The 72,089-nt window shown below is 42.1% G+C and overlaps 2 protein-coding genes, 2 non-coding genes and 2 pseudogenes across 5 annotated transcripts; 2 read left to right on the top strand and 4 right to left on the bottom strand.

Moving 5' to 3' along the window:
• Positions 1–12,865: 12,865 nt before the first annotated feature.
• Positions 12,866–12,974, bottom strand: trnal-caa. The gene is made up of 2 exons: positions 12,937–12,974; positions 12,866–12,911 (listed from the first exon to the last, which is right to left on the bottom strand). It is a non-coding gene; the product is annotated as a tRNA-Leu (tRNA).
• Positions 12,975–13,390: 416 nt separating this feature from the next.
• On the bottom strand, positions 13,391–13,499 carry trnal-caa. The gene is made up of 2 exons: positions 13,462–13,499; positions 13,391–13,436 (listed from the first exon to the last, which is right to left on the bottom strand). It is a non-coding gene; the product is annotated as a tRNA-Leu (tRNA).
• A 5,774-nt stretch (positions 13,500–19,273) lies between these two features.
• LOC120063966 lies at positions 19,274–32,175 on the bottom strand (annotated as a pseudogene).
• An 832-nt stretch (positions 32,176–33,007) lies between these two features.
• LOC120064285 (guanylate-binding protein 1-like) lies at positions 33,008–43,504 on the top strand. Of its 2 annotated transcripts, XM_039014741.1 has the most exons (11): positions 33,008–33,513; positions 33,800–34,023; positions 34,194–34,321; positions 34,466–34,575; positions 35,029–35,240; positions 35,747–35,989; positions 38,110–38,390; positions 38,503–38,715; positions 38,950–39,052; positions 42,277–42,401; positions 42,560–43,504. In XM_039014741.1, exons 2-11 carry the CDS (start codon positions 33,852–33,854, stop codon positions 43,043–43,045), a joined length of 2,073 nt encoding a protein of 690 aa, XP_038870669.1. In that variant the 5' UTR covers positions 33,008–33,513; positions 33,800–33,851; the 3' UTR covers positions 43,046–43,504. The 2 variants fall into 2 exon arrangements, with proteins under 2 accessions (XP_038870669.1, XP_038870670.1); XM_039014742.1 differs by lacking the exons at positions 42,277–42,401; positions 42,560–43,504 and adding an exon at positions 39,342–40,081 and having other exon boundaries at positions 33,009–33,513.
• Positions 43,505–55,440: 11,936 nt separating this feature from the next.
• On the bottom strand, positions 55,441–61,108 carry LOC120063787 (guanylate-binding protein 1-like). The gene is made up of 10 exons (XM_039014084.1): positions 60,952–61,108; positions 60,231–60,358; positions 59,527–59,636; positions 59,173–59,363; positions 58,724–58,966; positions 58,152–58,432; positions 57,641–57,853; positions 57,411–57,513; positions 57,085–57,278; positions 55,441–56,948 (listed from the first exon to the last, which is right to left on the bottom strand). The coding sequence occupies exons 1-10, from the start codon at positions 60,977–60,979 to the stop codon at positions 56,727–56,729; spliced, it is 1,713 nt and encodes a 570-aa protein (XP_038870012.1). The 5' UTR covers positions 60,980–61,108; the 3' UTR covers positions 55,441–56,726.
• A 2,575-nt stretch (positions 61,109–63,683) lies between these two features.
• Positions 63,684–72,089, top strand: part of LOC120064287 — a 10,650-nt pseudogene continuing 2,244 nt past the window's right edge.

Here is a 72,089-nt window from a genome sequence, read left to right on the forward strand (position 1 = left end):
TGAAGTGGGATGGAAGAGGGGTTATTAAAGTTGAAATTAAGATAGGCAAGATTTTTTTTTAAATGTAATACTCTTGTATGAATTTTTTTCATTGTCAACTTCTCTTATTAACTATTGTTATTTATGTGTAGTAAAATTATGCAAAGTCAACCAACCAACCCAGTCATATCAGATATGTGGTCATAGAGGATGTGGAGAGGAAGCCATTTAGGGGTGTGGGAAACAAAGCCATGACAGAGAAGGATGTGTCAGTGGGACCATGTGAGAGAAGAGTGTTCTCTGAGTTAATGTGGTTCATATCACATGTTTGTATTATGTGATGGGGATGTACTATATTATGGGGCAGACAATAGATAAATAACCAGGAGCACTAACATGTCCTTTAAAAGTCAAAACAAACAAACAGTTACAAACCCATCACACATCTGATTAACCATGATAATATTCCTCATAGTCATCATACAACAGCCTAAAATAGCATTCCTATTCATCTTGTCTTTTTTTAAATTATTATTTATTTTATTAACCCATCCACCAACCCCATCTTCAGAGGACAAAAATAACTTTTTTGTTACGTATACGCTACATACATTTTACACATAAAATGTTACATACTACATACATGGTACTTTTATATACAGCATTCACGTGACATACATATATATATACAGTCGTGGCCAAAAGTTTTGAGAATGACACAAATATTAATTTTCACAAAGTCTGCTGCCTCAGTTTGTATGATGGCAATTTGCATATACTCCAGAATGTTATGAAGAGTGATCAGATGAATTGCAATTAATTGCAAAGTCCCTCTTTGCCATGCAAATGAACTGAATCCCCCAAAAACATTTCCACTGCATTTCAGGCCTGCCACAAAAGGACCAGCTGACATCATGTCAGTGATTCTCTCGTTAACACAGATGTGAGTGTTGACGAGGACAAGGCTGGAGATCACTCTGTTATGATGATTGAGTTCGAATAACAGACTGAAAGGTTCAAAAGGAGGGTGGTGCTTGGAATCATTGTTCTTCCTCTGTCAATCACGGTTACCTGCAAGGAAACACGTGCCGTCATCAATGCTTTGCACAAAAAGGGTTTCACAGGCAAGGATATTGCTGCCAGTAGGATTGCACCACTTATCGGATCATCAAGAACTTCAGGGAGAGCGGTTCAATTGTTGTGAAGAAGGCTCCAGGGTGCCCAAGAAAGTCCAGCAAGCGCCAGGACCGTCTCCTAAAGTTGATTCAGCTGCGGGATCAGGGCACCACCAGTACAGAGCTTGCTCAGGAATGGCAGGAGGCAGGTGTGAGTGCATCTGCACGCCCAGTGAGGCAAAGACTTTTGAAGGATGGCCTGGTGTCAAGAAGGGCAGCAAAGAAGCCACTTCTCTCCAGGAAAAATATCAGGGACAGACTGATATTCTGCAAAAGGTACAGGGATTGGACTGCTGAAGACTGGGGTAAAGTAATTTTCTCTGATGAATCCCCTTTCCGATTGTTTGGGGCATCCGGAAAAAAGCTTGTCCGGAGAAGACAAGGTGAGGGCTACCATCAGTCCTGTGTCATGCCAGAAAACAGTAAAGCATCCTGAGACCATTCATGTGTAGGGTTGCTTCTCAGCCAAGGGAGTGTGCTCACTCACAATTTTGCCTAAGAACACAGCCATTAATAAAGAATGGTACCAACACATCCTCCGAGAGCAACTTCTCCCAACCATCCAGAAACAGTTTGGTGATGAACAATGCCTTTTCCAGCATGATGGAGCACCTTGCCATAAGGCAAAAGTGATAACTAAGTGGCTCGGGGAACAAAACATCGATATTTTGGGTCCATGGCCAGGAAACTCCCCAGACCTTAATCCCATTGAGAACTTGTGGTCAATCCTCAAGAGGCGGGTGGACAAACAAAAACTCACAAATTCTGACAAACTCCAAGCATTGATTATGCAAGAATGGGCTGCCATCAGTCAGGATGTGGCCCAGAAGTTAATTGACAGCATGCCAGAGCGGATTGCAGAGGTCTTGAAAAAGATTCCATAGAAACATCTGACAAAAATATCTAAAGACACTGAAGCAGCAAACTTTGTGAAAATTAATATTTGTGTCATTCTCAAAACGTTTGGCCACGACTATCAACAAAAGTATGTGGACACCCCTTCAAAATAGTGGATTCGGCTATTTCAGCCACACTAACTGCTGACAGGTGTATAAAATCAAGCACACATCCATGCAATCTCCATAGACAAAAATTGGCAATATAATGGCCTTACTGAAGAGCTCAGTGACGTTCAATGTGGCACCGTCATAGGATACCACCTTTCCAACAAGTTAGTTTGTTAAATTTATGCTCTGCTAGAACTGCCCCGGTCAACTGTAAGTGTTGTTATTGTGAAGTGGAAATGTCTAGGAGTAACAAGGGCTCAGCTACAAAGTGGTAGGCCACAGAAGCTCACAGAACGGGACTGCCGAGTGCTGAAGCGCATAGCGCATAAAATCGTATGTCCTCGGTTGCAACAAGTTCCAAACTGCCTCTATAAGCAATTTCAGCACAAGAACTGTTCGTCGGGAGCTTCATGTAATGGATTTCCATGGCCGAGCAGCCGCACATGTCACGGCCGTCAAAGGAAGTGGACCAAAGCACAGTGTGGTGAGCGTACATGATCCTTTTATTATAGAAAATGACGCCAACAAAACAACAAACGAAGAAAACAACCGTGAAGCTCACAAGGGCTAAGTGCCACAAACACAAGTCAACTTCCCACACAGAAAGGAGGGAAAAGGTCTACCTAAGTATGGTTCCCAATCAGAGACAACGATAGACAGCTGTCCCTGATTGAGAACCATACCCGGTCAAAACAAAGAAATACAAAAACATAGAAAATAGAACATAGAATGCCCACCCAAATCACACCCTGACTAAACCCAAAATAGAGACATAAAAAGCTCTCTAAGGTCAGGGCGTGACAGCACACAAGCCTAAGATCTCCATGCACAATGCTAAGAATCAGCTGGCTGCAGTGGAAACGCATTCTCTGGAGTGATGAGTCCCGCTTCACCATCTGGCAGATCAACAAACGAATCTGGGTTCGACCTGCCCGAATGCATAGTGCCAACTGTAAAGTTTGGTGGAGGAGTGTCATGAGAATTTTCAATCACAATGATAATAACTAACAATCAATAGCTTTGACCAATCCCCAAGGTTTGTAAGACCATGTGTTTAATAATAATTAGGCAAAGACTCAGTTTATGCAAAAGGTTAGTACAGTTTATTCATGAGAACGTTCTAAGGTCAAGAATGCAAACACAGTCTTTATAACACAAACAAACAAGTTCAAATCTTAAGCTACGCCTTTCTCAGACAGTCTGTGTTTTTCCACTAAACAGATACATTGTTTCTTTAATCTGCAACATGTTTCATAATTTTCTGCAAGACTAACAGTTTCTCCCCTCCACAGGTGGAGACAGAATGTCCTGTTAGGAACACAGTAGTACAACTTGTCTGTCGATAGCTCCTCTTATCATTTGTTTCACACTTGCACCCTGCTTACATACTAAAAAGGAACAAACGGTCCTTGTTCTAATTCTGACTAAAACTACACACATCATCAGATTATAGTTTTATGATTCTAATAAATTTCATACAATTATATGGTTTCAGGGTGGAATATTTTAATCATTACCATTAAGCATATAATTCCCTTATCAAGGAGGAATAATGGTCTGGGGCTGTTTTTCATGGTTCAGGATAGGCCCCTTACTTCCAGTGAAGGGAAATATTAACGCTCCAGCATACAATGACATTCTCGACAATTCTGTGCTTCCGACTTTCTGGCAACAGTTTGGGGAAGGCCCTTTAACAATGCCCCCGTGTACAAAGCGAGGTCCATACAGAAATGGTTTGTTGAGATTGGTGTGGAAGAACTTTACTGGCCTGCACAGAGCCGACCTTAACCCCATCGAACATCTTCGGGATGAATTGGAATGCCGACTGTGAGGCAGGCCTAATCGCCCAACATCAGTGCCCGACCTCACTAATGCCCTTCTGGCAGAATGGAAGCAAGTCCCCGCAGAAATGTTCCAACATCTAGTGGAAAGCCTTCCCAGAAGAGTGGAGGCTGTTATAGCAGAAAAGGAGGGAACAATTCCATATTAATAATACCCATGATTTTGGAATGAGGTGTTCGATAAACAGGTGTCCACATACTGTTGGTCATGTAGTATATTTTTCAGCCGTGCTGTGATGTTTTACATGTATTTTGAACCCTTCTATTCCCAAGGTATCCACAGATTGTGAGCTAATGATGAAAACCTTTCCTACAAGTATTATTATATTGTTGATTGACTGACTATGGCTTTCCAAATCGCCCTACTGATTTCATCTTGAGTCTTGTATCCACCCCCTCATGTCCATACTAAGTTCCCTGCGTTCTCCCATAATGCTGTGCTCTGCGGAGGGCCTTGCACAGCAGTTAGTGTGTGGCTTCAGGAAACAGTAGTTTCCCAGACAGGAGCTGAAACAACCATCAGAGCATCAGGACCTAGCTGCAGGAAGTGAGAATCACAACAAAATGCCCCCCCTGCTGTCAAACACACAAATCAAAGGCCCATTTTAACAGAGTTATTTACAATCAAATCAAATCAAATGTTATTGCTCACATACACATATTTGGCAGATGTTACTGCGGATGTAGCAAAATGCATGTGTTCCTAGCTCCAACAGTGCAGTAATATCTAACAATATACAACGTTACACACAAATCTAAAAAAGTTAAACAATGGAATTAGGAAATATAGAAATATTAGGACAAGCAATGTCGGAGTCCTGAGTATAAATAAATATATATATATACAGTCATATATGTACAAGTAAAAAATTTGGACACACCTACTCATTCAAGGGTTTTTCTTTATTTTTATATTTTCTACATTGTAGAGTAATAGTGAAGACATCAAAACTATGAAATAACACACATGGAATCATGTAGTAACCAAAAAAGTGTTAAACAAATCAAAATATATTTTAGATTCTTCAAAGTAGCCACCCTTTGCCTTGAGGACAGCTTTGTACACTTGGCATTCTCTCATACCTCTTCACCTAGAATGCTTTTCCAACAGTCTTGAAGGAGTTCCCACATATGCTGAGCACTTGTTTGCTGCTTTTCCTTCACTCTGCGGTCCAACTCATCCCAAACTATCTCAATTGGATTGAGCTCGGGTGATTGTGGAGGCCAGGTCATCTGATACAGCACTCAATCATTCTCCTTCTTGGTCAAATAGCCCTTACACAGCCTGGAGGTGTGTTGGGTCATTGTCTTGTTGAAAAACAAATGATAGTCCCACTAAGCGCAAACCAGATGGGATGGTGTATCGGTGCAGAATGCTGTGGTAGCCACTGTCATGACTGACCTGTGAGGATCAGAATGGGTCAGATCCGACTGGCGGGGGTTGACAGTAACAAGGTCTCTCTCTCTCCCACAGAAGGGGATGGAGCTGCTGGATGGTCAACAGTTCACACCCTGTTGTAAATTACAGGAGAAGGATGCTTTCTTTCCCCCCTCCAGTATTTAACCCAAGGAATGTTCTTTGTTAACAGACTTTTCCTGACTAAATTTTAACACGGTCAAATGTGAATACTGGAACAATAATGATTTATTTATTACTTTATTATATATATTATATATATATTTTTTTTCCTTCCCCTTTTTCTCCCTAATTTTGTGGTATCCAATTGGTAGTTACAGTCTTGTCTCATCGATGCAACTCCCGTACGGCCTCGGGAGAGGCGAAGGTCGAGAGCCATCCATCCCCCAAAACACAACCAAACTAAGCCGCACTGCTTCTTGACACAATGCCCACTTAACCCGGAAGCCAGCTGCACCAATGTCTCGGAGGAAACACCGTACACCTGACGACCGTGTCAGCGTCCACTGCGCCCTGCCCGCCACAGGAGTCACTAGTCCACGATGGGACAAGGACATCCCTGCCGTCCAAATCCTCCGCGAACCCGGACGACACTGGGCCAATTGTGCGCCGCCCCATCGGTCTCCTGGTCACGGCCGGCTGCGACAGAGCCTGGACTCGAATCCAGAATCTCTAGTGACACAGCTAACACAGTGATGCATTGCCTTAGACCACTGTGCCACTCAGGAGGCCCGGAACAATAATTCTAACATAAGAATGTGGGGAATGGTCAGTGGGGAGCTGTAGAAAGCTGATGTCATATTGGTTTTCATTTTGTGATGTCATAAAAAAATGTATGGACAAAATACTGTTACTTGGAAAGTATATACCCTTTATCTGTCAAGTTTCTATCCAATAAGTTGTGCATATGATATGAAAAATAATGGAAGTATTTTTGTTAAGATAGGAATGTGATTTTAGGAGACAAAGAGATAACTTCCAATCATATCCTTTCACATTAAGTAGCCACACCCCGAGTGAGGTCAGAAGAGCGTGTCAGCCTGATGGAACTGTCCTTTTCTACCAGAGTGCTTAAAAGGACTGGCTAAGAATGAACATTGTAGACCAGGAAAGAAGAGGAGTTGCAGCCCACGTCTAAAGTGGTTTAAATGCTGAATCTTGAATAATCAACACGAGGTGTAGGCGAGAAGCTCATCCTCCAGGCAATCACTGGTACGGCTGATTAGCTGTCCTAAGTCAGATATCGAGAAAAGTGAATTTAAGTGAGACTATCCTGCTACGCTCATCACCAATGGGAACATCGACATAGCTTGCTCTCTTCCAGACTGAACAACAGCAGAAGAGACGGGTCCAGACCCTTCCGGACAATCAGCGACAGAAATAAACAGCGAACAAAAGAACTCACACGTAAATGCATTAATGATTAATGAACGGGCGGTGGTTTGTGTGCAAACTATATGATTAATGTTGTGTCTTGACTATCATTAATGTGTTTGACTGTTATTTTATAAAATAATTACATACCACGTTCAATTATTACGCAATTAAATTAATCATATAACAAATAATTAAGTAGTAATCTGGGGAACCACAGGAAAAGTTATTTAACGAGTTACTATCGCCCGACTATACTCTAAAGATATAAATATATTTTACATCAGTCACAGTCACAAAACTCTTGGATATCTGCACGAACCCTAGCATAAATGATGAATCAGCGATACACAAATTGGCTTCATTATTTATTTACTAACTAAACTAAATAATCACACAGAATTACATAAACACACAAATAGGATAGCTTACACATTGATTACTAACATGATGCAATGAAAAGTCCCTAGTGGACTAAACCAATATTTTGGCTTGTTACACAAATGGCAGATTCAAAAGAGAGGGAAAGGGAGAGGGAAAGGAATTCCACTAACATACATATAGCTGATAACTATGCTCATGGAAATGTGAATACTTTGCACATGAACGGCCGTGCATTCGAAATAATTGCAATGTATATATTTACGCGTGTATGTCTTTGCTGTCTCTCTGTTGAAAACACTCAATCCATCTACGGGGAGTAATCGACAGAAAGTCTCTGGTTGTGTAAGTCTCTGGTTGTCCACCAGAGATCACCATGTCTTTTGTAGTCGTAGCTTCTTGGTTTTGGAGTGTCTGTGAGAATGGATCTTCAAGAGGAAGTGTTCGTTAGAATGGATCTTTCAACGTACCACAACGTACCACTCTCGGCAGAGTTTACTAGACTAAAGTACTTAAACAGCTGCAGACTGAATGTTCCTGTGTAGTCATCTTCTTTCAGAGTTTCTAATCATTTCAACATGCAGCCACGCTCCATGTTTTTCTGGTCTCATAGAGTCTGACCATTCGTGACATCCGGTTCAACACCGTCCGCCTGCTTGGTCTGATCTTGTAGTTTTCTTAACCATTTGTAACGTATTCAGCAGGCGCTGTAACGATTGTCTATTTCCCACCCAACTCACGCCCTGACCATACTAAATAAATACAAGACAAGGGAAACCATGTCAGGAACGTGACAGGCGCTGCATGTAACTGGTCTATAGAGAATTCTTCAGTGGGTCCTTTAAAAAACTTGGGGAAAAAGAGCGTTCCATTATGTTTGGCATAAAGTCTGTGCTCACGTGGGCATGGTTACTGACTGGATAAACTTTACATGAAAAAACAGTTTCTCATTTAGAAGGCCAAGATCACATTTCATCTTCTCACAAATAGTTTCGTATTTAATCCTATAAATTCCACAACATTTGGATGTAAACCTGATAAATGGGAAATATACACATTCAGAGATTCAGTTATGTTGTTATACCGTCCTTAATGAGATCCCAAAACAACAACTGATCTGACATAATTGTTCTTTAAGTACCCGCGGACCATTCCAACTGTTAGATTACAGAAATATTGTTTCATTATTCAACCTTTTGATGTTGTAGTTTTGGCAGGAGGAGTCTCCTTGTAACAAAAGGTTTCTTTCCCAACCATCCTGCAGAGTTTCTACAAGGTATTTACGACCTTCATAAAATGACCAACTTCACCCCTCTCGCCCTCTGCAGGGGAGAAAGCGAGAGCACTGTAGAGCGGACTCACTGTAACCTGATCCTTCGTATCCTCACAGGAGAGTTGTGACATTAATGTGAGAATAGTTCTAAAATGTATCCATGATGTCTCTCTCTCTCTCTCTCTCTCTCTCTCTCTCTCTATGTCATTACGTAAAAAGCCATATTGTGTCAGTCCGCTAGGGACATTTGTCTCATGTAGTAAGTGTGTATGTTTATTCTGTGTTATTATTTAGTTAGCTAGTAAATAAATAATTAAACCAATTGGTGTAGTACTGAATCATGAGTAAGGCTGTTTTTTTTGCAGACTGTTCAGAATGATGACATGATAAGAGGTAATGATTAATACGTTGACTGTTTTATGGATGTGATAGGTAAAGACTTTGAGAGTTTAATTCGGGAGATGGTAACTTCTTCCGTGGTGCCCCAAATCCTAATGAGTTAATTGTTACATGATTAATTTAATCGGGTAACAATTAAACATATTTAGTTGAATAAATAAACAAGTCATCAGATTAATGAAAGTAAAGTCATGACACCATGCTGGTTAAATGTGCCTTGATTTCTAAATAAATTACCGACAGTGTCACCAGCAAAGCATCCCCACACCATCACAAAGCACCCCCACACCATCCTTCTCTATGCTTCATGATGGGAACCACACATGCGGAGAAAATCCGTTCACCTACTCCGCATCTCACAAAGACACGGCGGTTGGAACCAAAAATATAACATTTGGACTCATCAGACCATATTGGCACCGGTCTCATGTCCATTACTCGTGTTTCTTGGCCCAAGCAAGTCTCTTCTTATTTTTGGTGTCCTTTAGTAGTGGTTTCTTTGCAGCAATTCAACCATGAAGGCCTGATTCACGCAGTCTACCCTTAACAGTTGATGTTGAGATGGGTCTGTTACTTGAACTCTGTGAAGCATTTATTTGGGATGCAATTTCCAAGGCTGGTAACTTTAATGAACTTATCCTCTGCAGCAGAGGTAACTCTGGGTCTTCCTTTCCTGTGGTGGTCCTCATGAGAGCCAGTTTCATCATAGCGTTTGATGGTTTTTACGACTGCACTTGAAGAAACTTTCAAAGGTCTTGAAATTTTCCGTACTGACTGACCTTTATGTCTTAAAGTAATGATGGACTGTCGTTTCTCTTTGCTTATTTTATTTTATTTCATCTTTATTTAACCAGGTAGGCTAGTTGAGAACAAGTTCTCATTTGCAACTGCGATCTGACAATTTGAGTGGTTCTTGCCATAATATGGACTTTGTCTTTTACCAAATAGGGCTATCTTCTGTTAACCACTCCTACCTTGTCACAACACAACTGATTGGCTCCAACGCATTAAGAAGGAAATAAATGTAGAATGGGTTAAATGTAGAAAATAGTAAAAATAAAGAAAAACCCTTGAATGAGTAGGTGTGTCCAAACTTTAAACTGGTATGATACAATGCCTTCAGAAATTATTCAGACCCCTTGACTTTTTCCAAATTTTGTTAGGTTACAGTCTTATTCTAAAATTAATTAATTTGTTTTTCTCCTCGTCAATCGACACACAATACCTATAATGACAAAGCAAAAAGGTTTAGACATTTTTGCAAATGTATACAAATAAATATCACATTTACATAAGTATTCAGACCCTTTACTCAGTACTTTGTTGATGCACCTTTGGCAGCAACTACAGCCTTGAGTCTTCTTGGGTATGATATGACGCTACAAGCTTGGCACACCTGTATTTGGTTTCTCTCATTCTTCTCTGCTGAACCTCTCAATTTCTGTCCGGTTGGATGGGGAGCGTTGCCTCACAGCTTTTTTCAGGTCTCTCCAGAGATGTTCGATCGGGTTGACGTCCGGGCTCTGGCTGGGCCACTCAAGGACATTCAGAGACTTGTCCCAAAGCCACCCCTGCATTGTTTTGGCTGTGTGCTTAAGGTTGTTGTCCTGTTGGAAGGTGAACCTTTGCCCCAGTTTGAGGCCCTGAGCGCTCTGGAGCAGGTTTTCATTAACGATCTCTCTGTACTTTGCTCCGTTCATCTTTCCCTCGATCCTGACAAGTTTCCCAGTCTCTGCCCTTGAAAAACATCCCCACAGCATGATGCTGCCACCACCATACTTCACCGTAGGGATGGTGCAGGGTTTTCTCCAGACATGACACTGCATTCAGGCTAAAGAGTTCAATCTTGGTTTCATCAGACCAGAGAATCTTGTTTCTCATGGACTGAGAGTCTTTAGGTGCCTTTTGGTAAACTTTTGGTAAAGCTGGCTGTCATGTGTCTTTTTACTGAGGAATGGCTTCTGTCTGGCCACTCTACCATAAAGGCCTGATTGGTGTAGTGCTGCAGAGATGGTTGTCTTTCTGGAAGGTTCTCCCATCTCCACAGAGGAACTCTAGAGCTCTCTCAGAGTGACCATCGGGCTCTTTGTCACCTCCATGACCAAGGCCCTTCTCCCCTGATTGGTCAGTTTGGCCGGGCGGCCAGCTCTAGGAAGAGTTTTGGTGGTTCTAAACTTCTTCCATTTAAGAATGATGGAGGCCACTGTGTTCTTGGGGACCTTCAATGCTGCAGAAATGTTTTGGTACCCTTCCCCAGATCTGTGCCTCAACACAATCCTGTCTTGGAGCTCTACAGACAATACCTTTGACCTCGTGGTTTGGTTTTTGCTCTGACATGCATTGTCAACTGTGTGACCTTATATGGACAGGTGTGTGCCTTTCCAAATCATGTCCAATCAATTCAATTTACCCCAGGTGGACTCCAATGAAGTTGTAGAAACATCTCAAGGATGATCAATGGAAACAGGATGCACCTGAGCTCAATTTCGAGTCTCATAGAAAAGGGTCTGATTACACATGTAAATAAGGTATTTCTGTTTTTTATAAATTTGCAAACATTTCTAAAAACTGGTTTTCGCTTTATCATTATGGGCTATTGTGTGTAGATTGATGAGGAAAAAAATGTATTTAATACATTTTAGAATAAGGTGGAACGTAACAAAATATGGAAAAAGGGAATGGGTCTGAATACTGAATGCACTGTATGTGATGGGATGTATAGATATTATGGAAAGTATATGGATAGAATATGTAGAATATCTGAACAATACAAAGGATAGAATAGTATATGTACAGCAATAGTTAAATAGGATGGCCTTGACTAGAATACAGTATATCCATATGAAGTATGCTAAACAGTATGAAAACATTATTAAAATGACTAGTGTTCCATTATTAAAGTTACCAGTTGTCCATAACTATGTACTGTACATAGGGCAGCAGCCTCTAAGGTGTGTGGTAGAGTAACCGGGTGGTAGCCAGTAAGGGACAGTGACTAAAGTTCAGGGCAGGGTGCCAGCTAGTGGTGACTATTTAACCATCTGATGGCCTTGAGACAGAAGCTGTTTTTCAGTCTCTCGGTCTCAGCTTTGATGCACCTGTACTGACCTCGCCTTTTGGATGGTAGCGGGGTGAACAGGCCGTGGCTCGGGTGGCTGAGGTCCTTTATGATTTTCTTGACCTTCCTGTGACATTGGGTGCTGTAGATGTCCTGGAGGGCAGGCAGTATGCCCCCGGTGATGCATTGGGCAGACCGCACCACCCTCTGGAGAGTCCTGTGGTTGCATTCGATGCAGTTGACAAACCAGGCGGGGATACAGCCCGACAAGATTTTGGTGTCACACTGACTTCACTGATTATGACTAATCCTACATGGGATGGGCGTGTGCACAAATTGAACATGGTTCTCATTGAGTCATGGTATTACTCCTCTCTGCTCTCTGTAAAGTACATTTGTTCTCTTTATTTCAATGTGAATCAATCTAGAATAACAGTCTGTATATCAATTTTCCTCACAATTCTGTCTCCTGCCCAGGCGGAGGGAGGTTGCTCCCTCCCAGCACCTCCCCTGTATAGGCTGTGGAACTGAAGTAGAGCCCAGTAAATAGACAATTTACATTTTAATTCCCTAAGCATGTCAAATGAAAGAAGCAGGTACTGAGTCAGGTACAGACTCTCCCCATCCTGCCAAAAGCCATCATGGGCGGAAGAGAAAATGCTGTATAGATCTAATACCAGAACAGGTTGTTTAAATCAAACTACTGTAGGATTGTTTTAACCTGTATTCACGTTTCTTAGAATTTTAGAAATAGGGTGCTCTATCTGCTGCTTGGTATCACCCAAACATGGGAACACAGTGACATCTATTGGAAATTTGAGTGAATCACTTCACATTCTAATTCCACATAAACAATTAGTAGTCTACTACTACTAACTAACTTTCACAATTCACAATAAGACATGTGTATTTCTATACTCACCAACTAGCCTATATTAAAAAATGAAAGCGCCAAAACCAATGTCAGAAGTGGGATTCGAACCCACGCCTCCATTCGGAGACCAGAATGCCCTTTCCAGGAAGGATTTTCACCTTGAGTCTGGCGCCTTAGACCGCTCGGCCATCCTGACAACTCTAGGTAGTAGTGACAAAAAAGAGCCTTTCTTCATATGATCGGGTAATGTAGCTAGGTACCATAATTTTCAATTAATTCATAATAAAAAAAATATGATATCGTGAAATGTATAATATCGTTAGTTGGCAATTTCCATTTTGTTAGCAAATCTAGCTAGTTCGCATTTTGTTATGAAATAGCTAGATAACGTTACTGTTGATATTGCAAACATCTCACAGCTAGCGTTAACAATTTGCGCAATGGAAATTATACATAACTTTTCTTGTGAAATGTAGGATTTATGGCTATGCATTGTCAGTGGCTGAACATTATACAAGATATGGCACTTTACCGGCGTTGCTTTGCTCTGAAGGGTTGTGATACATTTTCGTTGTTGCTATTTTTACTAATTTCATCTACCCACAAAAAGTATGTCAGAAGTGGGATTTGAACCCACGCCTCCATTCGGAGACCAGAAACCCCATTACTATGGAAGGTATAACCTTGAGTCTGGCGCCTTAGACCACTCGGCCATCCTGACAACTGAAAAGAGAGGAAGCAACACCATTTATAAAGATACACGTAGCAGTGCTCATTTTATAGGCTTGTTGATGATGTTAACTATTCGGGTAGTTAGTTTCGCTACTGAGTTTACTTTACTATAAACCAAACACTTACCAATATGAACACATTTGTCATTTTTAGCAGTAGTTTAGCAAGGTAAAGAGAGAGTCGTGTTGCACCACGTGACCGTGTGTTTTCACCACCAATTGGACGACGAGTCATTCATTGTTATTGTAAAAAGAGGCGTGTCTTGTCTAGTGTCGTTATGAAATGTTACACTAGCTTAACTCCACTAAAATCAAACGTAGCTAATAGCTATCTACCTAAAGATGTCATTTTACAGAAATGCCGTTTGGCTCGTTAAAGGACTTCAAGAATACATTAATTAAGTGAGTATAGGTATTTGGTAGAAGGCCTATTGTGCATAAATTGAAGGTTGGAATTGTAGATGTTCTGACTGACACTCATGTCTTCACAGAGACTAATTTACAGATAGGGATGGGCAATAATTACAATCACAAAAATGACATAAAGATGAACTAAGAAATACATGTATTTTGTAATGTATTTAATTAAAATACATGTATTTTGTAATGTATTTAATTAAAATACATGTAGATTGTAATTTAAAAAACGTTTGGAAGTAGCTGGTCGAACAGCAACAATGTTCTGAGTAACGGTTCCAGAAACTTTTCACTTGCTATCTGATATGTTGTTGTTTATCTACCTTAGTGGATTGCATTGACTGTAAGTCAGTGTTTGGTAAATAACCAAAATGTATATATGAAAATGTACATACCCAATTGAACTGCAAAGCACACTGGGTATTATTATTTGCCTTGTTTCGGTCAGAGCTCATTTGAATAATACACAGCATGCTTTGGAATTGTTCATTTTTACATATTCATATCTAGTTCATTTAGCAGACACTCTTATCATACTATAGTGCCATCATACTTCTGATACGAATGTAGAGTGAAAGTGGGCCACAAAATTTTGAACCAATATAAAGAAAATGATATATAACAGTGTTTTGTATTTTGAAAATACAAATTACAGCTCTCGAAAGTATCTTGTTACAAAATACATTGTAGTGTAGTTCTACCCAGTGTTATACAAATGATTAAATACTCAGAAGAAATTGAAATCCATATTTAAAATACATGTAACAGAAATACTGCCCATCTGTGCTTTCAGATTGATGTTAGCAAAGATACAGTTTATTTTAATAGCAGTCATGCAATTACTATGTCGACTACCTCAAGAGAACTGTATTGTTTTCTTCATGGTAGTGGTGGGTGTGTGCTCTGTGCTTTGCATAATCTTTGGCTAATTTCGTATCCAACAGTAATCTATCTCTGTTCCATAATCCCCATAATGCCAAGGACCTTGTTGAGATGTGTTGTTCTTGTATTCTACAGAAGCAGATATGAAGCAGCAGCTAAACATTTTAATCCTGGGGACCTGGATGTGAACCTGAGTGGCAGATCTTTTGTGATCACTGGGGCCAACAGTGGCGTTGGAAAAGCTACTGCCCATAAAATAGCCAAAATAGGTACTGTATAGGCAACATTGCCCTAGAGTTGGATAAATTCATACAACAGTGAGTGAATAGATGTTTTCCATCATAAATGTATGGTACCATTTCACCATACAGGATGTCTATAAAGTCCACCTTAAGATTCCTTTACAGTCTTAGTGGGTGATAGGCTAGATAATGATTCATTGTGGAGTTATGAGTGTGCCCAGTCCAGATGGCACCAAACCTCAAAGTGAGGTCTCATAAAGGTTTATGTAGACATAGACATACAGACTGACATACCAACCACGAGGGACAATATAGTGTTTGATTCCCCCTCAGGTGGAAGAGGTGCTTTGAGGTAATTATAGTTTACACAGTTTTTGATATAGGGTTGTGCGGTTAACATTGGGTTCTTATGGGTTTTATTGCTCTACAGGTGGGACGGTCCACCTAGTGTGTCGTAACAAGGGACGGGCAGAGGAGGTCTGCACACTAAACAAACACCACACACATCTATTCATGCCCAGTGACTGCCTGGTGAGGGATGAAGAGCCATTGAGTGGAGTGTGAACAGGTCCTTCAATTTGTGGCTTGTTCATGGGGTCATCCTGAGCTACGTGCTGCACAGATTAGCTAAAGTTTCCATGATAAGGATCTATGCCCAGTTGGGTGGAAGTTGATATATAGATCAGATAGTCTGCAGAATGCAGTCTGTTTTGATCGTTCCTGCAAGTCATATGTTTTATGCCTCCGGTTTGTTAGATAAATAACTCTGTTTATATACACTGCTCAAAAAAATAAAGGGAACACTAAAATAACACATCCTAGATCTGAATGAATGAAATATTCTTATTAAATACTTTTTTCTTTACATAGTTGAATGTGCTGACAACAAAATCACACAAAAATTATCAATGGAAATCAAATTTATCAACCCATGGAGGTCTGGATTTGGAGTCACACTCAAAATTAAAGTGGAAAACCACACTACAGGCTGATCCAACTTTGATGTAATGTCCTTAAAACAAGTCAAAATGAGGCTCAGTAGTGTGTGTGGCCTCCACGTGCCTGTATGACCTCCCTACAACGCCTGGGCATGCTCCTGATGAGGTGGCGGATGGTCTCCTGAGGCATCTCCTCCCAGACCTGGACTAAAGCATCCGCCAACTCCTGGACAGTCTGTGGTGCAACGTGGCATTGGTGGATGGAGCGAGACATGATGTCCCAGATGTGCTCAATTGGATTCAGGTCTGGGGAACGGGCGGGCCAGTCCATAGCATCAATGCCTTCCTCTTGCAGGAACTGCTGACACACTCCAGCCACATGAGGTCTAGCATTGTCTTGCATTAGGAGGAACCCAGGGCCAACTGCACCATCATATGGTCTCACAAGGGGTCTGAGGATCTCATCTCAGTACCTAATGGCAGTCAGGCTACCTCTGGCGAGCACATGGAGGGCTGTGCGGCCCCCCAAAGAAATGCCACCCCACACCATGACTGACCCACCACCAAACCGGTCATGCTGGAGGATGTTGCAGGCAGCAGAACGTTCTCCACGGCGTCTCCAGACTCTGTCACGTGCTCAGTGTGAACCTGCTTTCATCTGTGAAGCGCACAGGGCGCCAGTGGCGAATTTGCCAATCTTGGTGTTCTCTGGCAAATGCCAAACGTCCTGCACGGTGTTGGGCTGTAAGCACAACCCCCACCTGTGGACGTCGGGCCCTCATACCACCCTCATGGAGTCTGTTTCTGACCGTTTGAGCAGACACATGCACATTTGTGGCCTGCTGGAGGTCATTTTGCAGGGCTCTGGCAGTGCTCCTCCTGCTCAAAGTTGCGCCTCCATGCTCTGGACACTACGCTGACAGACACAGCAAACCTTCTTGCCACAGCTTGCATTGATGTGCCATCCTGGATGAGCTGCACTACCTGAGCCACTTGTGTGGGTTGTAGACTCCGTCTCATGCTACCACTAGAGTGAAAGCACCGCCAGCATTCAAAAGTGACCAAAACATCAGCCAGGAAGCATAGGAACTGAGAAGTGGTCTGTGGTCACCACCTTCAGAACCACTCCTTTATTGGGGGTGTCTTGCTAATTGCCTATAATTTCCACCTGTTGTCTATTCCATTTGCACAACAGCATGTGAAATTTATTGTCAATCAGTGTTGCTTCCTAAGTGGACAGTTTGATTTCACAGAAGTGTGATTGACTTGGAGTTACATGGTGTTGTTTAAGTGTTCCCTTTATTTTTTTGAGCAGTGTAGTTTGGGGAATGTTTTCCTAGCACACGTTGGGGTCCCTCGATACCAATTGGGCAAAGTTTGAACGCCACACTTTGTAGAATCCATGCCCCGAAGAATTTAGTCTCTTCTGGATAAAATTGGGGGTCCAATTGGGGGTCCAACCCGATTCCTGATGGGCGTACCTAATAAACTGGACACTGACTAACTTATATACAGTGCATTCGGAAAGTATTCAGATCCCTTGACTTTTTCCACATTTTGTTACATTACAACCTTATTCTAAAATCGATTAAAATTGTTTTCCCCCCCTCATCAATCTACACACAATACCCAATAATGACAAAGCAAAAACAGGTTTAGAAATGTTAGCAAATGTATAAAAAATTCAAAACTGAAATATCACATTTACATAAGTACTCACTACTTTGTTGAAGCACCTTTGGCAGTGATTACAGCCTCAAATATTTTTGGGTATGACGCTACAGACTTGGCACACCTGTATTTGGGGAGTTTCTCCCATTCCTCTCTGCAGATCCTCTCAAGCTCTATCAGGTTGGATGGAGAACGTTGCTGCACAGCTATTTTCAGGTCTGTCCAGAGATATCCATCAAGTTCAAGTCCAGGCTCTGGCTGGGCCACTCAAGGACATTCAGAGATGTCCCGAATCCACTCCTGCATTATCTTGGCTGTGTGCTTAGGGTCATTGTCCTGTTGGAAGGTGAACCTTTGCCCTGGTCTGAGGTCCTGAGCGCTCTGGAGCAGGTTTTCATCAAGGATTTCTGTACTTTGCTCCGTTAATTTCTTGCCTTGATCCTGACTAGTCTCCCAGTCCTTGCCGTTGAAAAACATCCCCACAGCATGATGCTGCCACCACCATGCTTCACCGTAGGGATGGTGCCAGGTTTCCTCCAGACATGATGCTTGTCATTCAGGCCAAAGAGTTCAATCTTGGTTTCATCAGAACAGAGAATCTTGTTTCTCATGGTGATTGCTTTTATTAAATATATTTATTTTGGTTTATGTGCTGAATTATATTGTTTTATACACGTGAAGTTTTATTATTCTGTTTTTATTGTAATGTATACAGGGCTCTCTTGTAAAATTGATTTTTAATCTCAATGTGACTCCTTGTTTAAATAAAAGTGAAATAAAAAATAATAATAGTCTGAGAGTATTTTAGGTGCCTTTTGGCAAAAACCAAGCAGGCTGTCATGTACTGAGGAGTGGCTTCCGTCTGGCCACTTTTCCATAAAGACCTGATTGGAGTGCTGCAGAGATGGTTGTCCTTCTGGAAGGTTCTCCCATCTCCACAGAGGAACTCTAGAGCTCTCTGAGTGACCATCCGGTTCTTGGTCACCTCCCTGACCAATGCCCTTCTCCCCCGATTGCTCAGTTTGGTCAGCTCTAGGAAGAGTTTTGGGTGGTTCCAAACTTCTTCCATTTAGGAATGATGGAGGCCACTGTGTTCTTGGGGACCTTTAATGCTGCAGAAATGTTTTGGTACCCTTCCCAGATCTGTGCCTCAACACAATCCTGTCTCGGAGTTCTACGGACAGTTCCTTCGACTTCATGGCTTGGTTTTTGCTCTGACCAGCACTGTCAACTGTGGGACCTTATATAGACAGACTTTCCAAATCATGTCCAATCAATTGAATTTACCACAGGTGGACTCCAATGAAGTTGTAGAAACATCTCAAGAATGATCAATGAAAACACGATCCACCTGAGCTCAATTTCGAGTCTCATAGAAAAGGGTCTGAATACTTATGTAAATTAGGTTTCTGTTTATTGTAATAAGTTTGCAAAAAATTCAATAAACCTGTTTTCGCCTTGTCATTGATGTATTATGTGGAGATTGCTGAGAAAAAAGTATATATATTCCATTTTAGAATAATGCTGTAACATAAAAATTTGGAAAAGGGAAGGGGTCTGAATACTTTCCGAATGCACTGTATACATACATAGTCACAGGCCGGCTCATTTTTGTCACAGGCTGAGGGGACACAAACAACAGGTATAGGCCAATTAAAAAGGTTATTTATTCTAAACCAAAACTATTAACTTTAAACAAAGAAAAAGGAATAGGTGTGGAAGTATCATAATGTAGGGTGCATGTAAAGTGCAGGGATGCGTGAATCTGTGTGTGTAAATATGACTGAATGAAAACTGTGTACAACTACAAAGGAACGAACAAAACAGGATCATACCTGGAGGAGCAGAGAGAGAGAAGTGATTAGTGAAGCAAGTTTAAATACCCTGAGCCCAGGTGGCTCCAATCACTAACGACCCTCCTCTGCCTGCAGGAGGAACCGCCCCTGCAATGCAGAGTGGCCGTGACACCCCCCTTAAAAATGAGGGTCAACCCAAATTTCTCCAATATATTCAAAACAATCCAAATTTCCCCAAAAAGAAAAAGGATACCAGTCCCGGCTCCTAGCAGTAGCCCCGTGTCCCCCAGCTGTCCGCCCCTCAAACTCGGCAGCCCTGGTACCTGGGGAGCAATTTAAGAGGAAAGAGGCACAGACAGCCCGTAGGGGTCAGCAGAGAAAAGATACAAACTAGGTTAAAGGAGCACGGGACAGAGCAACAGCAATGATATTATCCCTACCACTAATGTGTTTAATATCAAAGTTGAATGGTTGCAAGAACAAAGCCCAACGCATCAGGCGCTGGTTGGGATTTTGCAGGAACCTCAGAAAAATAAGTGGGTTGTGGTCAGTGAACACAGTTAAAGGGGTCAAACCAGAACCAACAGACCTCGAAGTGCTGTAAAGCCCAAATGAAACCTAAAGCCTCCTTTTCAATTACAGAATAATTTTGCTGATACTTATTACATTTCCGGGAGAAGAAACTTGACTGGACACTCAACATTGTCATCATTCTCCTGGAGAAGCACAGCCTCAGCACCGATTTGACTGGCGTCTACCTGCAATTTGAAAGGTTTCCCAAAATTTGGTGCTGCCAACACAGGTGCCAAACACAAAATAGCCTTAACTGCATCAAATGCCTCTTGACACTGGGTGGACCAGATAAATTCAGCCCTGGCCTTCAACAGATTGGTCAGTGGGGACACTACTACCGAAAAGTTTACAGAAAGCACGGTAGTACCCCACCATTCCCAGGAAGCACATCAGTTCTTTATTTGTGGAGGGCTGTGGGAACTGCTTCACAGCCTGGACCTTGGCTTCCACGGGACAGACAAATCCCTGACCAACAACCTTGCCTAGGAATGTGACTGTAGCTTTGGCAAACTCACATTTTGCCAAATTAATAGTCAACCTGGCCCACACCAGTCTTTCGAACAGGGCTTGCACTCTCCAAACATGCTCCTCCCAGGAGTCTGAGTAGACGACCACGTCGTCCAAATACACGGCACACCCTTCCAGACCTGAGACAACCCGATTCATTAGCCTCTGGAAGGTGGCTGGAGCATTCTGCAAGCCGAAAGGCATCACTGTGTAAGAGAACAAACCAGATGGAGTTATAAAGGCAGCAATCTCGCAAGCTCTTTTGGTAAGGGGTACTTGCCAATATCCCTTTAAAAGATCAAATTTGCTAACATACTTTGCTGACCCAACTTGATCAATACAGTCCTCCATCCTAGGAAGAGGGTAAAGGTCTTCTTTAGTAACATTGTTAACTTTTCTATAATCAGTGCAAGGTCTGAAAGTGGAATCAGACTTTTTGACCAAAAGACAGGGTGAAGCCCATTTTGAACATGGCTCCGCAATACCATTGTCCAACATATACTGCACCTCTGTTTCCAGTTTCAATCTCTTCTCCTCAGATACACGATAAAATCTGTTTGATAGGCTTAGCATCTCCGATGTCTATATCATGCTCAATTAAGTGGGTTTGCGATGGAGTGTCAGAAAACAAAACAGGGTAGTTTCTAATAAGAGCTACCAATTCATCACGTTTCTCAGATTCTAAATGATCTACCAAAACCAAGGTTTTGCAAAGTCTGGGAGTTTTTCAACCGACCTTGTAAGACCTCATTTGAAACACTAACTTCCTCATCTTCTCCCCCCTCCAAATTAAAGCCATAAGATGCAGTGACTGGCGCAGCAGTCAATGCTGACCTCACCGCTGAAGTGCCTTCAACTTTGCTTAGATACGGGAGTGATAACATTTTAACAGGTTCACATGGCATAATTTAGAGGACTTCCTATGACTAGGGGTTTCAATAAGATAGTTCAAATCTGACACTTTACGCAACAGTGAAAGGACCACAATATTTTGCCTGAAAAGGTGAACTTACAAGAGGCAGAAGAGCAAGTACACGATCACCGGGACTAAACTCACGCAGCTCAGCCTGTCCGTCATATTTCAGTTTAATTTTCCGTTGAGAACATTTTAGTTTCTTTCGCTAGTTCACTTGCCCTATACAACTTCAACCTAAAACCATGTACATCGTCAATAAGGTTCCGAGGTGGTTCCTCAGGCAAACAACCATCCTGCAACAATGCTAAAGGCCCACGCACCTTATGACCAAACACTAAGTCATTTGGGCTAAACCCTGTGCTTTCCTGCACTACTTCGAGCAGCTAGTAACAGCCAAGGTAACCCCTCCCAATCTGCAGACAGTTCTGTACAGTATGCACGAAGCAAGGATTTTAAAGTTTGATGAAAACGTCCCAAAGCTCCCTGGCTCTGGGCATGGAACGCAGTAGACTTGTGTTTAACTTTAAGCTATTTGAGAACCTGAGCAAATAAATGGGAGGTAAAGTTTGACCCCTGATCTGACTGGATGATTTTTGGAATCCCAAATGTTGAAATAAATTGAGTTAACTACTGATTTTGAAGTTAAAGCGTTATGGTACGCAAGGAAAAAGCTGCCAGATATCTGGTTGCTTGACACAACAGTTAATAAGTAGCTATGACCTGACTTGAACCTTGGTAAAGGCCCAACACAATCGATAATAAGATGCTCAAAAGGTTGCCCTACGGCTGGTATTGGATACAAAGGTGCAGGCTTTACAACCTGGTTTGGCTTGCGCGCTGACATCACAAGTTTTAATAAACTGAGCTACATCCCGCTTTAAACGTGGCCAGAAAAAATAACGGAGTATGCGATCATACGTTTTACGAACACCCATATGACCTGCCACATCACCATGTGAAGTTTGCAACACTTTATTTCGCAAAATAGTAGGTACAACTATTTGAAAAACTGGTTCTCCTAGACCCTGATCATAGTGTGGAACCCATTTCCTGACCAACAGCCCATCAAGAAGAAACACTGAGCACTATTCCTCACCACTGAATCAGGAACAACTTTATCAAACAGATCAGCCAAAGTAGTATCGGCCTTTTGCTCAGCCATCAATGAATCTCTAGAACTAGTCAACTGTTCTGTCTGGAGTTTGACTGGCAACTCAAGACTTTCTGGCTTACTCTCGATCTCCTTACGAGAGGCCACGCGTGTAACCGCACAAACTGGAAATACCTCAGGAGACAGTTTTGATCCGGAGAGTCCCTTGCAGGGGACACTGAAGGTTGCTTCTTAAAGATGTTTAGTTTGCCATCTGCCCACACCTTACTACCTGCCAAGTAATTCCCCAAAATCATGTGGACTCCCTCTACTGGCAACTGGGGTCTAACCCCAACATCTACATCACCCTCTACCAGACCACATTTCAGGGTAACTTCATGTAAAGGACAAGAGAATGGAACTAAACCCATACCATTACACAACTGCCAGAATCAGACTCTTTTAGAGAACGGCAAAACAGATTCCAGAATAAAATAATCTAAAGCTCCAGTGTCTCTTAAGATCTTGATTGAAACATTTTGGTTGCCATCTACCAGGGACACTACACCATCTGAAATAAAGGCTGAAAAATCACAGTGGGAAGACTGATAATCAAACTCAACTAGTGGCTGAAAAGCTCACCCTGGTGGTCAGAGGCTGTAACAGGAGCTGCCATCACAGCAAGTTTAACTTGACCTGACTTTTTTGATTTAAGCAGAGGACAATCTTTCTTCCAATGTCCTTCAACTAAACAGTAGCGACAGGTATTAGCATTAACCGGTGCTTTAAGTCCTCCAGACCCAAACTTCTGCTGAGGCCTTTGGAAAGAAGCTCCAAAAAAAGGTGACCTACTATTCCTAGGAGTAAAGTTATTTTTATGGTACATGTCACTGTTTGACTCAAAATGGCTTTTATGTGTTAGCCTGTACTCATCTGCAAGGATTGCTGCATCACTTGGAGATTTAACTTTACGTTCATTCATGTATGTTGCAGCCTGGTCAAACAGAATTTTTGAACTGTTCTAACACAATCAAATTAGACAGACCCTCAAAAGTACTAACTTCAGAAGCTGTACACCAACGATTAAATGCAGAAGTCAAATCACGAACTCAGAATAGGTTTGTGAATCTAACTTTTTCCTGTAACGAAAACGTTGACGATATGCCTCTGGCACAAGCTCGTAGACCTTCAGAACTGCTGATTTAACTTTAGCAAAAACTTTACTGTCAGCTACACTCAGTGCTGCAAAAGCCTCACGTGCTTTACCTGTAAGTACACATTGCAACAACATAGTAATGTCCAAATCTGACCAAGCTCTAGCTTCCGCAATACGCTCAAATAAAGCGAAGTATGTGTCTGGATCTGACTCAAATTTAGGCAACAAACAAAGATTCTGTGAAACATCAAACTGTTTCAGTCCTTCTGGTCTATTAGCATTTCTCAATCGCTCTATCTCTAACTGCATTTGCAACAGCTCCCTCTGCTGCTCAAAAGTTAAAGGGCTAGACTGAACTTGCATCCTCACTACTAGCAGACTGACCCCCAAAAACACCCATTTCCCTAAGACCCTGCTTTAATCTAGTTTTAACAGTCTCTTTACTTTTTTTATCAACAATCTCAATCTGATAATGTTCAGCAATTTCAATTAACTGCTCCTTAGTACACAACTCTAAGGCTACCTCTGAAGGAGCTTGAACAAAAAACTACTCAAAATGGAAGACATTTTCCTCAACCAATACAACTATTACAAATGCTCCAAAAATCACACAACTCACCTGCTGTCAGTCTGGGTTCAAGGACAGGAACCACACCCCACTATCCTCCAAAAACAACTAACTTACTGGCCCTGGTCTTCGTGCAGTCACATGTGGTGGGGTTTTATGCACACAAAACCAGTGGAGTGGAAAAGACAACCAGAAACTGGCGGCCCTCCCATAACCACGGAGGTGCTCCCGAGCCGATGTAGGGGAAAAGGGAAAGGGATGCTCTACCCACATTCACTGCCACCTAAAACAAAAACACCACAAGCCTCCTATTGACACTCGCTGATAAGCCTGAACAGGAGAGGACTCCCACCTGAACAAAACACAGAGTGAATTGCTTAGCTACCAAGCTAACTGAACCAAAAGAACACATGGCTCTCAACGCTCTCTTCAACAATATTGGCCCAACCAAAACATCCCCTCAAACAAATTTTGTTTTGGCAATCTGAACTAAACTAACCCAAGTTAAAACTTCTTATGGCTGCAGGGGCAGTATTGAGTAGCTTGGATAAAAGGTGCCCATTTCAAACGGCCTCGTACTCAATTCTTGCTCGTACAATATGCATATTATTATTACTATTGGATAGAAAACACTCTCAAGTTTCTAAAACTGTTTGAATTATATCTGTGAGTAAAACAGAACTCATTTTGCAGCAAACTTCCTGTCAGAAAGTGAAAAATCTGAAATCGAGGCTCTGTTCCAGGGCCTCCCTAATCATTTGCTTGAAATCTATTAGTATACATGCACTTCATACGCCTTCCACTAGATGTCAATAGGCTGTGAGAGGTGAAATGGAGTGTATAGGTATTTCTATGGTCAAAAGAGAGAGCTTGGAATGACAGGACCCCAATTTCCTTTGTTCAGGAAGACGCGGAAAGGACTTCCGCATTGGCTTCTGAAAAGCTTTTGTTATAGACGGCTAATATCTCCGGCTTTGATTTTATTTGATAAATGTGACAATATCATCGTAAAGTATGTTTTTTCAATATAGTTTAATCAGATTATTTAAATTTTTTCGGGAGTTTTGGCGTGTTCCGTTCTCTGCGTTTGTTGACGATGGACAGCTTCGCGCCACTTGGCAAGTTTTGCTTGCTAATTCGAGAGGGAAAAAGGACATTCTAAATCCAAACAACGATTGTTCTGGACAAAGGACCACTTGTACAAGATTCTGATGGAAGCTCAACAAAAGTAGGACCCATTTATGATGTTATTTCCTATTTCTGTCAAATGTGTTGTGTTTTCCGCCTTGAGTTTTGGCGCTGTCTCGCTATAACGTAAGCTGCATGTCGTACTAAAGTTATTTTTAGAATTCTAACACGGCGATTGCATTAAGAACTAGTGTATCTATCATTTGCTGTACAACAAGTATTTTTTAGTAACGTTTATGATTAGTTATTTGGTCAGAATAGGTGAGTGTCAGAAATATATCCGGAGATTCTGGAAAATATTTGCTACGTTTTCACAATGTATAACCACGGATTTCAGCTCTAAATATGCACATTTTCGAACAAACCATATATGTATTGTGTAATATGATGTTATAGGATTGTCATCTGATGAAGTTTATGAAGGTTAGTGAAATAATTAATATCTTTTGCTGGTTTTGTCGCTATCAATACTGTTGCCTTGAATCAATGCTGTTGTGTGGTTTGCTATTGTAGTAAGCTAATATAATGCTATATTGTGTTTTCGCTGTAAAACACTTAAAGAATCGGAAATATTGGCTGGATTCACAAGATGTTTGTCTTTCATTTGCTGTACACCATGTATTTTTCATAAATGTTTTATGATGAGTATTTAGGTATTTCAATTTGGTCTCTGTAATTGTTCTAGCTGCTTCGGTGCTATTTCCGATTGTAGCTGCAATGTAAAACTATGATTTATACCTCAAATATGCAAATTTTTCGAACAAAACATAGATTTATTGTATAACATGTTATAAGACTGTCATCTGATGAAGTTGTTTCTTGGTTAGTTTGGTTGGTTCTTGGTTAGTTTGGTTGGTTTTGTGCAAGCCACCTGTGCTGTGAAAAATGTCTGTGCTTTTTTGTATTTGGTGGTGAGCTAACATAAATATACGTGGTGTTTTCGCTGTAAAACATTTTTTTAAATCGGACATGTTGGCTGGATTCACAAGATGTGTACCTTTCATTTGCTGTATTGGACTTGTTAATGTGTGAAAGTTAAATATTTCTAAAAAATATATTTTGAATTTCGCGCCCTGCACTTGAAGTGGCTGTTGTCATATTGTGCCCGACTTCGGGCTTGCAGCCATAAGAAGTTAACTACAAAACAATAATCAAATAAGCCAAATGACAAATAAACAAACATATCAATAATAAGACAAAATACAATCTAGACAAAACCTTAACCAACTATGACAAAATGTTAAAGTAAACTAAAATACTAAAGTAAGACTAAAGTACAATTAACTTTAACTTACGGATGAGCCCCCACTTGTCACATGCCGGCTCATAGCCTGTGACAAAAATGAGGGGACACGAACAACAGGTATAGGCCAATTAAAAAGGTTCTTTATTCTAAACCAAAACTATTAACTTTAAACAAAGAAAAAGGAATGAGGTGTGGAAGTATCATAATGTAGGGTGTATGTAAAGTGCAGGGATGCGTGAATCTGTGTGTGTAAATATGACTGAGAAACTATGTACAACTACAAAGGAACAAACAAAACAGGATCATACCTGGAGGAGCAGAGAGAGAGAAGTGATTAGTGAAGCAAGTTTAAATACCCTGAGCCCAGGTGGCTCCAATCACTAACGACCCTCCTGCCTGCAGGAGGAACCGCCCCTGCAATGCAGTGGAGGGGCCGTGACAACATACATATACAAAACATAAGAAACTGCAAGGGTCGTACTCTATTATAATAATTAACTGTGTACAGAACATTAGGAACACTTGCTCTTTCAATGACAGACTGACCACGTGAATCCAGGTGAAAGCTATGATCCCTTATTGATGTCACTTGTTAAATTCACTTCAAATCAGTGTAGATGAAGGGGATGAGACGAGTTAAATAAGGATTTTGAAGCCTTGAGACAATTGAGACATGGATTGTGTGAGTGCCATTCAGAAGGTGAATGGGCAAGATAAAATATTTAAGTGCCTTTGAACAGGGTATGGTAGTAGGTACCAGGCGCACCAGTTCGAGTGTGTCAACGCTGCTGAGTTTCTCAAGAGTTTCCAGTGTGTATAAAGAATTGTCCACCACCCAAAGCACAACCAGCCAACTTGACACAACTGTGGGAAGCATTTTGAGTCAACATGGGCTAGCATCCCTCCCTGTGGAATGCTTTTGACACCTTGTAGAGTCCATGCCCTGACAAATTGAGGCTTTTCTGAGGGCAAAGGGGGTGCAAATCAATATTAGGAAGGTGTTCATAATGTGTTGCGCACTCAATGTATAGTTGTGGTAGTGATGGATGTAGTAGCGATGGAAGTAGTATAAATAGTAGTACTACTTGTAGAAGTAAAGGAAATTGTAGTAGTTGTAGTGGTGCTGGTAGTAGTAGTGGTAGTAGTGGTAGTAGAGGAAGTGGTTGTAGTATCAGTGGTAGTAGAGGAAGTGGTTGTAGTATCAGCTGTTGTACTTTAGTATATTTGTTGTATTATAATAATTGTACTCACGTCTGCCGATAACTTTCAGGCCCTGTTTCAGGGTCTTGGTCTTGGCCTCCTTGAAGACGTGGTCACAGAACTCCTTGGCTTGCGCCACAAAGGCAGGCTCCAGGTCAGCGTCAGTCAGCTCCTCCATACGTCTCATTTTGTCTCCGCTGGCTGGCCTCTCAAACACAAAGCACCACCGAGGAGAGAAATAGTTCCGCAGGCAGCTACGAGGCAGATTGTACTGCTGAACCTTTGCACTTTGACCTTTTGTAAAAACGAAAAATATGCATATAAGCCTAAATTAACAACTTCTATGTGCGCAACAACGTTTTATGTTTATGTATGTATTCATACATTCATATTTACTATCATCAATCCAGTTATGTGCAAGTTAGTATTCTCGCCTGTTTTCAGTTTAAGAGTGTTCTCCAGGTACTCATTGGCTGTGATGGGTCTCCCATCAACCTCCAGGGTCAGGGTGAAATCTCTGACTGTCCACACAAAGGAAGGAAAGTAACGCAGGTACTCTGAAGATTCCTCCCCGTCTCGCTGATTGGACTTCACCTTGATGTGCTCTGTCAGTTCTGTCACATAGCTGTAGAAGGCGGTATTGAGGACAAAATGAACCCAGATTTACTAACATACAATATAGTGCTGAGCGATTAGTGCTTTTTGAGGTCAGTTCGGTTGTTGGAAATGAACCCAGACATACAACACTACACTATATTTCTTTATAGGCCTGCTGAAGGATACTGTAGTTTCTCCAGGGCGTTGTTGTCGATGGTTCCCAGGCTGTTGTACACCAGAGTACTGCTGAGCAGGACAGCCAGGGAAAAGATCCAGTTGTCATTCTTCTCATCACCCTGCAGACACAACAGAAGGAACACATTGGTACTCTGTTCATACTAGAGTGAAATTAAGTCAGTAACTAAATGTCTACTCCATACGCCGTTTTATGGGCTCCCTACCTTAATAAAGGTCAAAGCTGGAATCCTTAATTGAAACATTAACAAAGCTGCACCCTGCCTCAGTTTTGGTTAAAAAAAAGCGAACAAAAAAAAGCTGAGGGATGGGCCTGGAGAAATGTAACCACTCAAATTCATAGACTGAGCTATGGGTGCAATGACTCACCATCCGTGACATCATCATTGTAGTTAATCATGATGTTATACAGTGTTTAATTACATTTACAAACATTGGAGTAAAACAAGCTTATATTTTGGGTTCTGATGGGGTACGACGACAGTTGAACTAAGCTCATGGGTCCTTATTTATTTGTTATACTCTTTAGAATCAATGGGTATACATCATACCTTTATAAGTCAGACATTATATACAGATGATGAAATCAGCTATCTGTACTAGACACAGTTTATTGAGATAACATGGTATTTTACCCATAGCAATGTTATATTCTGTCATCTAAACAATCTGAGCCATAAAAGGTTTTTGACAGAGAGTGAACTTTGACCTCCCACCTTCTCCACGTCCCCCAGCCCCTCTGTATCCAGCAGCACCAGGGTGTGGTCTCTTTTTTCAGGGTGAGGCACTCACCACATCCAGATGCCCTTAGTTTTGGACTGGATGGTGGCTCCCAGGGCAAAACCTTGAGGACAGAGGATAAAAATGGTTCTTAGGATGGAATCTGTAAAGAGGCAGCAGGATGTAAAGTGTTTACTCAAGGCTGCTGGTTTTCAGATGAACTATTTTTGTCTAGTTATACTGTATATCATACTGACAGACTGAAAGTGAAACTAGCAGCCAGTGCAAAACGACACCCTGATCTACACAACCCACCTAGAACAAATGTGGTCGGAACAAAATGTTTTTTGATGTTTGCTCTGCTGTCTGGTTGTACGTTATGTGTAAAACTGAAAGAGAAACTGTAGTTTCCACAATGCAATAACAGGGTGTGTCGAATTTCCAATATTGGAGAGAAAAAAACATCAAATCCTAATGTGGTCAGAACAGGACAAATCTGTACTTTGGTGCAGCATATCTGTCTCTAACTCAATGACAAATGCAGTACATAAGTTAACACATTCTGTTTCACATTTCTATTACCCTATCTTTATGAGAAATAATTATCTTATACATAATCATTCCTTAACCATATAACAGTGTTGCGGTCATGCATATTGTTATGTACATTGTTCGGACTTTGGACCATAGATAAAAAAAATGCTTGAGTGGTTCACCTTTCCTCTTTCCAGCCAGCTTGTTCATGAGGTAGGACTTGCCGGTGCATTACAGCCCGACCACCGACACCACTACCACATGCTGGTCAATCTGGTCCAGGATGTCCAGTGCACTGCGGACAACACGCAGCTTCCCATCACTGTCGTTCTCTAATCAGATATACTGGTTCCTTCATGGATACTCTCTGGCCTGCCATGATGCTGTCCTATAGAAACGATTGCAAGGACACACAATAACTTTTAACTGGGTAGGGTACTGTGTGTGTGTCACAGTCCCTACAGACGTTTTATTGCAATTAAATGTAATGTGATAAAGGAGGCACAGGAACAGGTGATAATGAGTGAATCAAGACTTATCAACAGATTGGGTGGACAGTGACAAAAAAATTATAATAAATTCAGGCCCGGTCCTGGCCGTTCTGTCGCCCTACGCCAGACAAAATAAATTCCCTCTCCTATACCCCACAAAGCTAGAATAGTCCCAGAAAGCACAAAGACGTTGAAAATACGTCTAAAATAGTTTTTAAAAATTGGGTCATTTTTCGGTTCTGAATGAAAGTTGAAAATACCATCTATTTTTCGACCAAATCAAGGCCGGTCCAGACTGGACGATGTCTGAACCAAACAGATGTCTATGATTGATTCAAGACATCCAAAAGACATCGGTGTTGGTCTGTGTTTACTGGGATGTAACCTACAGCAGTGGTTCCCAAACTATGAGGGCGCAAGGGGTCGGCAGGTGGGGTGCGGGTATGGATTCGGCTATTTCAGCTACACCCAATTCTGATAGGCGTATCAAATCGAGCACACAGCCATGCAATCTCCATAGACAAACATTGGCAGTAGAATGGCCTTACTGAAGAGCTCAGTGACTTTCAACATGGCACAGTCATAGGATGCCATCTTTCCAACAAGTCACTTCGTCAAATTTCTGCCCTGCTAAAGCTGGCTCGGTCAAATGTAAGTGCTGTTATTGTGAAGTGGAAACGTCTAGGAACAACAATGGCTCAGCCGCAAAGCGGTAGGCCACACAAGCTCACAGCATGAGACCGGCAAGTGCTGAAACGCGTAAAAAATCATATGTTCTCGGTTGCAATACTCACAACAGAGTTCCAAACTCCCTCTAGAATCAATGTCAGCACAAGAACAGTTAGTCGGGAGCTTCATGAAATGGGTTTCCATGGCCGAGCAGCCACACACAAGCCTAAGATCACAATGTGCAATGCCAAGCATCGGCTGGAGTGGTGTAAAGCTCGCCGCCATTGGATTCTGGATCAGTGGAAACGCATTCTCTGGAGTGATGAATCACACTCCCTCATCTGGCAGTCTGACAGACAAATCTGGGTGTGGCGGATGCCAGGAGAATGCTACCTGTCCGAATACATAGTGCCAACTGTAAAGTCTCTATATACAGTTCCTTCGGAAAGTATTCAGACCTCTTTACTTTTTCCACATTGTTACGTTACAGCCTTATTCTAAAATATATATTTTTTAAATGCTCAGCAATCTACACACAATTACCCCATAATAACAAAGTGAAAACAAGATTTAGACATTTTAGCAAATCTATTAAAAATAAGTGAAATACCTTATTTACACAAGTATTCAGAACCCTTGCTATGATACTAGAAATTGAACTCAGGTGCATCTGTTTCCATTGATCATCCTTGAGATGTTTTTACAACTTGGAGTCCATCTGTGGTAAATTCAATTGATTGGACATGATTTGGAAAGGCACACGCCTGTCTATATAAGGTCCCACAGTTGACAGTGCATGTCCGAGCAAAAACCAAGCCATGAGGTCAAAGGAATTGTCCATAGAGCTCAGAGACAGGATTGTGTCGAGGCACAGATCTGGGGAAGGGTACCAAAAAAATGCTTCAGCACTGAAGGTCCCCAAGAACACAGTGGCCTCCATCATTCTTAAATGGAAGAAGTTTGGAACCACCAAAACTCTTCCTAGAGCTGCCCGCCAGGCCAAACTGATCAATTGTGTCTATTTTTTATGGTAGCTATCTAACATTGTTAGCTACATTTTCACCTGTCATTGTTAGATGGTTTGTCTGATGTTGCTAGCTACTTGTAATTTCGTTACAGTCATTGGATTATTACAACAGATGAAAGCTGTATATCTTGTTCTGTTATTGCTAAATGAATGTGCCGCCTTAGTATTGATGCCATTGTATTCATGTTTATTATTTCCAGACCACATCTTGTATGGATAAATGGATAGTTAATTGGATAATCAAAGCTGAGTGACATGTCACAGAATTGCAAACATTTAACCTCCAATCAACATTAAAGAACCCTAAACTGAGGAACTGTCTTTCTCACCTTCTCTCTAATAGGAGTACAATCTCCATAACTTTACCTACTCAATCAGTGTATAAATTCCAGAGGCATCACCCTCTAATTCAGTCTCAATACAGTACGTTGTCATACATTTTATGTCCAGCATGTAGACTACAGAAAAGTTCACATACTGTTTCTACCATAGGCTAAATCATGTGGCAGATATAGCCTATGTCAGAAGATTTTTTCTGGTTATCTAATCAATTAATGAACCGCAAACGCCTACATTATTAAGGATGGATCAAGTATTTTTCATATAACCAGTCAACTTGCAAATCAATATGTAAAAAATAATCCTAAATGTAAGCAGTGCAAGGGAGTTTACCTCGGCAACGCTGAAGTGGGTTATTATTCAGCCTGTGGTCAGCGTTAGGATAGTAAAAGAAATAGGTGATTTATAAAAGTCCCTGCTCTGCGCAGTGATTCATTAAATGCCGCGATCACGTGCTAGTGGGAACTAGGACATTCCGAAATGTCAGACTTCCTAACTGGTTGAATCGCATGTATATAATGGTGCGTTCAAGACAACTGGGAACTCGGTAAAAAAACGAGGTCAAATCATGTCATGACTTCAGTTATCTTCATGTCGGAAAGTGGGAGCTCTAGAAAGAGGCCCGATTTCCCGATTTGGAATTCCGAGATGGAAATCAATCTCAGTCGGAGCTCGTTTTTTTCTCCAGATTTTCCAGTTTACTTGAACGCACTGAAGTCGGAGATTTTAGAGCTCCGTGTTTTTTCTTCTCTCCAGTGTCTAGTTCCGACAACCACGTGAATTATTCCTAGTTGAACAATAGCTCGATAATTGGCTATTTCTATTGCATTTCCTTCCGACATTTTGAAAGATTTTGTTGATGAATTACAAAGTAGTTTGCGTCAGGTCAATCTCGTATTGGACTGGTTAAAATAAGTGAACAAAAATATAGCCTAGGCAACTTTCACTTTCTGTTTCGCAGCAAATATATAGCCAGCAGGACATTGTTCCTCTGCGATTAACCTCAGTTGGTTTAGAGAGGATTTTTGGAGGAGTCGTCTATGTAAGTAGGACCGACGAATGCTGTACCATAGCAGGAAACTATTAAATTTTTGCAGACGAATTTCATAATGAAATTGAAGCTGACATTGGACAATAATTCAACTAAATGTTGCATGCATATGGCTAAGCTGTTTCATGGTGCAGATCTTTTTAATAATGTATTTGCATAGCCTATGCAGTAGTCCTAGACTATATTCACATTGTGAGCTTAATTTATAGAAGGAATCGATAATGAACTTATATAAATAATTCACTTGAACTATATTTAATTAATACTTTTATTATAGATTGACTATTTCTGGGAGCTGTAGGCTAATCATCCTGTGAAGCTACTTGACCATGGATTCCCCAATGTGTCTGGTCGAAAACGCCGACGGGGAGCTTCATGTAGTCCCTGGTGCCATCAAGTACCTGATGGGACTGAACCAGAAAGTCGTAGTGGTGTCGGTGGTCGGGCTGTACCGCACCGGCAAGTCCTACCTCATGAACAAGCTGGCTGGAAAGAGAAAAGGTGAGACTGATGCTGAGAAACAAATTCAAATGTACAGACTGGTTTGATCATCAGCTGTACATCAATAGTCAATGCCCAATTAAATGTTTATTTTCATCTGTACACTGGTTTAGAAATAAATTGTATTACATACTTTTTTTCTTAAAATGGTCTTTGAAATATTGATTTAGGTTTTGCCCTGGGAGCCACCATCCAATCCAAGACTAAGGGAATCTGGATGTGGTGTGTGCCTCACCCTGAAAAAAGAGACCACACCCTGGTGCTGCTGGATACAGAGGGGCTGGGGGATGTGGAGAAGGTGAGAGGTCAACGTTCAGTCTTTCAAATTCACATTAGTAATCCAGCACAGTGAACAAATATCTAAACACACATATATTTTAAATAATTTCATTACATTTCGCCAGATCACCAATACATGTTGCTGTTGTCATACTTGTTTCAGGGAGATTCTAAGAATGATGCCTGGATCTTCTCCTTGGCCATTCTGTTAAGCAGTACTCTGGTCTACAACAGTCGAGGGACCATCGACAATCAAGCCGTGGAGAACCTCCAGTATCCTTTAAACCAATATCTATTTCCCGATGGCAAACCTCCCCTGTTTCCTCTCCTGTTGACTTTAACAGGACAAGGGATATTTCCCCCAACCGGGCCATTTCTTGGAACTCCCTCTCATATTGAAAGTGAAAGTGCTGTATGTTTGTATATCTATTGGATGCTGAGCAAAATGTCCTTATAGACTTGGAGCAATATATTGTGTTACTGACAGCATTAATTATGTGTTTGCAGAATGTTCAATACACTGTACTTTGTTATATCCATTCCCTTAGGGGTTACTCAGTGCATGTGGACACAGTCCATTCAAAATGAAACTGAAATGACTTGTATGCTATAACTGTTGTATAGCAAGTCCTTGTACAACCGTAGCAGGCACATGTCAATGCAGACGCACAGTATTTTTTTAAACTTTGGTAGCTTTTATCAGTCAATCCTCAACCGGCCCTATAGATATGTGAGTGAGCTGACAGAGCGGATCAAGGTGAATTCTTCCAGTGCAGCTTCATCCTCTCACGATGACGAGGAAGGAGGGGACGCCCAGTTTGTGCAGTTCTTTCCGAATTTTGTGTGGGCCATCAGAGATTTCACTCTACTACTCGAGATCGACGGCAGAAACGTCACTGAAGATGAGTATCTGGAGCATTCCCTGGAGCTCAGAAAAGGTGACATTAGCACTAGCCACCACCCCAATGATCAACTGTGCACAATGTCTCTAGAATAGTGCTCCCCAAGAACATTTATACAATTGGAACAATCATTCTCACAAGAACAAAGAGGTTGAAAAACAAGAAGATTGATATTTGCTCTGACACTTGCTAAATTACACGTTCTAAAATCATTCCTATGCAAATGTATTGTAGGATTAGACTCATAATCAAACAGACTCATAAATCAAGTGACACAATTATTTTATCCAGTTTGTTTATTGGTCATAAAGTCTTCTGCCTCATGTTAATGTAAGCATATCTCTTTATATGCGTGTCTGTTAATGATTGTGTGTTTGGATGGTGAACTAAGGGCCGGTCTCCCAGACACAGATTAGGCCTCTAGACGAGATTCTCCACTGAACACACTTTGTGTCCAGGACAAGGACTAATCTGTGTCTGGGAAACCAGCCCTAAAAATAGAGTAATGTCAACTGTAATGGTGAATGCTGACTATCATTCAGGTGGGGGTAAAAAGAATCTGATGTACAACCTCCCACGAGAGTGCATCCGGAACTACTTCCCCTCGCGCAAGTGCTTTGTATTCCCCACCCCTACAACTCCTGCCAACATGCCCCACCTGGATTCCATGGACGAGGCTGGCCTGTGTGGAAGCTTCCGAAAGGTTGCAGATACTTTCTGCTGCTTTATTTTCCAGGAGAGCCGTACAAAAACTGTCAAAGGGGGCCACAACGTAACCGGGAGAAGTAAGTCAAATATCAGCAGATTCTGCACAGAGGCATTGAATGTTTCAATAAGCATTTCTCTATAGCTGGCCATGCTTTCCTCCTGGCTACCCCAACCCCGGCCAACAGCTCCGCAACCCCCGCAGCTACTTGCCCAAGCCTCCCCAGCTTCTCCTTCACCCAAATCCAGACAGCAGATGTTCTGAAAGAGCTGCAAAACCTGGACCCGTACAAATCAGCTGGGCTAGACAATCTGGACCCTCTCTTTCTAAAATTATCCGCCGTCATTGTTGCAACCCCTATTACCAGTCTGTTCAACCTCTCGTATTGTCCGAGATCCCTAAAGATTGGAAAGCTGCCGCGGTCATCCTCCTCTTCAAAGGGGGTGACACTCTAGACCCAAACTGTTACAGACCTATAGCCATCTTGCCCTGCCTTTCTAAAGTCTTTGAAAGCCAAGTTAATAAACTGATCACTGACCATTTCGAATCCCACTGTACCTTCTCCGCTGTGCAGTCTGGTTTCCGAGCTGGTCACAGGTGCACCTCAGCCATGCTCAAGGTACTAAACGATATCATAACCGCCATTGATAAAAGACAGTACTGTGCAGCCGTATTCATTGACCTGGCCAAAGCTTTCGACTCTGTCTTATCAGCAGACTCAACAGCCTTGGTTTCTCAAATTACTGCCTCGCCTACTTCTCAGACAGAGTTCAGTGTGTCAAATCGGAGGGCCTGTTATCCGAACCTCTGGCGGTCTCTATGGGGATACCACAGGGTTCAATTCTCGGGCCGACTCTTTTCTCTGTATATATCAACGATGTCGCTCTTGTTGCGGGTGATTCCCTGATCCACCTCTACGCAGACGACACCATTCTGTATACATCTGGCCCTTCTTTGGACATTGTGTTAACAAACTCCAAACGAGCTTCAATGCCATACAACACTCCTTACATGGCCTCCAACTGCTCTTAAAAGCTAGTAAAACTAAATGCATGCTTTTCAACCGTTCGCTGCCCGCACCCGCCTGCCCGACTAGCATCACTACTCTGGACGGTTCTGACTTAGAATATGTGGACAACTACAAATACCTAGGTGTCTGGCTAGACTAAACTCTCCTTCCAGACTCATATTACACATCTCCAATCCAAAATGAAATCTAGAATCGGCTTCCTATTTCGCAACTAAGCCTCCTTCACTCACGCCGCCAAACATACCCTCTTAAAACTGACTATCCTACCGATCCTCGACTTCGGCAATGTCATCTATAAAATAGCCTCCAACACTCTACTTAGACTCCATCCAATTTGCTATCACAGTACCATCCGTTTTGTCACCAAAGCCCCATATACCGCCCACCACCGCGACCTGTATGCTCTCGTCGGCTGGCCCTCGCTACATATTCGTCGCCAGACCCACTGGCTTCAGGTCATCTATAAGTCTTTGCTAGGTAAAGCTCCGCCTTATCTCAGCTCACTGGTCACGATAACAACACCCACTCGTAGCACGCACTCCAGCAGGTATATCTCACTGGTCATCCCCAAAGCCAACACTTGCTTTGGCCGCCTTTCCTTCCAGTTCTCTGCTGCCAATGACTGGAACAAATTGCAAAAATTGCTGAAGCTGGAGACTTATATTTCCCTCACTAGCTTTAAACATCAGCTATCTGAGCAGCTAACCGATCGCTGCAGCTGTACATAGCCCATCTGTAAATAGCCCATCCAATCTACCTACCTCATCCCCATATTGTTTTCTGCTCTTGCACACCAGTATTTCTACTTGCACATCATCATCTGCACATCTATCACTCCAGTGTTAATTTGCTAAATTGTAATTACTTCGCTACTATGGCCTATTTATTGCCTTACCTCCTCATGCCATTTGCACACATTGTATATAGACTTTCTTTTTTTTCTATTGTGTTATTGACTGTACGCTTGTTTATTCCATGTGTAACTCTGTGTTGTTGTTTGTGTCGCACTGCTTTGCTTTATCTTGGCCAGGTCGCAGTTGTAAATGAGAACTTGTTCTCAACTAGCCTACCTGGTTAAATAAAGGTGTAATAAAAACAATGTAGCCTATGTTATTGTACCACCAAATGTATACACTTATATTTTTCTTCCCGCCTCTGTCTGATTGCAGTGCTCGGCCACTTGGTTAACACCTATGTGGAGACCATAGCCAAAGGCTCTGTGCCCTGTCTGGAGAATGCGGTGCTGGCCATGGCTCAAATTGAGAACCAGGCTGCTGTGGATGAGGGCCAGGTAGTATACCAGAGGGGCATGGAGGAGGTGAAGGCCTTATTCCCTGTGGACATGGGTCAGATTTCAGCTCATCACCTCCGCTCAGACCACCAGGCCACGCAGGCTTTCATGAAACGATCCTTCAAAGACGAAAATGGGGATTTCTTGAAAGCGTTGGCGGTAAGGGTCATCATTTCAGATCTGTGCCTGGTACAAACACTGCCTTAGTTCTTAACTCTGTCAAGGACCACTTTTTACAAATGCTTCCCTAAAACAGTCTTGACTCCTGCAGGTGGCCATTGCAAAGCACTACGCTGTCCTTCTCATTCAGAACGAGGATGCCTCAGAGAAGAAGTGTGCAGCCCTTCTGGAGAAGCTGTCTGCTCCGATGGCCCAGAAGATTAAGGAGGGGATCTACACCACACCTGGAGGATATGAGCTTTACTGCAGTCACCATGACAACATGGTGGCACAGTACCGGGCCAAGCCTGATAAAGGAGTTAGGGTAAGAATCCTTTCTAGGGCTGAAACATTCATCAAAAAATCCATATTAAACACTGGAGCTGTTCTCATCTTTCAGGCCGATCCACTTAGTTTCAATTTCGTAGATGGATTGCTGTTTCTATCAACCTCTGTTACTGTTATGATGCACATTAGCTTCCATCTGCAGCATCATACCAGAAACAGATTGCCATCAACCAATGATAAAACATGTGGCCTTTTGGGGTATTTTCTGCAGGCTGAGGAGATTCTTGAGCAGTTCCTGAGGGAGAAGAGTCTAGAGAAGAATTCCATCCTACAAGCTGACAAAAAATTGACCGAAAATGAGAAAAAGATCCACGGTAAGTCCAAAATATAGCATTGGGATGTTATTATCTGGGTCCATTCAGGTTTCTGGTTGGAGTGACTTCTCACAATCAATTGGTGATAATCTTGCACGAAGTCAACATAGATCTGGGATGTTAAGTCAACATAGATCTGGGATGTTTGAAAGAGTAATCTAAAAGTTATGGCCTACTCCAGAACATGGAAAAGATCAGGGGCTGTCTGTTGACTCCATATGAGAGAGAATATGAGTAGTCCAGAAGGTAGAGTGTTTTCCTACCTCAACTCTTCCTTTGGACCATGCAGAGGAGAAGGAGAGATCAGCTGTGCTGGAGCAGGAGAAGAAGGCTGCTGAAGAGAAACGGTTGGAGATGGAGCGCACCATGGAGGACGATCGCAGAAGCAAAGACGAGAAGTTGAAGCAGATGGAAGAGAAGACGAAGGAGGAGATGAAGCAACAGGAACGGGACTTCCACAGGGCCTTGGAGTGCAAGGTGCAGGAGCAGAAGGATCTGCTGGAGAAGGGCCACAAGGAGAAGGCTGACTTAATGAGACAGGAGATAGAGGAGTTCAAGAAGAGCAACACACCTGGGAAGGAAGGAGGTGGTTTCCTTGAGTCTACAGTCATGCCTGTTCTTCGATTTGGATTGGACGCTGCCAACACTTTCTTTCAATATAAGCTCATGAAGGGAGCTTTTATGAAGTAGAAACATTGTGTATTACCTGAGCATGTACACATTTGTTAGCTTTATCTAGCAATGTGAAGCGAAAAGTCAAGTTGATAGCCATGCTTAGTATCAGTATAAGCTTTATATGCAAGAGTGATGTATTATTTTTCTCATACAGTATATGTATTTACAGATTTGTGAAATTATCACTGTACTAGTATAGCGCTTAAATCTAGAAGCTTTAATAAAAACATTTCTAGACTATAACTAAGACTTTTCTGCAATCATAATATACACTGAACAAAAATATAAACGCAACAATTTCAAAGATTTTACTGAATTACACTTAAGGAAATCAATCAACTGAAATAAATTCATTAGGCCCTAATCTATGGATTTAACATGACTGGGAATGCAGATATGCATCTGTTGGTCACAGATACCTTAAAAAAAAGGTAGGATGTGGACCAGAAAACCAGTCAATATTTGGTGTGACCACCATTTGCCTCATGCAGCACAACGCATCTTTGCATAGAGTTGATCAGTCCATTGATTGTGGAATTGTTACGCTCGTTGATGGAAGAATTAGACCAAGGTGCAGCGTGGTAGGCGAACATCTTACTTTTATTACAAATGAACACCGAAAAAACAATAAAAGACAAAACGAACGTAAAGTTCTGCAGGCTCCACAGCAACTATACAAAATCAAGATCCCACAAACTAAGGTGGAAAAAAGGCTGCCTAAGTATGATCCCCAATCATAGACGACGATAGACAGCTGCCTCTGATTGGGAACCATACCCGGCCAACAAAGAAATAGAAAACATAGATTACCCACCCTCGTCACACCCTGACCTAACCAAATAGAGAATTAAAAGGATCTCTAAGGTCAAGGCGTGACAGGAATATTGTCCCACTCCTCTTCAATAGCTGTGTGAAGTTGCTGAATGTTGGCAGGAACTGGAACACAATGTCGATCCAGAGCATCCCAGAACTGGGACATTTTCAACTTCCAAAAATTGTGTATAGATCCTTGCGACATTGGGCCGTGCATTATCATGCTCAAACATGAGGTGATGGCCGCGGATGAATTGTAGGACAATGGGCCTCAGGATCTCGTCACAGTTTCTCTGTGCATTCAACTTGCCATCGATAAAATGCAATTGTGTTTGTTGTCCGTTGCTTATGCTGGCCCACACCATAACCCCACCGCCACCATGGGGCACTCTGTTCACAATGTTGACATCAGCAAACCGCTCGCCAACACGACACCCTACATGCTGTCATCCGTGAAGAGCACACTTCTCCAGCATGCCAGTGGTCATCGAAGGTGGCCAAACTGCAGTCAGGTCAAGACACTGTTGAGGACGACGAGCATGCAGATGAGCTTCCCTGAGACAGTTTGTGCAGAAAGTGGATGTGGAGGTCCTGGGCTGGTGTGGTTACATGTGGTCTGCGGTGTTGAGGCCGGTTAGACATACTGAAATGAACATTCAATTCTCTGGCAACAGCTCTGGTGGACATTCCTGCAATCAGCATGCCAATTGCATGCTCCCTCGACTTCAGACATCTATGGCATTGTGTTGTGTGACAACTGCTCATTTGAGTGGCCTTTTATTGTTCCCAGCACAAGGTGCATCTCTGTAATGATCATGCTGTTTAATCAGCTTCTTGATATGCCGCACCTGTCAGGTGGATGGATTATCTTGGCAAAGGAGAAATGCTCACTAACAGGGATGTAACAAATTTGTGCCAAGAAATTTAGAGAAAGAAGCTTTTTATGTGTATGGAAAATTTCTGAGATATTTTATTTCAGCTTGTGAAATATGGGACCAACACTTTACATGTTGCGTTTCTATTTTTGTTCAGTCTTCTTTTTATGGTATTATATTCTTTGAGAACGTTGTCTATTGAAGCAAAATATGATTAATTTGGATATTATCATTTGAAGTTGTATATAAAATGCATTTCAGTTTATAAATAAATTGTTTTGAATCCACTTTGAATCTTTTAGTGTTAATGTAAGTAGTAGTAGTCTGTTACTGACTCGCATCTGGAAAACACCATTTATGCCTTTGTGGCCTGACGCACCTCTTTTTGTTATTATATATTTTTATTGAACATACAATCTACCTGCAGTGAAGCCGCTCAACATTTGCATTACATTCAGTCATCTAACAGACTCCCATCCACAGTGACCCACAATATCAACCAGGGTCCAAGCACCGCCCAAGGGCACGTCGACAGGTCTTCCACCAAGTCAAAATGGGGACCTGAACCAGCCACCTATCGGCCACTGGCCCAAGCTCCCAACCGCTAACCCTCCAAGATCCCCCCACATTTTCCCGACAGATGCCTCTTAACCATCCAAGACGTCACCCCCCCAAGCCACCAACAAAATTAACAAAAGAGAAAAACAAAGGAAAACAACAATGCAAAAATGAAAGACATCAATCCTCTTACTTTTATCTCAGATACTGGGCCACATTTTGGTGTTCAAATGGTTTTCAGACCAGGAATCAATCTGTTTGCACATGAGAAATAGCCATTGGCTACTGTCTTTTCTGACACAGAGGAGCAAGAGAAGAGAGCCCTGGCTGAACAGGCAGTGAAGATGGAGGCAGAGAAACAGCACCAGTTAGAGAAACTGATCCAGGAGAGGGAGAGGAGTCATCAGGAGGGAATCTGTCAGCTAGAGGTATGTATGGACACTGGGAACCTATAGTATATCATGTCTCATAAAATTATATATTTTTAACTATAACCACAGATAGATTGTAGTAATTGAGGAAGGTAAACACAGTAGTCTTTGAGAAGATGCAGCTTGCTTGTTATGTTGTCCCTCTGTGATTCTAGGCTAAGATGGTCCAGGAGGCGAAGGAGAAGCAACAGGAGTTGGAGAGAGCGCTAGATAGCAAGCTCCATGAGCAGGAAAAGCTGATGGCTAAGGGCTTCACAGAGAAAGAGGCAGCCATGAAGGAGGAGATACAGAGCCTGAGAGAGAAGGAGGAGGCCAAGTGCGAGGAGAAGGAAGAGCAGTCTCGTAACTTCAGAGCCATAGCACAGGGTGTCATGGAGAGTGTCAGCAATGGCTTAGGTCACTACTTTAACTATAAGAAAGCCCGTGAGCAACGCAAGGCGATTGTGTTCAAGGAGCAGGTCAGATTCAATCTCAAATCAGGTGCGGTTGGCAATATCCCTGATAAGGAGCGCATGACACTCAAGCAAGACAAGATGGCCACGCCCAAACTCAAAACAGGAGCAGTTGGCAACTCTAAAGACACAACTCTGCCCAAAGTCAACACAGGTACAACTGGCAAAAGCCCTGGCTCAGAGGTCTAAAGGATTCACCAGAGATTTGTCAATGGTCCAGATCAGCAGCCACCCCTTTCTCCAGTCTCATCATTAACCAGAAGTGCCCAGTAAAACTACTAGGAAATAGTGCAACAGAAAGACTGCTGTGCAACAATGGTACAATGGGGCCAAACCAGCTGTGACTTCACAGACGTCAGTTCCTCAGTTTATAACCACTGATTTCTCATTCTGATAATATTACGTCATATTTAAAAGTTATAGATTAATCTTAAAATTGGAGAGTTAAGATTTGTGTTTTGTTCTTGGATGTAGGGTAAAATAATTGAGCTTGCTGAACTTGTCGAGGTCAAATGTGTTGTTCTATACTACACATAAGGCTAGAATGGAACTGCTCATCTTCAATGCGCTTTTCACTTAATTAAGGGATGACCATTGTCATGTTTTGTAATTGTGATTGTTGTTTGAATAAACCTTGCTTCATCTCTATTCGATAACTTTTCACATTTTCTCTGATAGGGTTAAGGATGACGCTAAACCTGTTTTAATGGAGATATTGATCAATGGGGAGAACTGATGAACTGAACACCACCAGCTGAATCTCTACATGGAAACATAAGCACAAACATTCACATGAAAAAGAGACATCGTGTCTTTCAGTCACCTCATATAAATTTAATCAAATACAAACATGAGTACATCAACAGCAGGACAACAAGAGGAACTGTAATTATGGAATGATATGAACACATCTCTACTCAGATGATCAGTACCCAGATCAGCTTTAGGGCCAGGACGATACATGCAGGAATGATTTTCATATAAACTACTGATCTTCATTAGTCTGCTGCTTGGACACACCACGCACATCAAGACCTGAGGGGAATGTCAGAAAGCAGGACCAAGGTGTTATCCACCTTACTTTGATAAACCGATATACTGTACTGTAACCTGCTGAAAAAAATAGCATAGACCAGCATAGTCTAGTGACCAGCCTTTGTTGTGTTTTCTCTGGTGGCCAGCCTTAGATGTGGTTTCCTGGTGACCAGCCTTTACTGTGTTTTGGACCATGGACTTTAATTCACCCACAATTTACATTTAGAATGACTGTCAGGATTAGAAAAAATAATAATTGAGACTACCTAAACCAGCTAATCGGGAACAACAATTTCAGTAACGGTGCAATAAATCCAATTTACAGATTGGATTAGTTTAGAAAAAAGTATGTTATTTATCTTTGTGTAGCATAAAATTAATTAATATATTAATAAATCAATCAATGTACATGCAAAAACAGATATGGAAACAAACTATTTTTAAGAAATCTAACTGCAATAGAGCATCGTGGGAAATATGATAATAATGGATGTGGTTTGGTCAACCAGCTTGACCTTGGAGTATGCTATTGGCCAACAACTCAACAAACAGGTCCTGCTCTCCTTCGGTAAGTTACACTCTCTCTCTCTCATTATCTCTCTCTCTCTGTCATTATCTCTCTCTTTCTCTCTCTGTCATTATCTCTCTCTCTCTCTCTGTCATTCTCTCTCTTTCTCTCAATTCACTTTGCTTTATTGGCATGACGTAATAATGTACATATTGCCAAAGCTTACTTTGGATATTTACAATATTAAAATAATAATAAAAATTGTCAACAGGACAACAGTAACAATAACCAAGGGTCAAAATAACCATACATTGAACAATAACAATAAGCATACAGTAGAGGAAATGTGCAGGTTGATTGGTCTGTCAGACACTGTCCCTCATCTTATGGCAGGCAGCAATGTAGTGCGCTGCCAACCCACAGCTCCCTGCGTCCTCCCACAACAGGATGGGTAGTAGTCTATCCTCATCAGAGAGGTCTTTGAAACTTTGAATGAGGGTTTCAAATTTGGGGAAATGACACTCTCTAATTGTTTTATATTTTTTACATTTTGTCAGGAAATGCAGATCTGTTTCAGGTTCTACTGTTGTGCAGTGGTTGCACAGCCTTTCCTCTACAGGGAGCCTGATTTTCCTTTGTCTACCCTTCTCAATGGTAAGATTGTGCTCACTGAGCTTGTACTTTGTCAAGGTTTTTTTAAGGTTTTGATCAGTAACCAAGGTTAAATAGTTAGCCACGGTGTACTGTCGATTTAGGGCCAGATAGCACTGCATTTTGCTTTGTGCTTGTGTTTCCCAATAAGCAATGTAGTTTTGTTTTGACTGTGTTGTAATTAGTTTTATTCTGATTGATTGGATGTTCTGGTCCTGAGGCTTCAGTGCGTTAGTAGAACAGGATTGTGAACTCAGCCCCAAGACCAGATGGATGATGGGACTATTTTCTTTGTTCAGCTCTTGGCATTGCTTGGCTTAGTAATGATATGAGAGGGGTTCACTGTATTTGAGATGTTTCCAAAACTGAATTGCTTTTTTTTTTTAGTTTTTATTATTAGTGAATATTGGCCTAATTCTGCCCTGCATGCATTGTTTGTAGTTTTCCTCTGGACATGTAGGAGAATCTTACAGAACTCTGCATGTAGGGTTTCAATGGGGTGTTTGTCCCATTTGGTGAAATCTTGTTTTGCAAGTAGACCCCACACCTTGCTGGTTCAATGACACATTCAATTAGTTTTAGCTAAATTTGAATAGGTATTTCAATTTCAATTTGTTTTTTAATGGCGTAGAATGCCCTGCGTGCTTTCTCTCTCAGTTCATTCACTGCATCATTAAGGTGTCCAGTTGAGCTTATTTTTAAACCTAAGTAATTGTAGTGTGTGCAGTACTCTATATATTTTGTACCAATTGAGAACTTTGGTCTAATTCCCTGAGATCTGGATCTTCTCTGGAAAAGCATTATTTTAGTCTTTCTGGGGTTTACTGCCATTGCCCAGGTCTGGCAGTACTGCTCTAGTAGGTCCAGGCTCTGCTGTAGGCCATGTGCTGTGGGTGACAGCAGGCATAGGTCATCTGTGAAGAGTAGGCATTTAACCTCTGAATTGTGGAGACTAACACCAGGGGCTGAGGATTTTTCTAGAATAGTGGCCAATACGTTGATGTAAATATTGAAGAGTGCAGGGCTCAGATTGCAACCCTGGCGAAGGCCCCGTCCCTGGTTAAATAATTCTGTTATTTTCTTGCCAATTTTAATGCTGCACGTATTGCCAGTATACATTGATTTAATTATGTAATATGTTTTACCCCGTACACCACTTTCAATAACTTTGTAGAACAGTCCTGTATGCCAAATAGAATCAAATTCTTTTTGGAAGAAAGCAAGCGTATATTTTGCTATTATTTTGGTGGACATATTAATATATCAGGGTGTGTAGGGTGCAAATATGATCAGTCGTGCGATGTTTTGGTATAAATCCAATTTGGCTTTTACTCAAGACATTGTGCTTATTAAGGAAGTTTAGAACTCTTACATGTATAATACTACAGAAAACCTTCCCCAGGTTACTGTTCACACAAATGCCTCTGTAATTGTTAGGGTCAAATTTGTCTCTGTTCTTAAAGATTGGCGTTATGAGTCCTTGATTCCAGATATCAGGGAAATAACTTACACTCAGGATCAAATTAAACAGTTTTAATATAGCCAATTGAAATTTTGCACTAGTGGGTTTCAGCATCTCCTTTAGGATGCTATCAGTTCTGCATGCTTTTTTTAATTTGAGAGCCTGAAGTTTCTTATAGAGCTCCTAGTCAGTAATTGGGGAGTCCAATGGATTTTGATTGTCCTTTATAGCTTTTTCTAATCCATTCAACTTCTCATGAATTTGGCATTGTTCTGCGTTTGTGTCAATTTGAACGCTGTTGTAGAGTGTTTTAAAATGGGTTGTCCATATGTCACCATTTTGTATCACTAATTCCTCTCATTTAGTTTTTTGTAGTTTTTCCCCCCAATTTTGCCAGAAGTTGTTTGTGTTTATGGACTACTCAATTAGTGTCAGCTTTTGCACTGTTGCACTGTGCTTTTTTGTTTTTGGTTCTGAGTGTACGTTTTTATAATTTTAAAGTCTCACAGTAATGAAGGTGTAATTCACCATTATTTGGGTCTCTGTGCTTTTGGTTGGATTGTAATTTTACAATCTGCATCAAACCAGTTGTCATCTGTGGTCTTTTTAAAAATATTTTGAGAGTTTGGATTTTTTGGTTACAGGTTACTTTCTAGTATTCGTCTGTGCTGTTTTGGGCCCATCTGTATGAATTTCTGATGTTGTATAGCTTACTGGGCTGTGAATGTGTGGTTGTTTCCATGTCTGTTCTTTTGAGGAACAATGTAATTTGGCTGTGATCAGACAGAGGTGTTAGTGGCTTGACAGTGAATGAGCTGAGAGAGAAAGGGTCAATGTCTGTAATCCTATAGTCTACTGTGCTGTGGCCAAGAGGTGAGCAATTGGTGAATCTCCCCAAAGAGTCCCCCTGTAACCTAGCATTAACAAAGTACAGACCCTGGCTTCGACAGAGCTGCAACAGATCCCTTCCGTTTTTGTTGATGGTGCTGTCACTGTTGTTTCTATGGGTGAGATTAAGGCAGTTAGAAACAGTATGGCCTGAAATAAAGCTTTCCCCTCATATGGTCGTTAGATCAGGTAGTATTCCTGTGCGCGCATTTGTGTCCCCACAGATGAGAACATTTCCCTGGGCCTGGAAATGGCACGTCTCTTCTTCAAGGGTGGGGAAGATCTCCTCTGAGTAATTTGGGGATTCTGAGGGGGGATATATATTGCGCAAAGGAACACATATTTTCTGTCAGTACAAGTTATTTTTTCAGTTTTAACCAAATGTGATATTTACCCATTTTGAGGGGATCAATTAGATTTTTTAGTTCGGATTTGTACCAAATTATCAATCCTCCAGAGTCTGTGGGACAGTGAGTGACAATGTCAGCTTTACACCATGTCTCCTACAGAATGATGACGTCAACATCTTTAAGTTTATTGTTGAACTTCAGTGCTAAACTCTTCAGTCCAAAGAATGATGAGATTAGGCCCTGAATGTTCCACATGCTAACTGATAGTGATTTCATATTGCAAAAAGAAAGAATAGCAGTCATAAATACAGTAACTACCAACTATTACGTTGTTAAGAGTGAGATAAACAGGATAACAGCAAAAACAATATATGTTATATACAGTTGAAGTTGGAAGTTTACGTACACCTACGCCAAATTAATTTAAACTCAGTTTTTCCACAATTCCTGACATTTAATCCTAGTAAGAATAACCTGTCTTAGGTCAGTTAGGATCACCACTTTATTTTAAGAATGTGAAATGTCAGAATAATAGTAGAGAGAATGATTTATTTCAGCTTTTATTTCGTTCATCACATTCCCAGTGGGTCAGAAGTTTACATACACTCAATTAGTATTTGGTAGAATTTCCTTTAAATTGTTTAACTTGGGTCAAACATTTCAGGTAGCCTACCACAAGCTTCCCACAATAAGTTGGGTGAATTTTGGCCCATTCCTGCTGACAGAGCTGATGTAACTTAGTCAGGTTTGTAGGCTTCCTTGCTCGCACACGCTTTTTCATTTCTGCCCACAAATTTTCTATGGGATATAGGTCAGGGCTTTGTGATGGCCACCCCAATACCTTGACTTTGTTGACCTTAAGCATTTTGCCACAACTTTGGAAGTTTGTCTCAAGTATGTCTCAAAGATGTTGCTTCAATATATCCACATAATTTTCCATCGTCATGATGCCATCTATTTTGTGAAGTGCACCAGTCCCTCCTGCAGCAAAGCACCCCCACAACATGATGCCACCCCCGTACCTCACGGTTGGGATGGTGTTCTTCGGCTTGCAAGCGTCCCCCTTTTTCCTCCAAACATAACGATGGTCATTATGGCCAAACAGTTCTATTTTTGTTTCATCAGACCAGAGGACATTTCTCCAAAAAGTACGACCTTTGTCCCCAAGTGCAGCTGCAAACCGTAGTCTGGCTTTTTTATGGCGGTTTTGGAGCAGTGGCTTCTTCCTTGCTGTGCGGCCTTTCAGGTTATGTCGATATAGGACTCATTTTACTGTGGATATAGATAATTTTGTACCTGTTTCCTCCAGCATCTTCACAAGGTCCTTTGCTGTTGTTCTGGGATTGATTTGCACTTTTCGCACCAAAGTACGTTCATCTCTAGGAGACAGAACGCGTCTCCTTCCCTGAGCGGTATGATGGCTGTGTGGTCCCATGGTGTTTATACTTGCGTACTATTGTTTGTACAGATGAACGTGGTACCTTCAGGCGTTTGGAAATTGCTCCCAAGGATGAACCAGACTTGTGGAGGTCTACAATTCTTTTTCTGAGGTCTTGGCTGTTTTCCTTTGATTTTCCCATGATGTCAAGCAAAGAGGCACTGAGTTTGAAGGTAGGCCTTGAAATACATCAACAAGTACACCTCCAATTGACTCAAATGATTTCAAGTAGCCTATCAGAAGCTTCTGAAGCCATTACATAATTTTCTGGAATTTTCCAAGCTGTTTAAAGGCACAGTCAACTTAGTGTATGTAAACTTTGTGTATGTAGTGTATGTAAACATTGTGATACAGTGAAATAAGTGAAATAATCTGTCTGTAAACAATTGTTGGAAAAATTACTTGTGTCATGCATAAAGTAGATGTCCTAACCGACTTGCCAAAACTATAGTTTGTGAACAAGAAATTTGTGGAGTGGTTGAAAAACGAGTTTTAATGACTCCAACCTAAGTGTATGTAAACTTCTGACTTCAACTGTATATATATGTTCCTATTCATTGAACAAGTAAACTTTTAGTACAATAGGTGTGTGTGTGTGTGTGTGTGTGTGTGTGTGTGTGCGTGTGTTTAGTGCAGATGTATTGGAGGAGCTGTTTAATCTCACTTAATCCTACAGGGTTCTCATGTCCTCTGACGACCTCTGCGTAGCTGCCCTGGTCCTGCTGTTGGACCCTGTGGAGTGGAGGGGGGCCAGGTCTGGGCCTTGGGGCTTCCTCTCTGGTCTGGTAGAGGTGGTGGTCTGATGCGGGGTAGTAGGCTGGGCCCGGTCCAGTCTGGCTAAGCCGATGAATGTGGTGATGCTCTGGTGGTGGGTGGGGCCTGTGGGGTGCGCTGGGTCTGGTGGGGCGTTGAGAGTGCCTGGGGCTCCTTGGTGGTGCAGTGGTCTGGTAGGGGTATCTGGGTGGTCCTCTGCGGCATGGGATGTTTGTCTACCAAGTACCACGTGTGACGACCCTCCCACTCTGTCTGCCGTATTCTCTCTCTGTTCTTGTTTCCTTATTAGGATGCCGGTGGGCGGAGTTGGGAGGGTCGTCAGCTACATGGGAAACACCTGGGCCCAGTGTGTCCCAGGATAAATACACCACTTCCCCATTCATGGAAGAGACTCTCTCCATGCAGACACCTTGATAGATTTTGTTGTGTATCTTGGTGCTTTTTGGTTGTTTGCTTTGGCACCTTTCAACACCCTGCATTATCACATTCATGCATGCTAAACACTCACTTACACTACTGATTACACACACCATTGTATATTGTACTTAGTTACTTTATTTAATAAATATATGTTTTGTTATTCCTTATCTCCACGTGGTCTCCCTTTTGTTACGGGCTTTGAGCCGGTTCGTGATGAGACTTGGCACACATCCCTACTGTCTGCTTCCTCAGGTGCGAGTGGTCGTGCAGATGCTCTGGGGTGATTGTTGGGTGGTGAGCAACGTGCACGTTCGGGAGTAGGCCACACCCTCTGGTGATGTCAGGGTTGACTTTCTGAATGGTATGGGGATGAAAGTCTTTGCGGGGCAGCAGAGTGGAGATGGGGATGTGGGAGTTGGGGAACCACTCAAAGGCCCTCTCTGCTACTCTGTTGACCAGAGCTCCCTACTCTCTCCTGCTCCTCTCGCAGGTTGTTGGTGCCGGTGTGAATAATAATGTGGACTGGTGTGCCAAAGTCAGACTGGGACAGGATGTGGAGTGCATCCTGTGTTTTTGGACACCATATTTTGGACACCTTGTGGTGGGGGAAGAGTTTATCCTCTTGGATGAATTTCCCATTTGAGTCAATGAGGATGGCCACATCAGTGGGTTTTACGGTCAGGGGATGGGGTACACAGGGCCTGTGTACAAGGAGGGGTGTGTGGGGGTGTGTCAGGGGGGGGGCAGAGAGCTTCTCTCTGTAGTAGGTGTCCCCATGTGAGCCTCCTTGTTGACTGGGGGTGTGGGGAAAGGGTTGTCGGTATGGGGGGGGTGGGGGGGGGGGGGGGGGGGGTGAAGGTGGGTCAGTGGGGTCGTTAGGGGCTACAGCTTCTCTCTAGGGGTATCTACAGTCTGCTCTCTGTGCTGTAGCACCCTCTTGATGACAGAAAATTCCTTTGCCATCTCCTCCTTTACCTGCACCAGCTCTCTCCTCATGGTGGCCTTTACCTCCTCAAGAGCTGTGCTCAGCTCCTGGACAGAGTTCTTGAGCTGCGCCCTGCACTGGTTGATCTGTCCTGTAGTAGCTCTGTGTCTGGGCTCGAGGTGGTGTAGCTCATTAACCCATACCTCTAACAGAGCCAGCCTGTCTCTCAGTAGGCTGATGGTAGTGTGGTCTTGGCTCTGGTGGTGGTAGGCAGGCAGGGGGGAGGATAGACCTGTTGTGTGGGTGTAGGTGTGGGCCTGGGCTCCTGCTGTTGGGGTGCCTGAGGGGAGAGGTCGGGGTGCTGTCCTTGTCTTTTTTGTTTCCGCTATCTTCCTTAGGGTGGGGAAGTCTTGCACAAAAGAGCTGAGTGCAGCCTCACTGCCCTGGACCATGACAGTGCCGTTCTGGTACATGTTCACCGTCAGAAACCTGTTTTCCTGATCCTTCTCACTGTCCTCAAAAATGTGGATTTGCCTTCTCTTGCAGATGCCTTTCTTTGTGGTATAGCTGAAATGCCTGGTTACAGCTGTATGCCAGGCAGTAGTGTGGTCTGTGTAAAATAACAGGTTTGCAACAGTCCTGTTGTGTGAGCAGTCGGCAAATAAAGTTTCTGGGTTCTCCCTCAGAATTCTGTGTCTAAAATTGATTCTTCCCTTCTCTGATTTGATTCTATTGAGAATTTTCCAGAACATGTGTGGCCATTATACATTTCAGGATAGTCAGCAAAACTAGTGCACTCTATGTGTGCCCTGGGTCATTAGACACCATTAGACATGCACCTGTCGGGGTGTGGACACGACTGGTTATTCCTGTAACTGTGTTATCGCCTGATATACTGTTGCTATGGTTACACCGCTTGGGTCTTTTCCAGAACATGGGTGTCCCTTTCAGAGGAGTTAGCAGGATGACATGTCTGGTTATTTCTGTAAAGTGCCAAGGACTGGTCCCACATGCACTCACCTGTCTTAGTCGAGAACATGTCTGTCTTTTTAAACTATTGCTGTGGCTCTACTGTTTCCATGCCCTAATATGAAACCAAACTAAACTTAGTGCAAGGCAATAAGATAACGGTGGCTAAATGCCAGAGGGAATGAGTCATTAAGAGGAGTTTACTATGGGTGTGATGTAAGGAGGAAAAATGTATAAGAAGTATGTGCCAAGACTGGAAAGTTAGTTGTTTTCATGAACCAGCTCGGCTTGTCGTGTCGTGGAAAATTGCAAGATTATGTTATAATGCTTGTATTGCATGATAATGGTTGTTTTATTCAACAGAATAGAGTGTTCTGTTAACTATTGTGTGTGTGTTCCACTGAGGATGGGCCTCTATAGATAGCACTGACAGAGCTATCGATGTCTTTGGGTGATAAAACCTAGAGCATTCCAGATAACATGAGGTAATGTTTTTGTGCTATGAAGTACCAGGAACGAGATTAGAACCTCGTCTTAGGGGCCAAACTGAACGATAATTTATAGTGAATGCTATCTGGGATAGTCCTCTCTCTCAAGTAAAAATATTTCTTTGTAAACTGTTCCTAAGATCTGTGGTTCGTCATGTAAGTTGAGAGGGGTGTATCTTGACTATAAATGATCTTTGTACTTTTCTGTTGTGACTTTAATGGTTCATTAGAGATGGCGCATTATTGAAAGTCAAAGGCTATTGCAAAGCTCTTATTATTAAAGATGTAGTTTAAGTATAACTCTGACTGGTGTGTGAAGTTTGTTAAAACTCCTCATTTGGTAAAGCAGAAATATGCCACCACAGATGTAATGAAAGTATATTCGAACTCACAGGCTCAGGTATTTGAGAAATATGATTGACTGAATATTTCCATGACAATAACTGCTGGAAATTCAAAGGGGGGGTCTATTAGTCTCTGCTTCTGCTGCTAGCACTGCCCCAGTGGCCATGTTGCTATGGTTACCACCAGTAAACAGTTGGAACTAGACGGTGAGCTAGTTGGACACATTTTAATTTGGCTAGCTAACACGATTAAGATTGTTTTTTTTTAACTCACTCTCTGTCAATCTTTTCCTCCTGTGTTGATCTTGAGTTCTAAAATTTGATTACCTATAATTTTTTTGCTAATTTAATCATGTTAATCTCACTCTTAACAACCAGAAAGTTATAACAAGTCAGGAGTTGTTCTTCTGCATGATTTCTCTCTCCCTCTTCTCCCCATTGCTAAGGCCATTGATTCTCTCTCACGCATTGTGTGTTTCTGAATAACAAATGGCACACCTGAAGTTCCCTTGGGGAAAATGCAGTGCATTCAATCCACTGTTGCCCCACCAACATTTCTCCTATTTACTGAGTCACCTTGTAATAGCAGTGGGAAAATAGCAGTGAGATGAGTCATTCAAACAGGTTGCTGAAAATGTTATGACGGCAATTTCTACAGTAGCTATTCCTTCAGGTCCTAGATTAAATACTTTGGTCTTTGATGTTCATTTGGATGTAAAACTGGATTTATAGTTTCTGTTCAATATGTAAGCAGCCACAGGAAGACACATCCACAATAACAGAAAACGCTCTATCGCTCTCTCAACCCATATGGATAACCTACCCATAACCCTTGCCTTTGGACCCACTATTAAGGGGTGTGAATGTGTGGGCTCAATGAAAATCCAATGACCTTTGTAATGTCTAAAACACTGTACAGTACACTAATGGTAGGAAAAGAAAGTGGCATTCTCTCAACCATAGGGTCACACTATTAAGAAACAGATTATGTTCGCTTTGGTTTTTATTGACACTTTTCTAGATGAAGCCGAACCTTATGGGGCGGTTTCTCAGCCACAGATCAAGCCTAGTTCCATGGACAAAAAAACATAAATACAAATGGTGAATGGAAAATCTCCACCACACCTTGTCAGTTTGTGATGGAAATTACTGATGGAAATGACATTTCTACAGTGTCTGGAGAAAATTGACAGACAGCTTAGCATGCTTTGAATAGTATTACAGCAAGCATATTGTTTACACTAAATACATAAAATACAAAAAAAGCTAAAGTTCTACCACAAATTAAAGACATTATAGCCTGTTTGGAAATGACTGACAATTAAAATATTCTCTACACAAGCATCCACTACTCTGGATGGTTTTGACTTAGAATATGTGGACAACTACAAATACCTAGGTGTCTGGCTAGACTGTAAACTCTCCTTCCAGACTCACATTAAGCATCTCCAATCCAAAATTAAATCTAGAATCGGCTTCCTATTTCGCAACAAAGCATCCTTCACTCCTGCTGCCAAACATACTATCCTACCGATCCTTGACTTCGGTGATGTCATTTACAAAATAGCCTCCAACACTCTACTCAGCAAATTGGATGCAGTCTATCACAGTGCCATCCGTTTTGTCACCAAAGCCCCATATACTACCCACCACTGTGACCTCTATGCTCTCGTTGGTTGCCTTCGCTTCATATTCGTCGCCCAACCCACTGGCTCCAGGTCATCTATGTTTTTGTTAGGTAAAGCCCCGCCTTATCTCAGCTCACTGGTCACCATAGCAGCACCCACCCATAGCACGCGCTCCAGCAGGCATATTTCACTGGTAACCCCCAAAGCCAACTCCTCCTTTGGCCACCTTTCCTTCCAATTCTCTGCTGCCAATGACTGGAACGAATTGCAAAAATCACTGAAGCTGGAGACTCATATCTCCCTCACTAACTTTAAGCATCAGCTGTCAGAGCAATTTACAGATCATTGCACCTGTACATAGCCCATCTGTAAATAGCCCACCCAACTACCTCATGCCCATATTGTTATTTTTATTTTTTGCTCCTTTGCACCCCAGTGTCTCTACTTGCCACTATGGCCTATTTATTGCCTTACCTCCCTAATCTTACTTCATTTGCACACACTGTATATAGACTTTTGTATTTTGTTATTGACTGTACGCTTGTTTATTCCATGTGTAACTCCGTGTTGTTTGTGTCGCAGTGCTTTGTTTTATCTTAGCCAGGTCGCAGTTGTAAATGAGAACTTGTTCTCAACTGGCCTACCTGGTTAAATAAAGGTGAAATAAACAAAATATTTAAAATGAATAAACAATATTCCTAATTTAAATTCAAATGGGTTAAATGGAATAGTAACTGAAAATAAGGATACTGACTCTAGGCCTATAACCACTCACATGTAGTGTAATATAATATTAACTCCTACTGAATTATGCATTTCTTGCAGTAAAATGATACAATAAATGTTAGTTTTGTCTTGGGAACAGGAGTGGAGAAATATTTATTTCAGCATCTCTTGAGAAAATGTGAATGCGTTGTTATGACACTATTCTGCAACCAGCCAGTATTTCAAAGACATCAAATATTCACCCAAGACGAAGTAAAGTCTTATCAGAAACATGTTTTATAGTTCTCAAATTTGTATTTCCTTAAAACCAGTCAACTGATGACATTTGGACATTTTGCACAGGACCAATAGTTCCACTGTTTTGGAGTTATTGCGTTTTCTCCCTGGTTCCTAAACAAAACACAACTATACCGGTGTTAACTACATGAATAATGCCTTCATGCTATCTATGTAAGACATTATTCTGGTGAGCACTACAATATTTAGTCATGACAGACAAGAAGCTGCATGTATCTAACTATAGTTGATAAACAAATGACCAACCAAATCTCAGAAATTATAATATGGCCAACCAAATCTAGAAAATTATAGGCAATAACTTGTCTAAATTAGGGGTGAAAGTAGCCAGTAGGCTATATGGTCCAGTACGGAGTATCAGCAAAATAAATTATCATGGTGGATCGAAATGTGCTTTTAGCCTACTTTTTAAAGTGATTTGTTTGACAATCAGATGAAAACATCATCACACAACACCAATGATATGTGAAATTGAGCCTGTGCAGACCGTGGAAAACAATAAACGGAATAGGACATTTACATGCCACAGTTTACCGTCTAAGATCAGCATATCCCAGGCATCTTATACGGGATTCTCATAACCGGGATACAAGCTTTTTCGGGTTATTGTAAATGGAATATGACGTTTATATGCATCAACTCAAAAACAGAGTACTTGAGTATCCCGAATAATAACAGGATATTGGTCTGCATGTAAATGTCGTCAGTGTTAAAAAGAAGTAGGCCTATTTGGTAATAGTAAAACAACTGCAAAACCATTTTTAAGAGTGCTTTCTAAAAATTCTACTTCATTATGATTAGGCATGCTAATTATTTATTCAAATGACGTACAAAAAAAACTAACATCAAATAAAACCTTGACTGAGTGCTTAATCTAAATCCATGAATCAACTACCAATAAATACACATTCAGTCAATCCATATGTCTATAAGAATAATAGCTCATCATCCTCCTCGGGAACCTACATCAGAACCACTTAGACAGCCATTTCACAGCCATTCCTCCTACTTTGGGAAGTATTCCTGGAAGGAACAAGGTAGCTGCAGTCCCAACAGTATCCAGAGCTGTGCTCATAAATGAGGGTTTTTTCTCTTCCTCTTGTGCCTTCGCACCCTTAAGCGCATCTATCTCTCTTTGCATTTGGTGTGCTCTGTCATCAAACCCTTGTTGGAGAAGGTCATTCTGCTCCTGAAATTACAAGGTTTGTTTTTACACATCACGGACTGTGTCATTAAAACAAAACACATACACAGTTAATCTTACCCCTAGAGTTCCTGTAGTTTTAAAGTGTTGTCCTCAATGTTTGTGTTTTTTAAATTCCTACCTTAAGTCTGGCCTGCAGAACTCTATCGTGCTCTGCCAAGGCATTTATAATGTCTCTCTCCATCCTCTCCATCAGCTGGTTCACATTCTCCTCATACGTCCTCTGCTGGTCCGCTCTCAACCTCTCCTGGACAACCAGCTGCTCCTCCATGGCTCGATTCTCCCGCTCAGATGCCTCCCTTTTCGCTTGCTCCGCTGCAGGTAGACAGAGTATGTGTGAGAGAGAGAGATAAATATCAAAGAGAACGAGAGGTAAGCCTCCATTTGGTGATCATTAGAATGTTGTTGCCAGGTCATGGAGTGCATATTCATGGTGACCTATATCACCTTCTGCTCTCTGCTCAGCTTCAGTGAGGGACTGGTCTGCTGACAGGATGGTCTGACCAATGATGGCCTTCCTTTCCAAGTACTCCTTCAGTACCTCTTCAGCCTGGAACCACCACACATAATATTTAACTTTCAACATCACATCAGTGCATTCATAACTCCTTTGACCAGCATCCACAAAACATGATAATTACATAATTTCCTAAAATAGCACCACCTCCCCAACATACCTTCACTCCCCTGCCTCCCTCAGATCTGTATTCGCTGGTGGCCAGTTTCAGGTCGTTGCAGTACTCTTTGTATCCTCCAGGGGTCATGTAGGAGTCATCCCTTATTTTCTCCTCCAAGGGGGCAAAGATGCATTCGATTTTGGACTCGCATGCCTTCTGGGACTCCTTGTAGTTCCTCTCACAGATCTTCTCATACTCCTCTTGAAGCACTTTCTATTTTTGTGTTTGAGAGGTTGGTTCAGAATGTACCAGAACAAACCAGAATGTCTTGGTTCAGTTGAGGTAATAAATGGTGAATAATCTGTCAATGTGCCCTTGAGTAAGGCACTTAACCCTAATTGCTGCTGTAAGTCGCTCTGGATAAGTGTGTCTGCTAAATGACTAAAATGTACATGTAAGTGTAGCATAAAGGGGTAGCTCACACAAATGACAAATTATCCTCATCTTGTTAAATACATGCATCACTGAATTGAATATTGACTCATTGAATATAGAATCTACATTCCCATACCATGAGCTCCAACTGGTACTTCTGGTCCTCGTCTTTGAAGGAGTTGTTGATGAATATGGCCACAGCCTCCTTCTCCATGACAGCATGCACTTCAGACAGCTCCTCTTGGGTCTCTGTGGGGTAGGCTACCCAGTCAGCCATGCCCTTTTGGTAGTGGGCCCTGGCCCTCTCGATGGCACTGGAGTTCTCAATTTGGGCCAGAGCCAACACAGCATTGTCCAGGCAGGGGATCTGCCCGCTCCGGATGGCAGACACATACGTCTCTGCCAGGTTTCCCAGCACTGCAGGAGAGGGCAGGAAATTAGCATATCTGGTAGTTGTGGTAGTGATGGTGGTAGTACTGTAGTGGTCAGTGGTGCTTGTATAGAAGTAAAGTAAGTAGTAGAATTAGTAGGAATTGAAGTACTAATGCGTTGTTACTTGTACTGGTCATGGTGGTTGTAGTAATCATCATAATAATAATAATAGAGGAACTGGTTATAGTAGCAGCAGTAGTTTAGTTGTATTATCAAACATCATGACCTACTTTCATAAGTGCTTTCCATCCTCAATACCAGTGTTGTAATACTCACGTCTGCCGGTAACTTTCAGGCCCTGTTTCAGGGTCTTGGTCTTGGCCTCCTTGAAGACGTGGTCACAGAACTCCTTGGCTTGCTCCAGAAAGGCAGGCTCCAGGTCAGAGTCGGTCAGCTCCTCCATACGTCTCATTTTGTCTCCGCTGGCTGGCCTCTCAAACACAAAGCACCAGCGAGGAGAGAAATAGTTCCGCAGGCAGCTACGAGGCAGATTGTATGCCTGATTTTTCTTACTATGACCTTTGTAAATAAAAGGAAAAGTACATCAATCATTAATTAACAAATTAAATGTTTAACCGTGACATTTTTTGTGTGGAAGAAAAGCATTTCATATTTTTATATCCAACATGTCTTTTGTAAAGGTATTGTCAACATTGGTAAATTCAATCTAACCATGGTTTAGATTAAGAGATTAAGTTAGCTGTGCTAGCTGGTGTTCCCTTCACCTGTTCTCCGTTTAAGAGCGTTCTCCAGGTACTCATTGGCTGTGATGGGTCTCCCATCAACCTCCAGGGTCAGGGTGAAATCTCTGACTGTCCACACAAAGGAAGGAAAGTAACGCAGGTACTCTGAAGATTCCTCCCCGTCTCGCTGGTTGGATTTCACCTTGATGTGCTCTGTCAGTTCTGTCACATAGCTGTAGAAGGCGGTATTGAGGACAAAATGAACCCAGATTTACTAACATACAGTATAGTGCTGAGCGATTAGCGCTTTTTGAGGTCAGTTCGGTTGTTGGGGATGAAATGAATCCAGACATACAACACTACACTATATTTCTTTATAGGCCTGCTGAAGGATACTGTAGTTTCTCCAGGGCGTTGTTGTCGATGGTTCCCAGGCTGTTGTACACCAGAGTACTGCTGAGCAGGACAGCCAGGGAAAAGATCCAGTTGTCATTCTTCTCATCACCCTGCAGACACAACAGAAGGAACACATTGGTACTCTGTTCATACTAGTGAAATTAAGTCAGTAACTAAATGTCTACTCCATACGCCGTTTTATGGGCTCCCTACCTAAATAAAGGTCAAAGCTGGAATACTTAATTGAAACATTAACAAAGCTGCACCCTAACTCAGTTTTGGTTTAAAAAAAAAAAAAAAATGAGGGATGAGCCTAGAGAAATGTAACCACTCAAATTCATAGACTGAGCTATTGGTGCAATGACTCACCATCCGTGACATCATCATTGTAGTTAACCATGATGTTATACAGTGTTTAATTACATTTACAACATTGGAGTAAAACAAGCTTATATTTTGGGTTCTGATGGGGTATGACAGTTGAACTAAGCTCATGGGTCATTATTTATTTGTTATACTCTTTAGAATCAATGGGTATACATCACACATTTATAAGTCAGACATTATATACAGATGATGACATCAGCTATCAGTACTAGACACAGTTTATTGAGATAACATGGGATTTTACCCATAGCAATGTTATATTCTGTCATCTAAACAGCCATAAGGTTTTTGACAGAGAGTGAACTTTGCCCTCCCACCTTCTCCACGTCCCCCAGACCCTCTGTATCCAGCAGCACCAGGGTGTGGTCTCTTTTTTCAGGGTGAGGCACACACCACATCCAGATGCCCTTAGTTTTGGACTGGATGGTGGCTCCCAGGGCAAAACCTTGAGGACAGAGGATAAAAACAGTTCTTAGGATGGAATCTGTAAAGAGGCAGCAGGATATAAAGTGTTTACGCAAGGCTGCTGGTTTTCAGATTAACCTTTTTGTCTAGTTATACTGTATATCATACTGACAGACTGAAAGTGAAACTAGCAGCCAGTGCAAAACGACACCCTGATCTACACAACCCACCTAGAACAAATGTGGTCGGAACAAAATGTTTTTTGCATGTTTGCTCTGCTGTCTGGTTGTACGTTATGGTGTAAAACTGAAAGAGAAACTGTAGTTTCCACAATGCAATAACAGGGTGTGTCGAATTTCCAATATTGGAGAGAAAAAAACATCAAATCCTAATGTGGTCAGAACAGGACAAATCTGTACTTTGGTGCAGCATATCTGTCTCTAACTCAATGACAAATGCAGTACATAAGTTAACACATTCTGTTTCACATTTCTATTACCCTATCTTTATGAGAAATAATTATCTTATACATAATCATTCCTTAACCATATAACAGTGTTGCGGTCATGCATATTGTTATGTACATTGTTCGGACTTTGGACCATAGATAAAAAAAATGCTTGAGTGGTTCACCTTTCCTCTTTCCAGCCAGCTTGTTCATGAGGTAGGACTTGCCGGTGCATTACAGCCCGACCACCGACACCACTACCACATGCTGGTCAATCTGGTCCAGGATGTCCAGTGCACTGCGGACAACACGCAGCTTCCCATCACTGTCGTTCTCTAATCAGACATACTGGTTCCTTCATGGATACTCTCTGGCCTGCCATGATGCTGTCCTATAGAAACGATTGCAAGGACACCCAATAACTTTTAACTGGGTAGGGTACTGTGTGTGTGTCACAGTCCCTACAGACGTTTTATTGCAATTAAATGTAATGTGATAAAGGAGGCACAGGAACAGGTGATAATGAGTGAATCAAGACTTATCAACAGATTGGGTGGACAGTGACAAAAAAATTATAATAAATTCAGGCCCGGTCCTGGCCGTTCTGTCGCCCTACGCCAGACAAAATAAATTCCCTCTCCTATACCCCACAAAGCTAGAATAGTCCCAGAAAGCACAAAGACGTTGAAAATACGTCTAAAATAGTTTTTAAAAATTGGGTCATTTTTCAGTTCTGAATGAAAGTTGAAAATACCATCTATTTTTCGACCAAATCAAGGCCGGTCCAGACCGGACGATGTCTGAACCAAACAGACGTCTATGATTGATTCAAGACATCCAAAAGACATCGGTGTTGGTCTGTGTTTACTGGGATGTAACCTACAGCAGTGGTTCCCAAACTATGAGGGCGCAAGGGGTCGGCAGGTGGGGTGCGGGTATGGATTCGGCTATTTCAGCTACACCCAATTCTGATAGGCGTATCAAATCGAGCACACAGCCATGCAATCTCCATAGACAAACATTGGCAGTAGAATGGCCTTACTGAAGAGCTCAGTGACTTTCAACATGGCACAGTCATAGGATGCCATCTCTCCAACAAGTCACTTCGTCAAATTTCTGCCCTGCTAAAGCTGGCTCGGTCAAATGTAAGTGCTGTTATTGTGAAGTGGAAACGTCTAGGAACAACAATGGCTCAGCCGCAAAGTGGTAGGCCACACAAGCTCACAGCATGAGACCGGCAAGTGCTGAAGCGCGTAAAATATCATATGTTCTCGGTTGCAATACTCACAACAGAGTTCCAAACTCCCTCTAGAATCAATGTCAGCACAAGAACAGTTAGTCGGGAGCTTCATGAAATGGGTTTCCATGGCCGAGCAGCCACACACAAGCCTAAGATCACAATGTGCAATGCCAAGCGTCGGCTGGAGTGGTGTAAAGCTCGCAGCCATTGGATTCTGGATCAGTGGAAACGCGTTCTCTGGAGTGATGAATCACACTCCCTCATCTGGCAGTCTGACAGACAAATCTGGGTGTGGCGGATGCCAGGAGAATGCTACCTGTCCGAATACATAGTGCCAACTGTAAAGTCTCTATATACAGTTCCTTTATTTACACAAGTATTCAGAACCCTTGCTATGATACTAGAAATTGAACTCAGGTGCATCTGTTTCCATTGATCATCCTTGAGATGTTTTTACAACTTGGAGTCCATCTGTGGTAAATTCAATTGATTGGACATGATTTGGAAAGGCACACGCCTGTCTATATAAGGTCCCACAGTTAACAGTGCATGTCCGAGCAAAAACCAAGCCATGAGGTCAAAGGAATTGTCCATAGAGCTCAGAGACAGGATTGTGTCGAGGCACAGATCTGGGGAAGGGTACCAAAAAAAATGCTTCAGCACTGAAGGTCCCCAAGAACACAGTGGCCTCCATCATTCTTAAATGGAAGAAGTTTGGAACCACCAAAACTCTTCCTAGAGCTGCCCGCCAGGCCAAACTGATCAATTGTGTCTATTTTTTATGGTAGCTATCTAACATTGTTAGCTACATTTTCACCTGTCATTGTTAGATGGTTTGTCTGATGTTGCTAGCTACTTGTAATTTCGTTACAGTCATTGGATTGTTACAACAGATGAAAGCTGTATATCTTGTTCTGTTATTGCTAAATGAATGTGCCGCCTTAGTATTGATGCCATTGTATTCATGTTTATTATTTCCAGACCACATCTTGTATGGATAAATGGATAGTTAATTGGATAATCAAAGCTGAGTGACATGTCACAGAATTGCAAACATTTAACCTCCAATCAACATTAAAGAACCCTAAACTGAGGAACTGTCTTTCTCACCTTCTCTCTAATAGGAGTACAATCTCCATAACTTTACCTACTCAATCAGTGTATAAATTCCAGAGGCATCACCCTCTAATTCAGTCTCAATACAGTACGTTGTCATACATTTTATGTCCAGCATGTAGACTACAGAAAAGTTCACATACTGTTTCTACCATAGGCTAAATCATGTGGCAGATATAGCCTATGTCAGAAGATTTTTTCTGGTTATCTAATCAATTAATGAACCGCAAACGCCTACATTATTAAGGATGGATCAAGTATTTTTCATATAACCAGTCAACTTGCAAATCAATATGTAAAAAATAATCCTAAATGTAAGCAGTGCAAGGGAGTTTACCTCGGCAACGCTGAAGTGGGTTATTATTCAGCCTGTGGTCAGCGTTAGGATAGTAAAAGAAATAGGTGATTTATAAAAGTCCCTGCTCTGCGCAGTGATTCATTAAATGCCGCGATCACGTGCTAGTGGGAACTAGGACATTCCGAAATGTCAGACTTCCTAACTGGTTGAATCGCACGTATATAATGGTGCGTTCAAGACAACTGGGAACTCGGTAAAAAAACGAGGTCAAATCATGTCATGACTTCAGTTATCTTCATGTCGGAAAGTGGGAGCTCTAGAAAGAGGCCCGATTTCCCGATTTGGAATTCCGAGATGGAAATCAATCTCAGTCGGAGCTCGTTTTTTTCTCCAGATTTCCCAGTTTACATGAACGCACTGAAGTCGGAGATTTTAGAGCTCCGTGTTTTTTCTTCTCTCCAGTTTCTAGTTCCGACTACCACGTGAATTATTCCTAGTTGAACAATAGCTCGATAATTGGCTATTTCTATTGCATTTCCTTCCGACATTTTGAAAGATTTTGTTGATGAATTACAAAGTAGTTTGCGTCAGGTCAATCTCGTATTGGACTGGTTAAAATAAGTGAACAAAAATATAGCCTAGGCAACTTTCACTTTCTGTTTCGCAGCAAATATATAGCCAGCAGGACATTGTTCCTCTGCGATTAACCTCAGTTGGTTTAGAGAGGATTTTTGGAGGAGTCGTCTATGTAAGTAGGACCGACGAATGCTGTACCATAGCAGGAAACTATTAAATTTTTGCAGACGAATTTCATAATGAAATTGAAGCTGACATTGGACAATAATTCAACTAAATGTTGCATGCATATGGCTAAGCTGTTTCATGGTGCAGATCTTTTTAATAATGTATTTGCATAGCCTATGCAGTAGTCCTAGACTATATTCACATTGTGAGCTTAATTTATAGAAGGAATCGATAATGAACTTATATAAATAATTCACTTGAACTATATTTAATTAATACTTTTATTATAGATTGACTATTTCTGGGAGCTGTAGGCTAATCATCCTGTGAAGCTACTTGACCATGGATTCCCCAATGTGTCTGGTCGAAAACGCCGACGGGGAGCTTCATGTAGTCCCTGGTGCCATCAAGTACCTGATGGGACTGAACCAGAAAGTCGTAGTGGTGTCGGTGGTCGGGCTGTACCGCACCGGCAAGTCCTACCTCATGAACAAGCTGGCTGGAAAGAGAAAAGGTGAGACTGATGCTGAGAAACAAATTCAAATGTACAGACTGGTTTGATCATCAGCTGTACATCAATAGTCAATGCCCAATTAAATGTTTATTTTACATTTACATTTAAGTCATTTAGCAGACGCTCTTATCCAGAGCGACTTACAAATGTTCATCTGTACACTGGTTTAGAAATAAATTGTATTACATACTTTTTTTCTTAAAATGGTCTTTGAAATATTGATTTAGGTTTTGCCCTGGGAGCCACCATCCAATCCAAGACTAAAGGAATCTGGATGTGGTGTGTGCCTCACCCTGAAAAAAGAGACCACACCCTGGTGCTGCTGGATACAGAGGGGCTGGGGGATGTGGAGAAGGTGAGAGGTCAACGTTCAGTCTTTCAAATTCACATTAGTAATCCAGCACAGTGAACAAATATCTAAACACACATATATTTTAAATAATTTCATTACATTTCGCCAGATCACCAATACATGTTGCTGTTTTCATACTTGTTTCAGGGAGATTCTAAGAATGATGCCTGGATCTTCTCCTTGGCCATTCTGTTAAGCAGTACTCTGGTCTACAACAGTCGAGGGACCATCGACAATCAAGCCGTGGAGAACCTCCAGTATCCTTTAAACCAATATCTATTTCCCCATGGCAAACCTCCCCTGTTTCCTCTCCTGTTGACTTTAACAGGACAGGGGATATTTCCCCCAACCGGGCCATTTCTTGGAACTCCCTCTCATATTGAAAGTGAAAGTGCTGTATGTTTGTATATCTATTGGATGCTGAGCAAAATGTCCTTATAGACTTGGAGCAATATATTGTGTTACTGACAGCATTAATTATGTGTTTGCAGAATGTTCAATACACTGTACTTTGTTATATCCATTCCCTTAGGGGTTACTCAGTGCATGTGGACACAGTCCATTCAAAATGAAACTGAAATGACTTGTATGCTATAACTGTTGTATAGCAAGTCCTTGTACAACCGTAGCAGGCACATGTCAATGCAGACGCACAGTATTTTTTTAAACTTTGGTAGCTTTTATCAGTCAATCCTCAACCGGCCCTATAGATATGTGAGTGAGCTGACAGAGCGGATCAAGGTGAATTCTTCCAGTGCAGCTTCATCCTCTCACGATGACGAGGAAGGAGGGGACGCCCAGTTTGTGCAGTTCTTTCCGAATTTTGTGTGGGCCATCAGAGATTTCACTCTACTACTCGAGATCGACGGCAGAAACGTCACTGAAGATGAGTATCTGGAGCATTCCCTGGAGCTCAGAAAAGGTGACATTAGCACTAGCCACCACCCCAATGATCAACTGTGCACAATGTCTCTAGAATAGTGCTCCCCAAGAACATTTATACAATTGGAACAATCATTCTCACAAGAACAAAGAGGTTGAAAAACAAGAAGATTGATATTTGCTCTGACACTTGCTAAATTACACGTTCTAAAATCATTCCTATGCAAATGTATTGTAGGATTAGACTCATAATCAAACAGACTCATAAATCAAGTGACACAATTATTTTATCCAGTTTGTTTATTGGTCATAAAGTCTTCTGCCTCATGTTAATTTAAGCATATCTCTGTATATGCGTGTCTGTTAATGATTGTGTGTTTGGATGGTGAACTAAGGGCCGGTCTCCCAGACACAGATTAGGCCTCCAGACGAGATTCTTCATTGAACACACTTTTGTGTCCAGGACAAGGCCTAGTCTGTGTCTGGGAAACCAGCCCTAAAAATAGAGTAATGTCAACTGTAATGGTGAATGCTGACTATCATTCAGGTGGGGGTAAAAAGAATCTGATGTACAACCTCCCACGAGAGTGCATCCGGAACTACTTCCCCTCGCGCAAGTGCTTTGTATTCCCCACCCCTACAACTCCTGCCAACATGCCCCACCTGGATTCCATGGACGAGGCTGGCCTGTGTGGAAGCTTCCGAAAGGTTGCAGATACTTTCTGCCGCTTCATTTTCCAGGAGAGCCGTACAAAAACTGTCAAAGGGGGCCACAAAGTTACCGGGAGAAGTAAGTCAAATATCAGCAGATTCTGCACAGAGGCATTGAATGTTTCAATAAGCATTTCTCTATGGCTGGCCATGCTTTCCTCCTGGCTACCCCAACCCCGGCCAACAGCTCCGCACCCCCCGCAGCTACTTGCCCAAGCCTCCCCAGCTTCTCCTTCACCCAAATCCAGACAGCAGATGTTCTGAAAGAGCTGCAAAACCTGGACCCGTACAAATCAGCTGGGCTAGACAATCTGGACCCTCTCTTTCTAAAATTATCCGCCGTCATTGTTGCAACCCCTATTACCAGTCTGTTCAACCTCTCGTATTGTCCGAGATCCCTAAAGATTGGAAAGCTGCCGCGGTCATCCTCCTCTTCAAAGGGGGTGACACTCTAGACCCAAACTGTTACAGACCTATATCCATCTTGCCCTGCCTTTCTAAAGTCTTTGAAAGCCAAGTTAATAAACTGATCACTGACCATTTCGAATCCCACTGTACCTTCTCCGCTGTGCAGTCCGGTTTCCGAGCTGGTCACAGGTGCACCTCAGCCATGCTCAAGGTACTAAACGATATCATAACCGCCATTGATAAAAGACAGTACTGTGCAGCCGTATTCATTGACCTGGCCAAAGCTTTCGACTCTGTCTTATCAGCAGACTCAACAGCCTTGGTTTCTCAAATTACTGCCTCGCCTACTTCTCAGACAGAGTTCAGTGTGTCAAATCGGAGGGCCTGTTATCCGAACCTCTGGCAGTCTCTATGGGGATACCACAGGGTTCAATTCTCGGGCCGACTCTTTTCTCTGTATATATCAACGATGTCGCTCTTGTTGCGGGTGATTCCCTGATCCACCTCTACGCAGACGACACCATTCTGTATACATCTGGCCCTTCTTTGGACATTGTGTTAACAAACTCCAAACGAGCTTCAATGCCATACAACACTCCTTACATGGCCTCCAACTGCTCTTAAAAGCTAGTAAAACTAAATGCATGCTTTTCAACCGTTCGCTGCCCGCACCCGCCTGCCCGACTAGCATCACTACTCTGGACGGTTCTGACTTAGAATATGTGGACAACTACAAATACCTAGGTGTCTGGCTAGACTAAACTCTCCTTCCAGACTCATATTACACATCTCCAATCCAAAATGAAATCTAGAATCGGCTTCCTATTTCGCAACTAAGCCTCCTTCACTCACGCCGCCAAACATACCCTCTTAAAACTGACTATCCTACCGATCCTCGACTTCGGCAATGTCATCTATAAAATAGCCTCCAACACTCTACTTAGACTCCATCCAATTTGCTATCACAGTACCATCCGTTTTGTCACCAAAGCCCCATATACCGCCCACCACCGCGACCTGTATGCTCTCGTCGGCTGGCCCTCGCTACATATTCGTCGCCAGACCCACTGGCTTCAGGTCATCTATAAGTCTTTGCTAGGTAAAGCTCCGCCTTATCTCAGCTCACTGGTCACGATAACAACACCCACTCGTAGCACGCACTCCAGCAGGTATATCTCACTGGTCATCCCCAAAGCCAACACTTGCTTTGGCCGCCTTTCCTTCCAGTTCTCTGCTGCCAATGACTGGAACAAATTGCAAAAATTGCTGAAGCTGGAGATTTATATTTCCCTCACTAGCTTTAAACATCAGCTATCTGAGCAGCTAACCGATCGCTGCAGCTGTACATAGCCCATCTGTAAATAGCCCATCCAATCTACCTACCTCATCCCCATATTGTTTTCTGCTCTTGCACACCAGTATTTCTACTTGCACATCATCATCTGCACATCTATCACTCCAGTGTTAATTTGCTAAATTGTAATTACTTCGCTACTATGGCCTATTTATTGCCTTACCTCCTCATGCCATTTGCACACATTGTATATAGACTTTCTTTTTTTTCTATTGTGTTATTGACTGTACGCTTGTTTATTCCATGTGTAACTCTGTGTTGTTGTTTGTGTCGCACTGCTTTGCTTTATCTTGGCCAGGTCGCAGTTGTAAATGAGAACTTGTTCTCAACTAGCCTACCTGGTTAAATAAAGGTGTAATAAAAACAATGTAGCCTATGTTATTGTACCACCAAATGTATACACTTATATTTTTCTTCCCGCCTCTGTCTGATTGCAGTGCTCGGCCACTTGGTTAACACCTATGTGGAGACCATAGCCAAAGGCTCTGTGCCCTGTCTGGAGAATGCGGTGCTGGCCATGGCTCAAATTGAGAACCAGGCTGCTGTGGATGAGGGCCAGGTAGTATACCAGAGGGGCATGGAGGAGGTGAAGGCCTTATTCCCTGTGGACATGGGTCAGATTTCAGCTCATCACCTCCGCTCAGACCACCAGGCCACGCAGGCTTTCATGAAACGATCCTTCAAAGACGAAAATGGGGATTTCTTGAAAGCGTTGGCGGTAAGGGTCATCATTTCAGATCTGTGCCTGGTACAAACACTGCCTTAGTTCTTAACTCTGTCAAGGACCACTTTTTACAAATGCTTCCCTAAAACAGTCTTGACTCCTGCAGGTGGCCATTGCAAAGCACTACGCTGTCCTTCTCATTCAGAACGAGGATGCCTCAGAGAAGAAGTGTGCAGCCCTTCTGGAGAAGCTGTCTGCTCCGATGGCCCAGAAGATTAAGGAGGGGATCTACACCACACCTGGAGGATATGAGCTTTACTGCAGTCACCATGACAACATGGTGGCACAGTACCGGGCCAAGCCTGATAAAGGAGTTAGGGTAAGAATCCTTTCTAGGGCTGAAACATTCATCAAAAAATCCATATTAAACACTGGAGCTGTTCTCATCTTTCAGGCCGATCCACTTAGTTTCAATTTCGTAGATGGATTGCTGTTTCTATCAACCTCTGTTACTGTTATGATGCACATTAGCTTCCATCTGCAGCATCATACCAGAAACAGATTGCCATCAACCAATGATAAAACATGTGGCCTTTTGGGGTATTTTCTGCAGGCTGAGGAGATTCTTGAGCAGTTCCTGAGGGAGAAGAGTCTAGAGAAGAATTCCATCCTACAAGCTGACAAAAAATTGACCGAAAATGAGAAAAAGATCCACGGTAAGTCCAAAATATAGCATTGGGATGTTATTATCTGGGTCCATTCAGGTTTCTGGTTGGAGTGACTTCTCACAATCAATTGGTGATAATCTTGCACGAAGTCAACATAGATCTGGGATGTTAAGTCAACATAGATCTGGGATGTTTGAAAGAGTAATCTAAAAGTTATGGCCTACTCCAGAACATGGAAAAGATCAGGGGCTGTCTGTTGACTCCATATGAGAGAGAATATGAGTAGTCCAGAAGGTAGAGTGTTTTCCTACCTCAACTCTTCCTTTGGACCATGCAGAGGAGAAGGAGAGATCAGCTGTGCTGGAGCAGGAGAAGAAGGCTGCTGAAGAGAAACGGTTGGAGATGGAGCGCACCATGGAGGACGATCGCAGAAGCAAAGACGAGAAGTTGAAGCAGATGGAAGAGAAGACGAAGGAGGAGATGAAGCAACAGGAACGGGACTTCCACAGGGCCTTGGAGTGCAAGGTGCAGGAGCAGAAGGATCTGCTGGAGAAGGGCCACAAGGAGAAGGCTGACTTAATGAGACAGGAGATAGAGGAGTTCAAGAAGAGCAACACACCTGGGAAGGAAGGAGGTGGTTTCCTTGAGTCTACAGTCATGCCTGTTCTTCGATTTGGATTGGACGCTGCCAACACTTTCTTTCAATATAAGCTCATGAAGGGAGCTTTTATGAAGTAGAAACATTGTGTATTACCTGAGCATGTACACATTTGTTAGCTTTATCTAGCAATGTGAAGCGAAAAGTCAAGTTGATAGCCATGCTTAGTATCAGTATAAGCTTTATATGCAAGAGTGATGTATTATTTTTCTCATACAGTATATGTATTTACAGATTTGTGAAATTATCACTGTACTAGTATAGCGCTTAAATCTAGAAGCTTTAATAAAAAACATTTCTAGACTATAACTAAGACTTTTCTGCAATCATAATATACACTGAACAAAAATATAAACGCAACAATTTCAAAGATTTTACTGAATTACACTTAGGAAATCAATCAACTGAAATAAATTCATTAGGCCCTAATCTATGGATTTAACATGACTGGGAATGCAGATATGCATCTGTTGGTCACAGATACCTTAAAAAAAAGGTAGGATGTGGACCAGAAAACCAGTCAATATTTGGTGTGACCACCATTTGCCTCATGCAGCACAACGCATCTTTGCATAGAGTTGATCAGTCCATTGATTGTGGAATTGTTACGCTCGTTGATGGAAGAATTAGACCAAGGTGCAGCGTGGTAGGCGAACATCTTACTTTTATTACAAATGAACACCGAAAAAACAATAAAAGACAAAACGAACGTAAAGTTCTGCAGGCTCCACAGCAACTATACAAAATCAAGATCCCACAAACTAAGGTGGAAAAAAGGCTGCCTAAGTATGATCCCCAATCATAGACGACGATAGACAGCTGCCTCTGATTGGGAACCATACCCGGCCAACAAAGAAATAGAAAACATAGATTACCCACCCTCGTCACACCCTGACCTAACCAAATAGAGAATTAAAAGGATCTCTAAGGTCAAGGCGTGACAGGAATATTGTCCCACTCCTCTTCAATAGCTGTGTGAAGTTGCTGAATGTTGGCAGGAACTGGAACACAATGTCGATCCAGAGCCATCCCAGAACTGGGACATTTTCAACTTCCAAAAATTGTGTATAGAATCCTTGCGACATTGGGCCGTGCATTATCATGCTCAAACATGAGGTGATGGCCGCGGATGAATTGTAGGACAATGGGCCTCAGGATCTCGTCACAGTTTCTCTGTGCATTCAACTTGCCATCGATAAAATGCAATTGTGTTTGTTGTCCGTTGCTTATGCTGGCCCACACCATAACCCCACCGCCACCATGGGGCACTCTGTTCACAATGTTGACATCAGCAAACCGCTCGCCAACACGACACCCTACATGCTGTCTGCCACTGTACAGTTGAAACTGATCATCCGTGAAGAGCACACTTCTCCAGCATGCCAGTGGTCATCGAAGGTGGCCAAACTGCAGTCAGGTCAAGACACTGTTGAGGACGACGAGCATGCAGATGAGCTTCCCTGAGACAGTTTGTGCAGAAAGTGGATGTGGAGGTCCTGGGCTGGTGTGGTTACATGTGGTCTGCGGTGTTGAGGCCGGTTAGACATACTGAAATGAACATTCAATTCTCTGGCAACAGCTCTGGTGGACATTCCTGCAATCAGCATGCCAATTGCATGCTCCCTCGACTTCAGACATCTATGGCATTGTGTTGTGTGACAACTGCTCATTTGAGTGGCCTTTTATTGTTCCCAGCACAAGGTGCATCTCTGTA

This window comes from Salvelinus namaycush, chromosome 19 (assembly GCF_016432855.1).
Source record: "Salvelinus namaycush isolate Seneca chromosome 19, SaNama_1.0, whole genome shotgun sequence".
NCBI classification, from domain to species: domain Eukaryota; kingdom Metazoa; phylum Chordata; class Actinopteri; order Salmoniformes; family Salmonidae; genus Salvelinus; species Salvelinus namaycush.

Excerpts from the sequence above, each read along its gene's own strand:
- LOC120064285 (XM_039014741.1), top strand. The coding sequence starts at position 33,852 with ATGGATTCCCCAATGTGTCTGGTCGAAAACGCCGACGGGGAGCTTCAT. Across the intron at positions 38,391-38,502 it reads ATTTCTTGAAAGCGTTGGCG|GTGGCCATTGCAAAGCACTA; the intron begins GTAAGGGTCATC and ends TGACTCCTGCAG. Across the intron at positions 38,716-38,949 it reads AGCCTGATAAAGGAGTTAGG|GCTGAGGAGATTCTTGAGCA; the intron begins GTAAGAATCCTT and ends TATTTTCTGCAG.
- LOC120063787 (XM_039014084.1), bottom strand. The coding sequence starts at position 60,979 with ATGAACAAGCTGGCTGGAAAGAGGAAAG. Across the intron at positions 59,637-60,230 it reads GTCTGGGGGACGTGGAGAAG|GGTGATGAGAAGAATGACAA; the intron begins GTGGGAGGGCAA and ends TTGTGTCTGCAG. Across the intron at positions 58,967-59,172 it reads CGCTCTTAAACGGAGAACAG|GTCATAGTAAGAAAAATCAG; the intron begins GTGAAGGGAACA and ends TTATTTACAAAG.